At 49.7% G+C, this 60,948-nt stretch overlaps 1 protein-coding gene across 2 annotated transcripts; it reads left to right on the top strand.

Moving 5' to 3' along the window:
- The first annotated feature begins 2,174 nt into the window (after positions 1-2,174).
- Grhl1 (grainyhead like transcription factor 1) lies at positions 2,175-50,254 on the top strand. 2 transcript variants are annotated; one of them, XM_075984065.1, is made up of 16 exons: positions 2,175-2,336; positions 5,756-5,942; positions 7,621-7,691; positions 10,426-10,816; positions 12,195-12,271; positions 13,834-13,990; positions 14,403-14,514; positions 15,877-15,971; positions 35,520-35,678; positions 40,330-40,381; positions 40,737-40,876; positions 41,839-41,876; positions 43,970-44,061; positions 44,319-44,404; positions 47,386-47,450; positions 48,716-50,254. In XM_075984065.1, the coding sequence occupies exons 1-16, from the start codon at positions 2,317-2,319 to the stop codon at positions 48,828-48,830; spliced, it is 1,857 nt and encodes a 618-aa protein (XP_075840180.1). In that variant the 5' UTR covers positions 2,175-2,316; the 3' UTR covers positions 48,831-50,254. The 2 variants fall into 2 exon arrangements, with proteins under 2 accessions (XP_075840180.1, XP_075840181.1); XM_075984066.1 differs by lacking the exons at positions 10,426-10,816; positions 12,195-12,271.
- The last annotated feature ends 10,694 nt before the right edge of the window (positions 50,255-60,948 follow it).

The following is a 60,948-nucleotide window of genomic DNA, read 5'->3' as shown; positions in this document are numbered from 1 at the left end:
AACGCCTTGGAGAAGTGAGAGGGCACGGTGGAGAAGAGAGGGTGGTTAATACAGGACAAAGGAACAGGTGGCCTTATATGCTCAGTCCTTAGCAAAAGCACACCTTACTTCTTGGTCTTCTTGATCCAGCATCTTTCACTAGTCCCCACACTCAGCCTGTGTCTGCCCTGTCTCCTCTACTGGCTTTTTTCTCTCCACACCTTTGCTGTCGGAGGCTCCGGGACCCAGGGTCTATAGCATCCTATTTCCTCCTCTCTGCCTTGGAGGGTCAGCCGTTTCAAGGCCTTTGAATTCCACCATCAGGGTGACCATGCCCAGAGGTCAAATTTCGGTCCAGACTTTCCTCCTGGACTCCAGTCCACTATCTGTGTATCTATCATCTACATATGACAATTGGACTTTAAACCAACACATCTCAAACAGGACCCTTGCCCATCCCTATATGTATGTGTTTGCTGCCCCCCACCACCTCAGGGGACAACAGTCATTCATCTCAGGAGATAAAGTCATACTATCCAGTTGCTCGGCTGCAAAACTTCTGGTCACTCTTAACTCTTCCTCCTTTTTTGTCGGGGGTGAGTTTTACTTTGGAACTGGCCTGAAACTGGAAAGCTTCCCTAGCTTGGCTTCCTGAGGCCTGGGAGTGCACACACACCATCTATCCATGAAACTCTTTATTTATTTATTTATTTTTTTTTGGTTTTTCGAGACAGGGTTTCTCTGTGGCTTTGGAGCCTGTCCTGGAACTAGCTCTTGTAGACCAGGCTGGTCTCGAACTCACAGAGATCCGCCTGCCTCTGCCTCCCGAGTGCTAGGATTAAAGGCGTGCGCCACCATCGCCCGGCCTCCATGAAACTCTTTAACCTGCTTTTCCGTTCTCAGAAAATCCTATCAGTTCTGCTAACAATTGCGTCTAGAATTCATACACTTCTTACGGCCCCATCACCCCAGGCCACGCTTCTGGCTACTGTTTATCTTTTCCTAGTAGTTTTGAAATTGTCTCCTACTGGTTTCCCCACCATCCAATGGCCAGATTATTTTAAAACACGAATGAGGTCTGTTTACGCCATACCCCAAGCCCTCGGCAAAGTTTCCTCCTTTAAGACCTCACAGAAGCCTGAGAAACTCTACAGTTGCTGTCCGTGCCCAGTTACTCTGGTCTCGGCTCTCCCAGCCCTTCAGTGGACACGATGATGCCCGGGCTACCCCATCCATGGCTGTGCCTCCACCCATACTGAGTACCTTAGATGCCACACCTCACTACCGTCATCTTTAGGCCCCCCATCCACCTTACTCTCCCCACCTGCCTGCAGAGCATGCCACCTCTCGGTACACCAAAGGAATCACCGTGACTCCCAAACTAGGATGCTCTAGGAAGCAGGGGAAATTGTGAGCTCCGTCTCTGCCCTATCCTCGGTGTCTGGACTGTAGTAGGCCTCAGGCTGAGGTTAAAGAAGCAGACCCGTAGGGGGAAAAAATTTCCATCAGGGAAAAGAGAGTATAGGAGGAAGAGGGTGGAAACTAACCAGAAGCTGGCCAGAGAGAGCACACAGGCAGCTAGGAGGTGAGGATGCTGAAGCCCAAATGGAGGTCCGAGTGGATAAAGAGGCAAGTAGAGCTTGGGAAGAAGGCTTATTGTAGCTCCGTGCCACTGACACGAGATAGGCGCTCAATAAATAGGGACCGCTGTCTGGGGGAAAATGGGCTATTAAGAGGCAGTGCAGACGTACGGCTCACATACAGTGGACACTAAGAAATGGACCAGCAGGAAAACTCCAAACCTGCAGAGCAGCAAAGACAGAACCCTTTCCAAGATATTTCCCAGGGAAAGGCCATGGGGCCGGGGAAGTGACCGCGAGCGAGAGCTGGAAGGTGAGACGCGCCCACGCGGGTGCGCGCCGAAGCCTCGCGGCGCCGGCGCCACTACGGGCCGGCGCCACCGGGGCCAGCGGCGCGCAAGCTCTCCAGCGCCGCCGCGCACCGCGTGGCCCCCACCCTCCCGCCCGGCCCTCAGACTCCGCCCCACCCGCCATCCCACCAATCACATGGCGATCTCCGCCCCCCAGTTGCCTAAGCCCCGCCCCTGACCGGCGCGCCGCCAGCCAATGGGAGGCCGAGCCTAGCGCCCAGTGCGCGCAGCCCGCGCCGAGCCGGCTCAGAGCGAGAAAAGCGAACCCAACCCGTCGGGGCCGCCGCTCCGGACCCACCGCCTGCCGCCGCGCGCCGCCCGCCGCCGCCTCCTCCTCCCCCCGGATCGGGTGTACTGTCCCAACCCGAAAGTCCAGTTCTGCGGCCCGGCTGCGGCGAGCGAGCGCGATGACACAGGAGTACGACAAGTGAGTGAGGCGCGGGCTCGAGTCCGGCCAGGGCCCGGGGGCCACCGCACCTGCCGCCGCCACGGCGCGGGCTCCGGGGATCTCGAGGCCGGGCGGGGCGGGGCGAGCGGGGGGACACCCGGCCCTCGGCCCCGCCGTCCGAGGTCTCCCGAACCCCACACCCATGGCTCGGTGGGGACGGGTGGACCCCGGGCAGCCTGCTGTCACCTGCCGAGCTGCGGGAGCGAGAGATCTAGGGGAAGGTTGAAGTGTCCGCTGCCCGCGCGTTCTCTTCGCTGCGGCTGCTGTGTGAGAAAACGGCTGTGGGTGTTCTCGGGCCCTTGCATCACCGACGGTAATTACAGAAGACTATTTCTGCTGTTCGGGAGTATCCAGAGGAAGAAACTGCAAGCAGGGTGATAAACTAGAGACTTCTTTCGAATCGGGATTGCCTTTCGGAGTGTGGGGTTTAAGAAACGAGCGAGAAATGTACAATGGTGGTGTAAATGTGATCGGACGTTGGCAGGACTAAGGGCGCACAGATAGTGCTCGATTTTACTTGCGACTTTTCTATAAATATAAAGATGTCCTGAAAGACAGAGCCTGTCTATTTCAGCTCAGTTAATCTGGAGCAGAGAATTGGCTTCGTAGTTGCTTGATGACTCTGTGTTTTTCTCGTGCCTGTTTTCCGAAGGAAGTTAGCTCAGTGTGGCAGTCAGCAACAGATTAATCTTGTCTTGTAAAAAAAATGCAGTTCAGTTAGTGTTCGGCTCTCTTGAAGATCTGAGTCTTATTTGAAAACACTCATGAACCTTCAGGGCTGGAACAGCAGCTTGCTGGTCATGAAGAAGTGGACTGCAATTGTTCTGTTTATTTCTCTACTTACTGAGGAGGCAAAAGTCCCGGCGCTAACCTCTTGGCCTTAGGCATACTTTGGAAATATAAAATGCCTTCAGGGTGATTGCAGACATAAAGCCTCTTGGAAAATATTTATTTTTTGATGCTTGTATCAGTGTAGGATGGGATGGGAGAAGATGGAAAGCTTGAAAAACTAGCATTACAACTGTTGAACGAGCCAACTGCTGTCAGAATCTTCTGGAAGTAGCTATTAGACTATTAATAATAGCTCAGCCATACACCAGAGAATCTCAGCAGGGTACCGTACCACCACTGGACTCAGGACCCAAAGGCTTGGAGAACACCAAGTTGTGGGTTTATCTTTCTTTGGTTAGAACTTGATTTATGGAGATACGTCTTCTCTATTTTTAATAAACCGGTCTCCAGATGTGCGCCCTTAGAATTGCCTTCTTGGCACGAGTTAAAGGCCATGGGCTCCAAATCAGCTCTGCCTGCTGAGGGCAGACGGAGTTTTCCCTCCCCTTTTCAAAGATGTTCTCCTTTTCCTCCTTTCTTCCTTTCTTTCCTCTTTCTTTCTTCCTTTCCTTTTTTCTTTTTTTCCTGTCATTTTTTTAGTTCTTCCTAAATCTGTATCTGTTGTTGAAGGATTTGGGTGACTGCCAAGCCCTAACCTTTGCTGATTACTTGAAAAGATAATCAGACTTTCTACACTCACTTTTAGAAAAGATGGGGTCACCTCTAGGCCATTTCCATATTTCACTCATGTGTTGCAATGAGAGCCGAGCCTCGAATTCTGCTTGTCAGGACAGCCATCATTCAGGGACGTTCCAGACACCTCCATTCTTTTCCCTTCACACACACACAAAGGGCTGCTTCGCCTCGCTAGAGTCAATGCCCCACTTTTCCCTCTCTGTTGACTTACTAAATAGTACCAGCTGAGCGAGCAGTTGTTGAGACTGTTGACATTTCCAGTTTTTGGAATCAGTAATGTTTGCTTGAATCATTTAAATTAAATCTCCTATAAAGCGTCGCTAAAGTCACCATTGATTTTCCGGAATTTTCCCACAAACTGCACTGTTAACATGACATAGTCCTTGCCTGATGTGAAAAACTAATAAAGATTTTATTTATTGTGGGGCAGGGGATCACTGGGGATTAATCCCAGGAAGCCCTGGACTCTGAGGAGAGAGATCACATGTTCAACCCCTAGGCTGTGCCGTCAAATCCTAAAGCCTAGGAAAGATTTTCTTTTCCACGCTTTATTTATGTTATTGTATAGGTTTGTGTGTGTGCTACACACACACACACACACACACACACACACACACACACACACAGGTCAGAGGACAGGTTTTGGCAAGTTCCCTCTCTCCTTCAACCATGTGGGTCTTGGAGATGTAACTTGTGTTCCTTCACCAGCCAAACCATGTCATCAGCTAAGGAAGATTCTTAATTGATTAATTTGTTTGGTGTGCGTGTGTGTGTGTGTTTGTGTGTGTGTGTTTGAAAATTAGAGGACAACTTGCAGGAGGAATCTGTTCTCTCCTTCCACTCTTCCCAGGGATAGAACTTCAAGCCTTCAGACTTATGAGTGAGTGCCTCTACTGCCCACGCCATCTTACCGGGCCCATGTAAAGATTTTTAAATCGGATTTGTTTACTATTTTTTTTAAGAAGGCTGATTTTCATTTGATGGCTTCATTTGTCGGAGGTTGTATTTATCTCTAAGATAAGCAGTTCACTCCCATGCCAGAAAATTATGCTTCTTTATTGATTTATAGTCCCCTTTGGCTACATTCCAGGCTCCTTCTTCTAGTAACAGTAGAGTCTTCTAACTTTCCCATACACCCTGAAGGATTAAGGGAAATGTCCCTCTTGCTCTCGGTCCTTTCTTCCCGTCCCTGTTTCTCGGAAGTCACGTGACAGCACGATGAGCCCTGTGTGGGCTTGGGAAGAGGGCACCAGCCTGAGTGTGTTTGAGATGTATCCACGCCTTTCCATACCTTCCTGCTGTAGGATATGTGCATAGCCGTGTCTTCTTGGGGGTATTTGTGGGTTTGGGCAAATTGCATCCTCTCAGGGTCTCTGGCGCTGGTCCTCGGGTGTGCCCTGCCTTCTGAACGTGTCTTCATTTGACTTATTGGGGTCATTGGTCTAGCTAACAGGCCACAAGGCAATTTAAAGCATGCCTTTTGAGGAAGCATTTTGTAAATCAAAATTTGCAAACCTGAATTTTCTGAATGTTTTTATTTATTTCAAAAATGCCTTTAAGAGGCGCATGGACACCATTTCATTTACTTTATTGAGTTCTCTTCAGGCAGGTCTTCAAATGGTGTGGGTATTTAATTCATTATAACGCAGGAGGTGGAACCCAGTGCCTTGCTCATGCTGGGCAGTTGTCCTGCCACTGAGCTGCCCCCACCTATAATCACCTCCTGGCACGGGGCCGTGTTCCTATTTTATAGAACTGTCAAAGAACTGTTTGTTCAGTTTTGGTTTTTGTTGGTTTTATTTTTTTTAACGGCTTGTAAGTTGTCTTGCTGTGGGAAGTGTGGATTTAACTTTGACTTTCTTCCTCTGAAGCAAAAGGCCAGTGCTGGTCCTTCAGAACGAGGCCCTTTATCCGCAGCGGCGCTCCTATACGAGTGAGGATGAGGCCTGGAAGTCTTTCCTGGAAAACCCTCTCACTGCAGCAACCAAGGCCATGATGAGCATCAATGGGGATGAAGACAGCGCAGCCGCGCTGGGCCTGCTCTATGACTACTATAAGGTGGGTCGCAGGCTCTGGACGGCCGGGCATGGCGCTCCCAGACGCACCTGATTCAGCAGCCTGTAAAACAGTCCTTTGCTGAATGTCGGGATGAGTGCTTCTGTAGTGGCTTATAAATAGTTTAATGAGCACTCAGGATTTCTGTGGTTCAAAGCTGAGCATCTGCGATCATAGAATCAAAGGGTGATTCTTATACGGCTGCTCTGGCCCTAGCTGAAGGAGACGCTGCTGTAAACGAGGTAGTAGCCAGGTCCCCCGCCAGTTCGAGCGTTTTAACAAACTTGGTTCTGGGTGCCATGAAAAGGGGCTGCCGGCCGACCCGGCTCTCCCCTGCCATGACAAGGGGCTGCCGGCTGACCCGGCTCTCCCCAGGGCATTCGCCATTTCTGTAACTGCTCCCACAAAGTCTTAGGATTGGTTGGGGAAAATGCACACATTTTCAGTTCTGGGGCCCTGTTCTAAAATGAGAACACGTTTATCTTGTCTGTCTCCAGACAGTTGAGTTAGCCTTAACTGTCGTGTACTGTGTGTGAGTTTCTACCTCACAGAGTCCTAGTAATTCAGCTGCCACTCACTGACGACCTGTGTCACACTGGACAGCCTGTGTGTCACTTTGACCCTCAGGCCCGGCAACTTAGGATGCATTCATTTAGGGTTCCAGCCCAGTTCCTGCCACAGACTGTCCTCTCTGGTGCTGAATTGTGCTGTGTCTGCTGTCTCCCTGGCTTGACCCATGGCAGACGTTCAGGGATGGCCCTTTGAGCGTCTTGGATGTGATCACCCTCTGTTTTATCACTTAATAACTAGCAATGCCTTCAAAACAGATCGCTACTAAACCCAACAATACTTAGTTTCGTGTTATGTGTAATGTACGGGGATGTACGGGAGAGTATCTGCAAATGAATCCAGGTGCCCAGGGAGGCCAGAAGAGGGAGAGGGATCCCCCGAAGCTGGAGTTAGGGGTGGCTGTGACCTGACTGATGTGAGTGCTGGAATCCAGACTCCTATGCTAGGGCAATGAGCACTCTTAACCACTGAGCCATCTCCCAAGCCCCTTTATTTTGTTGTTAGTGACGAGATATGGAAGAATTCTTGCACCGTAGATATCTCGCCCGCACATATCTCAGCAACATTTGTGCACCCGTTTGGTCCATGTCTCTGGTGGGTCGGTGTCACAGTGTGTCCAGTGTCGTTTGTCGCCGTTTGATTTTGGAGCAAAGAAAGAGAGCTATAGAAGGAGTAGAATGGGGCCGAAGAGAAGGCTCAGTGTTAAAATAGCACTGGCTGCTCTTGCAGAGGACCTGGGATTAGTTCCCAGCACCCACACCGTGTCTCACAGCTGTCCATGACTCTAGTTCCAGGGCATCCGGCGCCCTCTTCTGACCATGGGCACCATTCACTCATTTGGTACACGGATATAGGTACAGGAAAAACATTCATACATATAAAGCACATATTTAAAATTTCTTAAATAAAGGAGAAAGAAACCCTTACTCCATGACAGACAGAGTCTGTTCGCCCTTGCTCGCCACCTCTGGTGGTGACTAGGCTGTTAGCGCCATCGGAGCAGATTGGTGCTCAGCAGCCCATCAGGAGATGAGATAAAGGCTGCTCCTTCAGGTGAGGGCTTCTCCCCTGGATACGGACTGAATCCCTTTCCTTGGTGTTAATGCTTTAGGTTCCCAGAGAGCGCAGGTCATCCGCAGCAAAGCCAGAGGGGGAGCACCCAGAACCAGAGCACAGCAAAAGGTAAGTGCGGTGGCCAGTGCACACAGGTGTGCACACGTGAAGAGGTGGGCAGGCCCCGCCAAGTAAAACCAGAAGGGCCTGGTGGGAGAGACTGTGGAGAGTAACTGCCGTCTCAGAGTTAGAGCCTGTTGCAGGCAGCATTCCATGCCTAGAAAGCCAGCATCAAGCTCTTCTCCACCAGAGGGACGTTTTTAGTAAAGCGTGACGTACTTGACCCTCTAAAGGGGATGGCACGGGGAGCAGAGTCTAAAAACCACCTGGGTGTGATGGCACGTGCCTGTAACCCAGGATCTGGGAGGCGGAAACAGGAGGCTCCAGAGCCCCAGCTAGCCTGGACTCTTGTGCAAGCCCGTGTCAGACAAAGCAACCCTTGGGATGCAGCTGAGTGATGGAACACTTGCCTAGCATGGACAAGGTCCTGGGTTCAATTGCCACATCTGCATAAAGAAAAAAACAAAGCAAAAAAAAGAAAAAAGGAAAGAAAAGGTACATAGCAATGACTCTGGAATAGTTGCCCCAGTAAAACTTAGTGAATTAATGTCCATACTCCTCTTGAAGGCATTTTAGGTTAAAACTTCGGTAAATTAATTACAACTCAATCTTATGGCCAGGAAACATTTTAAAAGACACATTTTACATTTATTTATCTTATCTGTGTGCATGGACATGTTGATGCATAATGCGGTGCATGCCTGACAGGATAGCTTAAGAAAAGTCCCCTCTTGCTACTCTGTAGTAGCGAACTCAAGTCGTCAGACGTGGTGGCAAGCACCGTTACCCACTAAGCCATTTTGTTGGCTCTAAAACCAGCTTTTAATGGATTCTTGTTTTATTAGTAATAAAAAATAAAACAGCCGAGCATGGTAGCATACACCTGTAATCCTCGGGAGCCTGAAGCAGGAGTTCAAGGCCAGCCTAGGCTGTGGTAGCCAGATCCCATCCTCAGGGGAAGGGGACAGAACCTGATTTAAGGACTGAGAAACAGCTCATAGTTCACACGCCTGGTAACTGTTTCTTTACCGTGATTGTGGTTCCACTTGCAGATCATTTTTGGAAGTGCACATTTATGACACGTGATTTGTTTCATAAATGTTTTCCATATTGCGATCTAAAACTTCACGATTTCTTGGAGAGCAACATACTTATAGATTCATTTTACTATTTATTATGAATCTTTTTGAGCACAATAAAATGGTAGAAGTCGGTGTGTATTCATTGCCAGCCTCAACAACTGTAACATTCATCCTCGGAACCAGGTGAGAAAGGTAGAGGGAGAAACACGCCATAGAGTTGACTTCTGATCTCAGCAGGCTGCCATATATATATGTCTCTCTCTCACACACACACACATATACATGTTTACACATACAGGTGTATACACACATACTCAAAAATCATTATTTTTAAAACTATTCATATTACCTATATAGTAAATCACAGTTAATTTTATATAAAATATCTATTGTTAAGTATGCTAATGAGTTGTCCTCTGGGAAGCCAGTTAGCATCAGTATTAGAAAGTGAAGCAGCACTTACTTGTGAGTGTCTGGAGTGTCTGTGTGCAGGTGTGGTCCCCTGGATTCAACCCCCAGCACCCATGTGAGAGGACGGATGCCCACTGTTGTATCGGTTTGTTTGTCCAGTCAGACCTACCCGGGCACAGGAAATCTCAGCTGAGGAATTGCTTCCAGCAGATTGGCCCATGGGCACATCAAAGGGGCATTTTCTCCGTTGCTGACTGATGTCGAAGGGCCCAGCCCACTGTGGGCGGGGCCGTCCCTAGGCAGGTAGTCCTGGGCTATATAGAAAGGTAATGAACAAGTGGGACAAGCCAGTAAGCAGTGTTCTTCCCTGGTCCCCTTGGGCTTCTGCCATGGGGTCCCTTGATGATGAGCTGTGACCTGCAAGTCTTTCCTCCCCAAGTTGCCTTTGGTCATAGTGTTCTATCACAGCAACAGAGACACAAGCCTAGGACAAATTGTTTTTTCTTTTCACAGATAAGAGTGGAGCCCGAGAGACAAAATAGCTTGCTCTAGTTGACACACAGTTTGAACCCAGGTGGCCTCACTCTGGAGTCTATGAACTCACAGTGTCAGGTATTATAATAAAATATGAGGATCCACATTAGAATTACCGAGAATAGCTTGTACTGGAGCAGCACTCCGAGCCCTGTCAGAGCAATTGTGCTTTCGCTTTGCGAAATTTAATTTATTTAATTAAATTTAATTTATTTAAATTTATTTTATGTGAGTTAGTGTTAAGGTGTCAGATCCCCCAGAACTGCAGTTACAGACTGTTGTGAGCTGCACCATGGGTACTAGGAGTTGAACCCAGGTTCTCTGGAAGGACACCCAGATCTCTTAACCACTGAGCATCTCTCCAGCCCCTATGTGTAGCCCAGGCTGGCCTCGAACTTGTGATCCTCCTGCCTCTGCCTCCTTCAGCAAATCCTACCAGCATGCACCACCACAAGCAGCTGCTTTGGGTTTTGCTTGAAGCTGTGAGGTCTTCACCAGGAATGGGTCCTTCCTCCATTTCCCACTGAGTCGGCTTCTGTCTAGGGTATGGCTGCTGTGAGGAGCCCAGACCATCAGAGCACTGAGTCATATATGTAGCATGTGCTCCGCGTGCATGAATCCCTGGTTGGAGCCCCATCACCTGTTCCTCCCAAATCCTCCAAGCCCCGCATCAGCACCAAGGTTGAACATACAATGTCCTTTCTCCTTTCTTGAAGAAACAACATGCCAAATGTGGCGGAGCAGCCCCTCCTTTCTGCTGGAGAAAACAGGGTGCAAGTGCTGAAGAACGTGCCCTTCAACATTGTCCTCCCCCATGGCAACCAGCTGGGCACTGATAAGAGAGGCCACCTGACAGCTCCCGATACGACAGTCACTGTCTCCATAGCAACCATGCCTACCCACTCCATCAAGACAGAAATCCAACCGCACGGCTTTACTGTGGGAATCCCCCCGACGGTGTATCATCCTGAGCCCGCCGAGCGTGTGGTGGTTTTTGACCGGAGCCTCAACACTGACCAATTCAGCTCTGGCGCTCAGCCGCCCAATGCTCAGCGGAGGACTCCAGACTCCACCTTCTCAGAGACCTTCAAGGAGGGCGTTCAGGAGGTACAAAAGACAAAAACATCTTCCTAAGACAGCAGCGTGTTTGTCTAAGTATTGGGTTCCACCTTTTCCTGGTTATGTAAGCTTGAAACTTAGCCCAGAGTGAGTGGATCAGGAATAAAAAGATTTTTTTTTAAGAGAAAGGCCCGTAGGTATAATTTGTAAGCTAAACCTACAAATCCAAAAATTATTATCAAGGGCACATGGGTAATCTTACCAACAGCTGAGTTAACAATTATGGTTTCTGCTAAGAGATTTGCTGGAGAGAGAGAGAGAGAGAGAGAGAGAGAGAGAGAGAGAGAGAGAGAGAGAGAGAGAGAGAGAGAGGAAGCCTGTGCGCAATCTCCCCCTGACCACAACTGCGTTCTCATAGCTTTCTTCAGCTCACGTCCTAGACCCAGGCGAGCTCCTGAAGCTCGCCTAGCATGGCAGCCCTGTCGTGTCACCACCGGGCGCGGCTTATTTCGCCGCCTAATCCAGAGCTTGAGGTAGTCATTAGGACGCTCTATGAGTTCCGGGGACTGAAAGGCATGCGGACATCACTTGGGGGTACATTGGCACTCAGGGTGTTGAAGGCAGGTCTTACTGCCCTGGAGGGTCTTCTAGGGGTAGAAACAGACACTTTCCAGGAAAGGGTAGTAGGCTTGCACAGCCCCGGTGCAAACTTGACTCTTGGCCCTTGTGTTTTGGCTGCAGATTCTAGACTCCGAACACGTGTTGTGTGGGAGAGATAAGGAAAGGGACAGAGTGGATCGCAGACACTGTGTGTCTATCTGTCTGTCTGTGATCATTCTCATGAATGGTATATAATATTATATGGTTACAGCCGGGCGGTGGTGGCGCACGCCTTTAATCCCAGCACTTGGGAGGCAGAGGCAGGCGGATCTCTGTGAGTTCGAGACCAGCCTGGTCTACGTCTACAGAGCTAGTTCCAGGACAGGCTCCAAAGCCACAGAGAAACCCTGTCTCGAAAAACAAAAACAAAAAAAAAATTATATGGTTACTTTTTAATATTTATTTATTGGTTTTTCAAAACAGGGTTTCTCTGTGTAGCCCTGGCTGTTCTGGAACTCACTCTGTAGACCAGGCTGGCCTCGAACTCAGAGAGCTGCTTGCCCCTGCCTCCCCGGTGCTGGGATTAAAGGTGCAAGCCACCACCACCAGACATATTTTTTATAACTTTTTTATTAGTATATTTTTATACTTTTTATAACTTTTATTAATTTAAATTTTTCTATAGATTCAAAACTCTTATTTTGAAACACGCCTCAAAAGAGTTGTGGGTGACCTTACACACACACACCTCATCCATACCAGACCTTGGTCGTTAGTAACCGTGATAACAGTTAAATGGTCGTGCCTCACTGCGTTGATATTTCAGGTTTTCTTCCCCTCGGACCTCAGTCTCCGGATGCCGGGCATGAACTCAGAGGACTATGTGTTTGACAATGTTTCTGGGTAATAGTTGCCTTCTTACCTGACTTTTGGACTTTCAGTCTATGTGATCCCTTCTCTTTTTGGTGCGTTGATCCTGACAAATCTGAGGTGGCTCTGGCGTGCTTTTGCCTTCCTCTGACTCCGCCAACTGTGGCCTTACCTTGGGCCGGGAGCTTTTCCCCGCAATGATGCCCTGTGGGCCTCTGGTTTTTCGGCTTCCTCGATTCCTGGTGTTGGTGCTTTCCCTTCCCTGGCTCCCTTCTGTGGTGACGTGGGCTAGACTCTGAAGGAGATAGGGATGAAGGTAAATCACTGGCTGTCTGTTCCCTAAAGTGTGCAGAGAGATGACAGTTTAGGGATGAATAAGTTGACAAAGGACTTATTATTCTTATTAATGATAAAATAAACAAGTGTAACTTTTCCAACCTGGCAGCTTGTTTTTAGCTTAGCAAACTTACACCCTACTCTGGAAACAGGAGCATTTTCTAGGTTCATGAGAAGTATACAAACACCTCAAGATTGTTTTTAAAGTTTAGAATTTCCTTTTTATTTTATGTGTCTAACTGCATCATATTTTGCAGTTTAAAAAAAAGAAAAAAACCAAGGCCAGTGAGGTGGCTCAGTGGGTAAAGGTGCTTTCTGCCAAGCCTGATGATTCCAGTTCAATCCCAGGAGCCACAAGATGGAAGTAGGGAACCTCCACACACATACTAAATAAATACATAAATGAATGTAAGGCCCTTGGTTTTCTGGATCTGCGGGATTTATACTTCCTTTATAAGTATATCCCAGGGTACAAGGGTCATAAGCTCACAGACATTATGGTTTGGGATAGAACTTCTAAGCTTTCCCTGTGATGAGTTAGGTAGTTTTAGGCGCTGTGAGCTAGACAGCCTCTCTAGTTTTGTGACTAGCCAGCTTAGCTGTGTAATGGAAAGGGGGTCTTCAGATAAGGCATAAACTGGTGGCGTGGCTACGTTCTAATAAAACTTTATTTAAAAGTATAGGTGTAATTGACTGACCATCAGCCTAGGAAGGTTCTGAGCGGTTGTGTAAAGTAACAGGAGACGTAGGCAATCATGGAGTACCTGTCTGGGTGCAGGTGGAAGCTACAGAGAGTGCTGGCAGACATATGACCAAGTGCTGTGCTCCCAGCCCGTTTGCAACCTCTGCTCCATAAAGACCAGATTGGCAGCAAGCCCCAGGAGGTTCCTGCCTCCGCCTGTCCAGTTCCTGATGTCATTTGTAGCACAAGCATCCAGATGTCTAGTTGTTGACATTACATCATAGAACATCTAATCGGTGTTTCGTAGCCCACTGTGTGAGGGTTTTTGGTCACTGAACACTTGTGTTTAGGATTCTATTTATCAATAAAAGGGGACAAGTGCTGCTTTTAACATGGCATAGTCAGCTGGATGTTTGCTGGTGCTCTTCCGTCTCAGTAATCCCCTACACACACACACGCGCGCACACACACACACACACACACACACACACGCACGCACGCACATACTTCAGGATTATGGTGTACCAGAAGCTTCCAAGAGACTGGCCCAGAAACCTGTTGCTTCTTTGTCCTGTAGGAACAACTTTGAGTATACCCTCGAAGCTTCCAAGTCACTTCGGCAGAAGCAAGGGGACAGCACTATGACATACCTGAACAAAGGGCAGTTCTATCCTGTCACCTTGAAGGAAGTGAGCAGCAGTGAAGGGATCCACCACCCGATCAGCAAAGTTCGAGTAAGTTCTGTACCTGATTCTGTTCTCCCGAAAACCCTAATACTTCCAGGCCCTTGAAACTGAATACAGGCCTGAAGGGGCCAGGGCTTGTGGGCTGGTTTGTTTGTTTGTTTTTTAAGGATTATTTTTACTTTAATTCTTTGTCTCTCTGAGTGTTTGTGTATGTTAGAGATGCCCTTAGAGGCCTCAGCTCCCTTGAAACTGGGGTTACAGGGCTGGTGTAAGAGGCCCGATGTGAGTGCTGGGGACAGAACTCAGGTCCTGTGGGAGAGCAAGTACTCTTAACCACTGGGCCTCTCTAGTTCTCCACAGTGTTGTGTTCAGCCCTAACTGTCAGCTCTCATAACAGTGACTTTCCCTGAAGCTGCTCACCCCTTGCTGACCTTACGCTGTGCTACATTCTCATTCCCAGAGCGTGATCATGGTTGTTTTTGCTGAAGACAAAAGCAGGGAAGACCAGCTAAGACACTGGAAGTATTGGCATTCCCGGCAGCACACGGCCAAGCAGAGGTGCATTGACATTGGTGAGTGACCAGAAACCCACCTTCGCTCTCCGAGGCTCGAGTACCCCACCTGCCAAGTCCAGTTATTTTTGGCAGTGATGGACTTCCTGCCGAAAGCATTTGAATTTTGATGCCAGCCACAGATGTGTTCCAGGTAGTGTCCTGTGCCTCCTGGAATTAGGACTCCGTCCTTACTTCCTGCTTGGGGCCTGTGCCCAGGCAATGGTTTGCCATGTGACTGGAACCAGGCACTTTAGTCAGCTAACACAGTGTCTGCTTTCAGCCTCTCTTTCTGTATGTCCCCTTCTCTGCTGTGCTGGGCATGAAACCCGGGACTGTACACATGCTAGACAAGCACCCAGCTGCCGAGCGATAGCCCCCCACTCTGTCTGCACATTTGGGGAGCAGTGATGCCTTCTTTAGGAGTTGCTGGGGTTTATATAGAGATAATGATAAGATTTCCAAATGTGCAAAAGGAAATCACTTCTCCAGCTATGCCCTGAGCTTGGTTGCTGATCTCGTTGGTCTGTGATAACCCAGTGGTAGATACCCAGGGTATGGCCCTACAAAGCGTTTGTCCCCTTCCCATTTCCAGTCTCACACAATGCTACCATCCACCTGTGGCTCCTGTTTCCTTATCTTCTGGAGTTCTTGAGCTCTCTTTTCTGTAAGGCCCAGAAGAGCTGGGGCTGGGGACATGGCTCAGTGGTTAAAAGCACTTGCTGCTCTTCCAGAAGACCCGGGTTCAATTCCCAGCACCCACATGACAGCTCACAACTGCCTGTAACTCCAGTTCCAGGGTATTCAGCACCCTCATACAAATATACATGCTAACAAAAAAAGAATGACATGAAATATAAATAAATAATTAGAAAAGAAAGAATCAGAAGAGCTGAGTTCTCTCTTCGTTGGGACAAGGTCTTTCAGTCTAGTTCATGCTGGTCTTAAACTCATTGCACATCCCAAACTGCCCTTGAATTCACACCAAAATCTTCCTGTTTCACCTCCTAGTTTCTAGGATGATAGGCATGTGCCTCCACACCCAGCTTAGAAGAACTGAGTTCTAACCTTGGTTCTGTAGATCAGTTTTGGGGCCTTAAGACCATTGCTTAAGCTTTTTAGACTTAAACTTCCTAATTTTGACCCAATGATATGGAAATAACTATATCTAAGCTTATCTCTATTTTTTTTTAAAAAAAAAAAAACAGAGTCCTGGAATTATTTTTTCCTCCTTTATTTCGGCATTTCTTTCAACCCAACAAAATGCTTATTTAAATTGTCCAGAGGCTAATGCCGAAAACTGAGCATTTCTTGGCCTGCTCTAATCTCACGTTGACACTAACAGCCATGACTTTCTTTTTTCTCGTCCACTGCTTCATGTAGCCGACTACAAAGAAAGCTTCAACACCATTAGCAACATCGAAGAGATCGCTTACAACGCCATCTCCTTCACCTGGGACATAAGCGATGAAGCGAAGGTATTTCGTAATGTCCAGGGCACGTCCCCTCCGGCTGTGTGAAAAGGGGGTGGAGCGTCACGATTTCACAGCTGCTCTGCTCTGTGTTGTAGCTGTGGTTATGAAACTGTCCTTCCAGTCCCCACCCTCCTCCAAAGCCATTTCTCTCGCCGTCCCTCAGCACAGGCTCCGGTGTGTGGAGCTGTCCTCCGCAGGTGCCTCTTGTCTGGCCCTCACTCGGCCCCACTTCCTCGTTTGCAGAGTGGCACACACCCTGCCCTCCGTCCACAGTGACATAGGGATCAGTACAACAGCATCCCGTCAGCCAGGTGGGGTTCCTGCAGAAAGAGTAAATCCAAGTTACCAGCAGTGTCCATTTCCCTTTGTACCAAACACAGCCGAACGATTCTTCTGCCTCATGCTTTTACAGTGCACAGTCGCCTCTGATTCAGACGGTCCCTTGGGTGATTTTCTGGGGTTTTTCAGGAGATTCTTAGGGACAAGGAAGCATATTTTCTTAAGCTGTGTCTCCCTTCCCATGGCACTCTCTCCATTTGCTTCATTAAATTATTAGAGTTTTGCCTGGTAGTGGTGGTGCACAGCTTTAATCTTAGTACTTGGGAGGCAGAGGCAGTCTGATCTCTGAATTTGAGGTCAACTTGGTCTACAATGTGAGTTCCAGGAAAGCCAGGGCTACACAGGGAAACCCTGTCTTGGAAAAACAAAAATAAAAAATATAGAGTTCTAGTACCTGGTTCCTTTAAAAATCAGACTGAGCCCCAGAAACTCTTGGACAGGTGTTGGGGCAAGGTCCATCACATGCATTTGTTGCAAGATTAGTAATGCTTTTCTTCCAGGGTTCCCATGCACAGTCTGGTCACCTTTCTTCCATGTTTTACCCTCTCCTTTCTATTCTTCTATTTATTCAGCAAGAATTTTAGTCCTTATTGAGAGCGTAGCCCTTATAAAGCATGCCTGAGACTCTGGCTTGATCCCCAGCATCTCATGCCTGCTCCCCCTCAAAACAATTTTTTTTTAATTCATGCAACAAGATATGACATTAGAAGCTTAGAGTCACCAGGGCTTCGGCTTCTGTTGTTTAAAGTTTCTTTTAAAAATCAAATCATGTGGCTGGGTATAGTGGCTCACGCCTTTACTCCAGCACGTAGGAGCCAGAGGCAAATGGATTTCTGTGAGTTCCAAGACAGCCTGGTCTACATAGTGAGTTCCAGGCCAGAACCAGAACTACATAACGAGACCTTATCTCGAGACGAAGAAAAAAAAGAAGGAAGAAAGAAAAAAGGAATCAAATAATGAGGTTCTTGGGAGTCACATGAAGCTAATTCTACTGTCCTGCTGTGCCATGGTGGTTGTATCTAAGGCAAAGGACATCCTTCCACTGTATGAGATGGTCTGCAAGGAACTCTGGGGGTGCTGGGCGGTGGTGGTGGCACACGCCTTTCATCCCAGCACTCGGGAGGCAGAGGCAGGCAGGTCTCTGTGAGTTTGAGGTCAGCCTGATCTACAAGAGCTAGTTCCAGGACTGGCTCCAAAGCTACAGAGAAACCCTGTCTTAAAAACAAAACAAAACAAAAAAAAATTGAAACTCTTGGGGCTGTGACTGCTCTCCGGCAGGCCCCCACCACAATATCCAAATGTCAGCTGGCTGCTTCATCCAGAGCTGGGTACTGGGTTCAGTTTTAGAGGGGCTGCTGGGGGAAGCAAGCCCACCACTTCCTGTATGTTTATCTCAGTTATTTTGAATTTAAAACTACAATAGGACTTAGTGTGTGGTTTCTAAGAAGCCCGGTAGGAGGAGTTGGCCCTGCCCTCTGGGTGCTTCTGGTCTCAGGCTCCTGAGTTCTTCCTGCTTCACACTGGGAACCTGTGGAGCAGCAGCAAAGAAATACTGGACTGAGTTCTCTTTTCTGACTGCATTGACCTGTCAGTCCCTAGCTCAAGGGAGTTTGGTTTTGTTTTTTGTTTGTGCTTGTTTGTTTGTTTTTCGAAGCTTTACTACCTTTGAAAAAGCAAAAGGCTGCTGAGGCCAGTTCTTCTGTCTGTTGGGTGTGGCTGGCATTAATAAGCACTTGTCAGGGCCTTGGAGATCTGGGCTGGAAGGACCTGCGTGTGGGCAGGGAGCTCTGTTTTTTTTTTTTTTTTTATGTGTCACTCAAGGAAGACTGAGAAAACAGGGCCAGCAGGCCTTGTGCTGCAGGCTGACAGGGGCCTGCACCAGAGAGAAGTGCTCCTGGGGAGTCTTAGCCCGGCTAACAACGTGGAGTCAGAGCTGGATTCCTCCTCTTACCCACTCAGATTCTGCGCACAGCCCTCTCCTACTCCCGGGACATGGTGGTGTGCCATTTCTTAATGAGGCTGCTCCCTTTTGAAGCTGATACCAGACATCAGTTTCAAGCGTATGCTGGAATCCAGCAAGTCGATTCTTTGCTCTCCCCAGCCAAGTCTGTGCTTCTGTTTTCATACTTAAAGTAATTAATGCCTTGAGGTAGCTAGAGTGAGTAGTGTGCGTGCAGAATCCTGTAGAGCTGGGATGCTTTGTTTACTTACTTATTTTATGGAAGTATCTACCTTCTTAAATGGCTCCCTTTCTTGTTCTCACTTAGGTATGTTCCTCTTTTAATTAACTCATTGTTTTCTTTTTTAATTTATTTATTTATTAAAGATTTCTGTCTCTTCCCCGCCACCGCCTCCCATTTTCCTCCCCCCTCCCCCAATTAAGTCCCCCCCTCTCAGCCCGAAAAGCAATCAGGGTTCCCTGTCCTGTGGAAAGTCCAAGGAACCCCCACCTCCATCCAGGCTAGTAAGTTGAGCATCCAAACTGCCTAGGCTCCCACAAAGCCAGTGCGTGCAGTAGGATCAGAAACCCATTGCCATTGTTCTTGAGTTCTCAGTAGTCCTCATTGTCCGCTATGTTCAGAGAGTCCAGTTTTATCATTGTTTTCTTAGTAGTGCTGAGGAATAAACCCAGGGCTTTATGCTTGCTAGGCAAGCGCTCTTCCAGCGAGCTATGCTCCAGCCCAGTATATGTTAATTCCCGATTCTCCCACGCAGACGTCCAGGCTGGTGGGAGATGTATGGCATTGCTTTACTCTGACTTCTAATGGTAATATACACTCTCCGGCATGCCAGCATGAGTAAATCCAGAATTCTGACCCAGTAGCTTTCTCTGAGTCCTGCCTGTTCGTGGGCTTCTGCCTCTTCATTTGATGTCACTGTTTTGAGAACAAACAGGTAAATCCTGAACGTCTCGACTCACGCACTGCTGGGGAAGACACAGCTCCAGTCTGGCTGGGCTCCACTCAGTGCGCCTGTGCGCACGCAGCTCATGGATGTAAGCAGGAACCTGCTGGTGCCACGGAAGCCTTAAGGGAGAAGCCATTTGTTTTTAAAGCAGACTTAGAATGTGAAGTTTGAAAACTAGGAATGTCTGGGTGTGGTGGCACACGCCTTTTATAGCAGTACTCAGGAGGCTGAGACAGGCAAATCTACCAGGGTTTACAGAGCAAGTCCAAGGCCAGTCAGTGCCGCTTAGTGATAGACTTCTTTGGCAGCCGGATGCCTTTGTGTTTTTAAAGACTTAGAAGTCTATAGACAGGTTACAGTTCAGCCCTTGACCTTTCTCTAGGCAGCCATTCTGATTTCTTCCCTAACTCCGTGTAGCCAAGCTGGGCTCCTGAACATAGTTCAGCAGGAAGCGGCAGCATCTGCATTTGGACCTTCAAAGATTGGCGAGGTGCTGAAGTGTAGGATTTGTGGGAAAGGCAGAGGGCTCTCTCACCCAGAGAAGAAGAAGAGGAGATGAGGAGCAGGCATACAACAGAGTGGGCACACTCAGCTGCTTGAACATTCCCCCTGGGCCAGCAGGCTCCTTCTGCCCTACAGGAGCCAGACTTCATCCAGCTAGTGCCTGGCGCTACTAGCAAGGCTCTCCTCAGACTCCTAACAACAGGTCTGGGGTCCCAGACTGTACCCCTATGACCATAGCTTACACAGGTCAAGCGTTAAATGGACTTTAGGGAAGTAGCTTACTACCTGAAGTATAAATATAACATCGCCATGTCGAGGGAAAATGTGTGCATTTACTTTACACATGAAGTTTGGAGACAGAAGTTTCAGTCGGGGTCTCTATTCTGCATTAGTTAGAGCAAGAGGGAAGAACTGTGGATCTGCTGAGCTCCTAGAGTCTGCTTTTATCTGGCTTGGGTCATAAACCTTGAGTGTTTACTGCAGCACTGAGATTCGGTTAGTGATAGGGAGGGAGAAGCCAAGAGATAAGAAATAGTGAGAAGTGAGAGGGAGAACTAAGTCCTGTACTTAACTGTCACTCAGGGGCTGTGCTGACACCCATGGGCTGTGCTGTCACTCAGGGGCTGTGCTCTCACCGGCTGTGCCGTCACTCAGGGGCTGTGCTCTCACCGGCTGTGCGTCACTCGTGGGCTGTGCCGTCACTCAGGGGCTGTGCCGTCACTCGTGGGCTGTGCTGTTACTCAGGGGCTGTGCTGTCACTCAGGGGCTGTGCTGTCACTCGCGGGCTGTGCCGTCACTCAGGGGCTGTGCTGTCACTCGCGGGCTGTGTCGTCACTCAGAGGCTGTGTCGTCACTCGCGGGCTGTGCTGTCACTCGCGGGCTGTGCTGTCACTCAGGGGCTGTGCTGTCACTCGCGGGCTGTGCCGTCACTCGCGGGCTGTGTCGTCACTCAGGGGCTGTGCTGTCACTCGCGGGCTGTGTCGTCACTCAGAGGCTGTGTCGTCACTCGCGGGCTGTGCTGTCACTCGCGGGCTGTGCTGTCACTCGCGGGCTGTGTCGTCACTCAGAGGCTGTGTCGTCACTCGGGCTGTGCTGTCACTCAGGAGCTGTGCCGTCACTCGCGGGCTGTGCTGTGCCAGGGTGCCTTGCCAGCTCACACTCTATCCAGTGCCATGCAGCAGAGCTTAGCACTCTCAGGATCTTGCTGCAGCTTGGTGAAGCCAGGCACCTGAGGAGCAATACTAGATCCCGAAGTGGATAGCAAGTCCTCCAGGCTGGGTATTATTGTCTGAAGCTCTTGTCTCTGGTAGGACAAGCATTGCAGACTCACTAATAGAAATTACTCTAGAGAACACTTTCACTGCTGAGAAATAAGTTTACTTTGGATGCTAGTCAGCTGCAGAGGAATGGAAATTATAAACCGAAAAGCAACTGGCCCTGGACAGCAGCACCACGGAAGGTCATCTAGCGGCAGCCTGGGAGTGGCTCTGGTGGTCACAACCAACCAGACAGAATGGCAAAGAGGAAGATGGCAGCGGTTCAGAGCGTAGCTTCAGATCTCTTTGTTGTTTGCTGGGACGCGATCTTTATGAATGTTAAACAAACGGTTTAAGGATGTGATGGACAAAATCTAGCCAGTACATTTCTCTAGTGCTAATCTAAATGGCCGGTCTACGCGGTAGAATGTGTCATGGCTGCATTCATGTGTCCTGCTCAGAAACTACCCATACCAAAGAGCTAGCTCCTGTGAGTCGTGGGCCAGGCCCCTGTGTGTAGGGGGTGGGCTGATAGCAGGGAATGCTTGCACAGAGCCTGGTATGCTTTGCGTGTTGTGCCTGCCGCGGCTTGAGGCTGCCTGGGCCCTGGGTCTTCCTACACCACGCGCCTGCAAGGCCCCTGGTACTCTGTGACATGTCATCAGACCTCCAGAAGGGGCTGCCTAGTCTCAGTGTATCACCCATGGGACTGACCCAACTGTGGGTGTGACAGCTCAGTTGACACACGGTTCAACTCTTTCCAGTTAGCTTCCTCCCACGCAGGGCCTAGGCTGAGGGAGAGGGCAGGGGCACGAGCTGCCTAAGGTTTCCAGTGGCACAGCAGCCTGTCCCTAGGAAAGCTGTAGGGTCCAACTGTAGGCCTTAATGTTTGCTGTAATCGGCTACTCTGAGAAGGGGCTCCCGGGACTCTGGACGGTTGTTCTGGAGCACAGGTGTTTGTCATGGAAAGGCCATGTTACAGAAGAGAGAGGATTACAATGACTTGACGCCTACCTTGAGCTTTACCGGGAAGGTTCTTGTGTTGGGTGGAGTGACATCTTTCCTTTTGTCTCCTGGTCTCCACAAGAGCCGGTGGAGTTCCTGGGGAGGGACTATCCAGGCCAGAGGCTGTAAAAGGGGTGTGGCCACCTGGTCACTTGAACTTGGGATGTTTTGCATGTGTGTATATTGCACGGCTTCTGAGATTGTTGTTTTGTCTAAGCATAATGTTTGGAATTCATTGTGAGAGTGTTTTTTTTTTAATGTGCTTGGACTGAACACATTGCTTGCATTTAAAGGGATTCCATTCTAGTGAAGCATCCATCGGGTGATATTAAAATAAGGCGGTGCCATGTTTGGGTGCATTAAGCTGGGACAGGTTTGGTTTGTTTCACAACTTTAAATCTCCAGTGTGAATGGGAGGGCAGGAGGGGAGAAAGAAATGAGTCACACGTCATCCTTGTAACTGCAGAGAAATGATGGGCCGGGGACTCACAGCTAAAGAGTCCGCTTGCTGGGCTGCCTAAGTGGAGCCCCATCAGGAAGCACTGTTACTCTTAACGGGAAGGACGTGGGCCAGCATGGCGGCTTCGCGGGCAGATGACTTGCTACAGAGCCTAGCCATCTGAGCTCAACCACCTGGATTTACATGGTGGAAGGAGATGACACACCTTCTCCTTGGACACCCTGTCTCCCACATAACAATACTAAATAATAAATTCTTAAAATTTCAGCAAAGAAGTGACTTTCAGAGTCTAGGCAGGCAGACCATGGTTGTCTCTACACAGACACCTCGCCTCCCACCTCCAGGAACACTCAGGGTAGCAGCTACCTGCGTGGCATTTATTTGACGACGAAGATTTTCTCATATGTAGTTGAAAACACATAGTTGGGGTTGAGGAGGTGGCTCTAGGACCTGAATTCAAGACCATGGCAAAAGACTTGTGTGGCTGCACCCATCTTAACTCTGTTATGGACGGCAGAGACAGGAGGATTGCTAGAGGGGGTGGCTGTGCCTCTGTAACACTGTTGTGGACGGCAGAGACAGGAGAGTTGCCAGAGTTTGGGTTCTGAGAAAGACCCTGTCTCCAGGGAATAAGAGAGAGTGTTGACAGAACAGAACAGAACACACACTAAGTAAATAAGTAAAGCTAAAACACTCATTAAAGTAAAAATTTAAAAACATCTGCCAGAGAGAGCCGCATGCCTGCAGAGAGTGAGGCGTCTGAGTCAATCTGTATTTAAAATGTCAAGATCGTTTATTTCCTTGAGGCCGCTGCCCTGGGTGCCATCACAGGAACAATTTACCTTTGAGACGTTTTTCTTTAAAAGCTGGGGTTGGGGCTTTGCGGCCACGTTATTTCAGAGTGTGTGTGCTCTGCGGTGTCTAAGGGAGAAGTTCCGTCTAACTGTAAACTGAAACACTCCGAGTCATGGCAGGGCTTTAGAACCCACGGATAACAATATGAGCATTTATTCAGCGTGTGCCTGAGGGTGAGGGCTGGCCGAAGGTGTCTCTGACTGCCGTGGAGACACTTGGCAGCTGAAGAAAGCCTCCGTTTGGTAGTGAAACCTTTATCCTGTGGAACAAGTTTCAGGCACCCCTGTCTATTTAGACACCGTTTGTGTTGTTGCTTGAGTTGCGTGTTTTCTTTTTCTCAGGGGAGGTGGAGCGAATTTTTACCCTTCCTCCACTCTGCCACTCTGGGAAACAATGAGCTTCTTCTGTAGAGACTTCTCATTTGACAACTTGTCAACCTAACCTGCCGTCTCGTGTTTCTTCCTGGAAATCCCATCTGTGGCTTTCTCTGTCTTTTCAGTCAGGTCTGCCACTCCTATGTTTTGTCTTGGTTTTAATTTTTTTTGTAGGTTTGCTGCTTTTAACCCAAAGCAAAACAGTTGGGGCTCTGTACTGATGGAGCCTTGGAGTGAGGGGTCTTATGAGTAGCAGCCTTCCCACAGGCCCCTTGGCCTCTCCGCCTTAATCCACAGACTCTCCACCCTTAGCCCATTTTCTTTAGTGCAAACTCTTTTGGTCAGCAGTCAGCTTGCCTGCCGGGTCCCCTTTGTGACCCATGGGCTCGCTCACCTGTCCTGTTCTGTGCTGGGGGGATGGAATGCGGCCTGTGTTTGCCTTGAGTCACGCCCCCATACAGTTCTGCAGGTCTCAGAGCACACACTCTGCTTATTTGGGACAACAAGTGCCAGATCACTGCACCTGCCAAGTGTCCTTAGGTTCAGCAGGTCTTGCCTAGGAACATAACAGAGAAAAGGGGAGCAGGCAGGTCCCTCTAAATGTTTTCTCCTCCGTGCCTCTCTTTTATCTCGGTGACTTTTCCCCTGGCTCTCTGCATGGCACAGAAACCGAGACACTGTGTGGGCGTTGTGGGAAGCGGGCTGAGGCAACAGCCTTGCTGACTCGGAGCTTGTTTCCCCTTCAGGGAACGCCCCTCCTGGCCGTGGGAAGACTGCTAGTCAGTACTTTTTCCCCTCCCACGTCCCTGCCCGCCCCACCCCTTCCTGCCCATTTTCTCTTTTCTTTTGATGGTCATTTGATAGTCTGAGAAGCAACCCAAGTGTTCAGCTGCCCTTGAAGCCCTCTGAGCTGGGCAGCAGTTGGTGGTGACAGTGTCCTTGTCGTCGTAGCATGGTTAGGACAGCGCAGTCACCTCCCGTCAGAGCAGGGAGCAGGTGTGACGCACCGGGTTATCTGGCCCATCAGTAGTGGAACTGGATGCTGCTCGGTGGGTGACTCAGTCTCCATACCACCTCAGCTCCACACACTCATTAACTGCACGTGGACCGCGCAGCCTGGGGGTGGAGGCGGCCCAGAACCGAGAGAGAGGCGGGTTTGTTTGTTTGTTCTGCTCAGGGTGGGGGAGGGGAGGGCTGTGTAAAGGCCAATAAATGTTCCCTTTTAATTATATCTCGGCCAAGAACTGGGTCGTGATGTATAGTTTAAAATCTTGCCTACCCTATCAGCTTCGATCCAAGTCTTTAGCCTCACTGAACTGTACTAAAGAAAGAGTGATTTCCCTGTCTAGTGCTGTTGGAAGCGAGGCAGGAATGTGACCAATATTTTCATTTCAACTGTCAGGCAGTTTCTCCCCAGGAGGAGCTGCTTGCATCTTTACACTGATTTGGATAATTAAGTTTGAACTTACCCTATAGTTTCCACTTTCTTTTAGAATATAAATTACATTCTAGAAAGGACCTTATAGATATTGTATGTGTTTGACTAAGTTGAGTTTTGATATTGAAAAAAAAAATGGAGTTGGATTCCCAGAGGCCACTGGGACTGTATCCAAGATGGCTGTCTCTGTGTCTCCTGGAGCCATGTGGGCATCAGCTAAGTCCTGTGACTTATCTGCAACAAGTAGGAAGTTTGGCAGCGAGGAGCAGTTTGGTTTGAAACACAGAGACCTTTAACTTCATGCCTCATGATCAAGGTGACCTTCCACTCCATTTTCTGTCTGGGTGTTCATGTTCCCCCGCTTTCCCGCTTCTCCAGTGTTCCATTGGTGCCTCTCCATGAAGGGCCAGGGAAGGCATTGATTGGCTCTGGGGTCCTGAGAGCTGGGTCCTACTAGGGCTGATGTCTCTATCCTTCTCCATCAGTGTCCTCTAACCCTGAACTTCACAGCTTGGCCCTGTCTGTCTCTAGTGAAGAGACTCTGAGAGCCAGAGACCATGGGAAGTGTGGCGTGAGAGAGAAGCGCGGACATCGAGGATCAGTGCATATGGAGAATGTCAAATTGTCCTCAGTTACCGTGGTAACCTGACCAAAGCATCTGCCCCAGTTGAACCCACCTGCTTTTTCCTTTCGCCTCCATCGGAGCTTTTCTTGTGATGTGTATTGGGCAGTTAGAACTTTTTAACTGTGTCTTAATGCACAAGTAACAAGTCCTTCCCCGGAAGTCAGTCCGCTGTATAGGAGTACAGTGTCACTGGTTCACCCTTGAACTTCTCTGGACTAGTGTGACTCATTACTAACTTCCTTCCTGGGAGTTCTACACACAGAAATCAGTGCTTTGCCACTAGGGCAGAAAAACTGGCTTGAGAGGCCACTTTGCAAAATGCTGGCGTCCCTGCCTGATCAGCCAGGCAGCCAATCACCTGTGCAGCTCTGGGAGGGGCCAGGCATGATTGGAGCAGGCAGCCTGACCTGAGGATCCTCCGAACTATGATGCTCATCATTGGTATAGCCAGGGCTGCTCTCGGGTCTGTCATCAGTGAGGCAAGCTCCGTATTCTCCGGAGTTCAGGGAAGGCGCATTTTCAGCCAGGGAGCCATAGGCTGCTGAATATTTTGGCCAAGCCTGTTTGAGATGGACTGTTCTCTTTGCCTTTCTGGGCAGCTGCTGTGAATGTAGGTGGGAAAGAAGCACCTGAGGCAGCCTGATCTGAAGAGGAGCCGCCATGTGAGGACGGGAGAAGCAGTGGTGGACTTGGGCTCTGCAGCTCCAGAGCCCACACTTAGTCACATTGGAGACTAAGCTAGCCGTAGTCCTCCCTGTCTAACTGCGCTGTAAAGCCCAGATGGTCGGTGACGTAATCCCCGTCTTATGGTTTCTGCACTATGGTGAAACACCGTGGTCAGGAGCAATGTGGGGAGGAGAGGGTTTACTAGTCTTCTATTTCAACATCACAGTCCATCACTGAAGGAAGTCAGAACAGGAACTCAAGCAAGGCAGGAACCTGGAGACAGGAACTGATGCAGAGGCCACAGAAGGTGCTGGTTTACTCCTCATGGCTTGCTGAGTCTGCTTTCTTACAGCCACCATGGGCTGGGCCCTTTCCCGATCACTAATTAAGAAAACGCCTATAGCCTGATGGTGGAGAGGCATTTTCTCAGTTGAGGTTCCCTCCTTCCGGATGACTCTCGGCGCTTATCAGGTTGACATAAAACCAGCCAGCACCAGTAGCAAGTGAAAGCTGGGGCTGAAAAGATGATACACTGGGTGACCCAGTCCGCGCTGTCGAGAAGCACCATGAACAAGTGCAGCGTGGGAAGGAAAGGGTTTATTTCACCTGTAGGTTCCATTCTATCATTGAGAGAAATAAGGACAGGAACCTAGGGGTGGGAACTAACACAGAGACTGGAGGAGCAGTGGCCCCTGGCTTTTCCCCTGGCTTCTAGGCTCACCTGCCTAGGGATGGCACCACCTATGGTGGGCTAGGGCTCCTGGTGCTTTGAAAGGAAATGGCCCCCAAAGGGAGTGACACTGTTGGGAGGTGTGGCCTTGTCGGAGGAAGTGTGTCTCTGTGGGGCAGACTCTGAGTTCTCTTTCCTCAGACTTCACTCAGCTTCACTCAGCGTGAGTCAGTGACTTCTTATTGCCTGCAAGATGTAACGCTCTCCGCTCCAGCACCACCTCTGCCGGCACACTGAGTCCACAATGATGATAATGGACTCAAGTTCTGAAACTGTAAGCGAGCCACTCCAAAGAAATATTTTCTTTATAGGAGTTGCTGTGGTCATGGTGTCTCTCCACAGCAATAGAAACCCTGAGACAACCCTCCTGCAGTGACTAGTACTTAAGAAATGGCCTCCCGGGCATGCTCACAGGCCTCTCTGGTGGAGGCAACTCCTTATTGAGGCTTATTATTCCCAGGCATGTCTAAGTTGGTCTCACCAGCACAGTGGGTAGCGCGTTTGCTATGCAGGTGTGAAGGCCTGTGTTCCATCCCCAGAGCCCATGTAAAAGGTGTGTGCCCTCAGACCCGGCAAGAGACAGCTCTTTATGTTCCTGCCTCTGGCCCACATCCCTGCCTGCCACAGAGAATGCTTGGTGTCTGTAGGCACGCTTGCTGTCACGGTCCCTTCTGTCCCCCTCAGGTCTCACCAAGAGCCAGTTCTGGCAGTGTGTTCTACTATTTCTCTGTTTGAGAATTGGGCCCCTGGAACAAAATCTTCGTCCCTTAAGAAAGCTAGTCTGGCCGGGTGGTGGCACACACCTTTAATCCCAGCACTCAGGAAGTGGAGGCAGTGGATCTCTGTGAGTTCGAGGCCAGCCTGGTCTACAAGAGCTAGTTCTAGGACAGCTAGGACTGTTACACAGGGAGACCCTGTCTCGAAAAAACAAAAAAAAAAGAAAAGAAAAGAAAAAAGGAAAAAGAAGAAAGTCAGTCCAATTGTCAAGGTGTGATTCCTATTGTTGACTGGGTCACCCACTCTGTGATGTCCTTACTACCGTTAGAGCACACTGCGTCATGAAAGCCAGAAGAGAGTGTTTTCACCCCCACAGCAGGAGTGTACCGCAGCATGCAACCTTCTACCTGAATCTCTCAGTGGGATAAAAGTCAAAGCGGTGCCAGTCAGTGGTCATACTCCTTGTACTTGTACAGAAACATGGAGTGGCCATCACCACCGTCACCGTGGTGCAGTAAGGCCAGCCTTTTTGTTATTCATGGGAAACACCAAGGGGTAGTGAACCCCACATTAATCAATACTGCCATGCAGGATCTGGCTCAACTCCATGGGAGTTTCATAACGTTTGGCTGATGGAGTCCAAATGTTTTGGTTTTCGAAGGCCAGGGGCCCAGGTGCCAGGCAAGCGCTACACCTGTGAGCCGCGGCCAGCCTTGAATTCCAGGTGTTTTGTGGATGTGCCCTTTTCCATGAATTTGATATCTGGTTCAGAGTTCCCAGGTTTCTCCCTACAGATTAATGCACTTGCTAACTTACATGCGAGGCTAGTCTCTTCACAGCCCGTGGGTTTTGCCGGGATTGCACTCAGCTCGCAGTTAGGAAGAAAAGCCCCTAGCGGACTGGATGAATCAGAGGCTTAGGGACTTTACTTTTAGTCTCCTCTGCTTTGCCCGCTGGGAGGTGGCTCCTGGGCAGTCATTTCTGAGCGCACATGTCTCTTAGTGTCTCTTCTGCCCTCTTCTTCCTTGGAGGGTGGACATGGGAGGGGCTGCCGTGATGCTTCTGGGAGAGTCCTTGCACAGCAGTTTGAGGTGTGGAAGAGCATATGGACAAAACTCCTGATAGGTCAATCCTCGGCTAACGTACATCCCTCATTTCAAGCTGCATTTTGCAAAACCAATGGAAATCTTTTTAAATATTCTGAGTGTATGAATTCTCAACCAGGAATGAGGAACTGTCCTAGAAAAATGGGCTGGACGTTTAAAAAGAATCTTGCAGAACATCTTTGGCCTGTTCAGTAGTTGGATTTTGTGATTAGGGGTTTGGTTTTGTTTGTTTGTTTTTTAGGTTTTATTTCCCTTGTAACGATTTTGGGTAGGAGCTTTAGTTGTGATCTTTTGAGATTACTGTTTTGATTGGTTGAATAACATCACATTTTCCTCAAAATAAACAACAAGGAAGTGTAAAAACAAAAGTCAGCCTTGAAGGCTCCTTCCACAGTAGAGACCTTCCCAGCTCTCTGAAGAAGGGAATGTGTGTGTCGGGCAGCCTTTTTGCAGATGTTAGCTATAGAATTGGAAGTGGTGCATGTGTGTGTGCGTGCTTATATCTGTACACTCATGCATTCACGTGTGTTTCATGGAGGGGAAGTTGAGTATGTACCCATCTGTCTCCCTCTTTTACTCCTATGACTTCTCTGAGAAACTGGAGTTTGCCCTGTGATGCTATCAAGGTGATTTGATCACCTGCCGGGAAGAATGGAGCAGTGTTTATCTTATACAGACTTGATTGCCTTGCTTTGCTTTTATTCGTTCAAGATGTGGAATCAATCAATCAATCGCTCTTTAAATTACTTTATGTGTTTGGGTGTCTTACTACTTCCCTAAGTGCAGAGAAACCTGGAGGTTGATCTTCTTCAGCTCCCCCTCAGCCCCGAGTATAGCCAGCCAGTGTGGCTCTAGAACTCAGTGAAACGTCGTCAAGCCTGGGTTGGACGGCTTTGTAGACAATGGAAATGTTGGACTATGGAAACACTCCTTCTGCTTTGTCTTTTATTAAAACACATGAGCTGGGCGATAGTGGTGCATGCCTTTAATCCCAGGAGGAGGAGGCAGAGGCAGGTGGATCTCTGAGGTCTAGCCCAGCCTGGTCTATAGAATAAGTTCCAGGACAGCCAGAGCTATGCAGAGAAACCCTGTCTTAAAAAAAAAAACCAAGAAAATGATTATAATAATAATAAAAACATATGCATTGAGTATACACATGTCTCTGATGCCAGGAACAGAGGCATCTGTGGTGTGATCCCAGGGGTCACACATGGCATGCAGTTCAGAGTCACTGCTAGAATCTCAGCCTGGGCACACTGCTTCATACAGAGGTGTTCGTTCTGAGAAAAGTTCTTCCCGACTTTGGGTAGCTGAGGATTGGCGTATGACCATAGAGAATAGCAGGCTTTGTGGATAGCGAATGTGCCTGATAGGCGTGTACCTCTGTAAAACACGCCTTCAGATACATCGTGGATGAGGCGGTTTCATAGTCTCAGAGTTTCGGAGCCAAAGGAGGCCTTTGATGCTTTGAAGTATGCCAGTGTGTAGGAGACCATCCCCTTCACAGGGTGGTGTGATCCTGGTCGATCATGTGACTACCCGGTAGCACCAGAGGGCGGTTCTGGTGTCAGACCCACCCAAGCAGAGGTGTTCCAAATACTCAGCCATGTGACCTACCCTAATGGGCTTTGGGACGTGAAGGATTCCAGCATGGCTGTGGTGTGGAGCAGTGTTTGAGAGATGGGCTCCCTGGGGTTTTTGGGTGCAGTGGCTCCCCTAGAGTGCTTGTCGGAGGAGGGAGGAGACAAGAGACCTATGTGTCTACCAAGTTCCCAGGCCAAATGGAATGAAGTTACATGGCACCTTTAATGTAACAGTGCTTATAGAAAGTTGATATCAGTAAATGTACTTTCATTGTGTGTGTGTGTGTGTGTGTACGTGTGTGTATGCATGCACACATGTATGTGGAAACCAGAGGTTGGTAGTGGGATGTCTCCGTCAGTCACTCTCCACCTTATATTTTGAGACAGTCTCTCACTGAATTCAGAGCTCACCAACTCTTTAGACTGGCTAAAAGCACAGACCCCAGTGATCCTCCTGTCTCTGTCTCCGCAGCGCTGGGATTATAGCTGCCATGTCCAGGTTTTAGGTGGGTGCTGGACCAAACACAGGTCTTCATGAGTGTGTGGCCCCAGACTCCTCTGTTTGACTCAGTCATTTTATCTGCAGTGTAATGACAGTAAGATTTTGGGCTCATCCTTCTCATCCACTGTAGACAGAACATCACAAGGGTCTGGAGTTGAAAGTGACCTGGAGATCCCGTGCCTCGGCTGGTTGCGTGACAGCAGGGACCAGGGTTACAGCGCTAGTTAAGGACAGAGTGGGGCCAAATTTAGTTGCTTTGATTTTTCAGATCAAAACTACCTCTTTTGAGCACTTTACCCCTCCCCCAGTGAAAACATGGGGGGCGGAGGTATTTTTTTTCTGACCTTTGGTGAATGCCTAAACCAGCGTGGGTATCACTTGGTCTGGCCCAGGATGTCCATGATGGCCTGGCATATTCTTCCATGATGCTACTGTGTAAGGCGTAGTTAGCTCTGGCGTCTTCAGGTCGCTGTCCTTCAGAGAACGTATGACTGTTTCCCCGACTCATCCTACCTACTGGTATGGCTGTTTTATCTGAGGAAGGAGGCGTTAGGATGCATCAGCCCTTTGTGATAACTTTTGAAGTCTAAGTTGAAAAGAATGTTCATAAATAGGAAGCAGATGTGTCTGAGAAAACATGGAAGCAAGACTGGGAGCTGCTTCCCAAAGGCTCTGCCTTCAGCCTGATCCTGGGATCTGGCTAATTTGAATAGAGGCTTGAAGCTGGGAAGCAGGGAGGCCGGGTTTGGGTTGCATTACTGTGAAATCCTCTTGTCATGGGAATGGCCCTTTGAGTCAGAAGCTTCCTGGAATTAGGGAACTAGAGTGAGCTTTCCCAGGGAGCCATTTCTGAGTTAGGAATTGTGCCACATGGCCCAGGGTGACAGAAGTTTAGATTTTTCCATTTGGCTGGGAGCTGAAATGTACAGTGGTTTAGTAACTTTTATTGTTTACAAAGACGCCTTCTTTTGTCACCCTTTTTTCTTATTAATTTTATTTTTCCCTTTCAGATTTCTTTTTTTTCCTCACATTTATTTGTGTGTGTGTGTGTGCGCGCATGTATCACAGCATGCATGTAGAGGTCAGGTCAGGGAGCCAGTTCTTTCCTTTCACCATGAGGATTCTGTGTGCTGACCCCAGGTCGGAAGGTGGTGGCAAGTGTCTTTCTTTCCCTGCTGAGTCATCTCACCGACCCTGTTCCATATATGCCTCCTATATCCCATTTCATATAAATGTTTTAAATATGTAGGAGAAGGCATCAAGTCAAAGCACGGATTTTTTTGGTAAAGCAGTTCATAAATCCCACGAGCCACTTCCCACTTGGGCATCTAGTCTTTAAACACAAAGAAAGTAGGGCTGGGAAAGTGACTCGGTCAGTAAAGAGCTTGTCTTGCAAGTGCGCAGGCCTGAGTCTGGTCTCCTGCTGGGTGGGGAAACAGAGAAGAGGGTGATGGCTGGGATCCCCTGACCATCTAGCCTCACTGCTGAGCTTCAGCCAATGAGAGGCCTGTCTCAAAGGTGGTAAATGGTGTTTAAAGGATGAAACCTAGGGCTGTTGTCTGGTGCGCGTGCACACACAAATACACACACACACACAGACAAGTTGTTTTTGCTTTTTTAAAATTGAGTAATTTTGTTTACTGGAAATCATTAGAAAACTTTTAGAAGCAAGATACCATATTGCCAGAGTGTGAACAGTCTGGAGAGAGGGAGACATCTGAGCACCCTCCATCGAGATCTCCCACGAAAGGATAATGTCTGTGGGATTAGGTCGTGTGGAAAAGGAGGTCCGCTTCACCATGGTAGAACAGCCTTAACAGCTCCCGGGCCTTCAAACGCGGGAGGACAGCGCCCTCTTCTGGGCACAGGCATAGCTCTGTAGGTTGTCTAACTGAGCCTGGCCGGACAGGCAGAGGAGAGCTGCGGGTGGACCCGACCAAATCAGTAAGGAGGCTGCCAGGGCCAGCATGAGGTGGGACTGTCAGTGCCCAGGGACAGTGAGAAAGGTCTGGGGAACGCTGGTGAAGGAACAGATAAGGGGTTATCTTCAGATCTTGTAATTGTGTATATCCCCAGTCTTTTTAGGGTGTTCGGTCTTTTCCCACATAGGCAGAGTAGAATAACCTTCTAGCCCACTTTGAACCCTGCTTGAAACTGGCTCCTTGTTACTGTGGCTCTGATTCTCTTTCTCTCCAGCTTCTCTTTCTATCCTCTTCTCTTCCATCCAATGCCCGAGTAGCACACAGTCCCTGTCACATACCCATTTACAACCCAAGGCCATCCCTGCCTGTGTCTTAGCTGAGCTGGACAGTTGTTCTTGACTGTTGGGGCCTAGGCACTGGAAGAAATCCTGGTTGTGTGGCATAAGGGTCTTTTGCATCTCTGAGATTGCCCATTTAAAAACAAAACAATAACAAAAAAAACACTCCTATGATTCTAGGGAAATAAAAAGCATTTGACCTCAGACAGATTCAAACCCAGATCCGTGAAAGGGGGAAGAGAGCATGCTCACTAGCTATGTAGAGCCATGAAAGGGGAACGGAGCATGCTCACTAGCTGTGTAGACCCATAGAAGGGGAACGGAACATGCTCACTAGCTATGTAGAACCATAGAAGGGGAACGGAGCATGCTCACTAGCTATGTAGAACCATAGAAGGGGAACGGAGCATGCTCACTAGCTATGTAGAACCATAGAAGGGGAATGGAACATGCTCACTAGCTATGTAGAACCATAGAAGGGGAATGGAGCATGCTCACTAGCTATGTAGAACCATAGAAGGGGAACGGAGCATGCTCACTAGCTATGTAGAACCATAGAAGGGGAACGGAGCATGCTCACTAGCTATGTAGAACCATAGAAGGGGAACGGAACATGCTCACTAGCTATGTAGAACCATGAAAAGGGAACAGAGCATACTCACTAGCTATGTAGAGCCATGAAAGGGGGAACAGAGCATGCTCACTAACTGTGCAGAGCTCCACCAGCTTTTTCGAGTAAGTTTCCTGTACTGCACTGAGTGTCTCCATTTGCTTTAACTTTGAGAAAATGAACATGGGGTGACCAAAAGGGAGGCGAGCCTAGGTGTGCCACTCTCTGACTTCCTCCTTGAAAGAGGGCATATGGGCTGGGAAGCTTCTCTGCCAATTGATGCGTGACTCAAGGACATGCCAGCTCTTCCGTGGAGCTGACCCTATTGGGCTTAGTGACACAGCCTGTAAAAACTGTCCATGTGGGTCAGTGGCACTTCAGAAGCTGGTGAAAGGTAACGAAGGGGCAGGTGTGACCTTGGTGCCATCTGCCCCTCTCCCCAGTGCCTTGTGACGGCCTGGAGGGGACATGTCCTTCAGTGGCCTACAGAGTTATTTTCTCCCATGTCCAAAGGCTCCCCCAGCCCATAATAATGTCTTCAGAGCTTCTGTATGTCTTAACCACATTCTGTGGGGCCTTCTTCAGTGAAGAACATAGCACTGTTTGTGGCTGCTCAGGAGGCAGCATAAGAATTAAAACCCATGAAAAACCTTGCCAATGGTAGTATCTACCCAGGCCCGTGGTGAATCCAAATTATATTTAAATTATGGAAGGCTGCCTAAAAAGACTGTTGGACATCATTGGGATTTTGAACTATTCTCTGAGGACTTGACCCAATGTGGTTCTGTTACCAAACACCCACAAGAAAAAGAAACGAATATGCGCGTGGGCAAGTGAGTGTTGTTTGCTTGTTTTTCGAGACAGGGTTTCTCTGTGTAGCTTTGGAGCCTGTCCTGGAACTGACTCTGAAGACCAGGCTGGCCTCAAACTCTCAGAGAACTGCCTGCCTCTGCCTCCCAAGTGCTGGGATTAAAGGTCTGCACCACCGCCGCCCAGCTGCAAGTAAATTTTATAATCAAACTACAGATTGGGAAAAGCCAGCTTTTGTTCAGTCCTGATACGCTAGGGCATAGCCTGCTGCGGACCATCCTGAGGTGACAGCAAAGGTACAGGTGGTTCCAAAGAGGATGCACAACTGTCCTCCAGCAGTCAAAATACACAGTGCAGTGTCCCTGGCAGATGGCCTTAGCCATGAGGGCCACACTGTCTGCTTGTCCTAGAGCCATCCTGGGAATAAACAGCTTCCATGCACCCCCCTTCCTCTCACACCTGTGCTCAGACCGCTCTGGAGATGCATCCTCCGCCGCCTCTAAGGTTCCTGAGAGTGCCAGCCCACTGGCAAGTAGTGCCACCCCTAGATAGGTGACCCTGGGTAGTCAGAGAGCGCAGTTTGAGCAAGCCATAGAAAGCAAGGTAGTAAGCATTGTTTTTCCTTGGTCTCTGCCTCAGTTTCTGCCGGGAGTTGCTGCGCTGACTTCCATTCATGATGATAAACTGTAATGCGGGGAAAGGAAAAAAAAGAATCACAAGCGTCTTGAGTGTCCATCATTTGCAAAGGCCGGGCTGGACTGGCTGCCGGAGCTGCCACTCACAGAGGCTTCTCTTCCTTCACAGGTGTTCATCTCCGTGAACTGCTTAAGCACCGATTTCTCTTCCCAGAAGGGCGTGAAGGGCTTGCCCCTTAATATCCAAATTGACACCTACAGCTATAACAACCGCAGCAACAAGCCAGTACACCGGGCCTACTGCCAGATAAAGGTCTTCTGTGACAAGGTGAGCGAGCGGCGGGCTTGGGGAAGAGCGGATGCACCCATCCTTCCCGGGCTTCCTTCCGCAGAGCCGCTAGCCTTAACCAGGCAAAGAAGCTAAAGTGTAGAAGGAAGGGGAAGATGATATCATGTGAAGCTTTGTCGTGCCCCGGTCCTGGCCTAACTCCTTTACTGACTCGCTTCCCTGGAGGCCGTTAGGCAGGCCATGCCCAAGATATCTGCAGCCGCTTCCTGCAGCTGCTTAGGGAAACACCTGTGTCAAGTCAGACTCTGGCAGGCCTGTTGCATCTGACCACTGGAGGGCGCCTGGGACCTTCGCCTTCAGAGCTGTCTCCCAGAGCCTGCCAGATTGGGCACATCTGCAAAGCAGGGTCTTTACCTGTAACAAATGATGACAAATTCAGCGGCTTAAAGCAACATCGTTATTATCTGATGGTAGCTCCCTGAGCTGACTCAAGGTGTGAGCAGGTCTGCATTCCTTTCTAGACTAGCTCCAGTCTGTCTCCACGCCTTTTCCACCTACTGGATGCAGCTTGCGACCATGTCTGTCTCAAGCCTGCAGTGGCTCACACGGGATCACTCAGACCCCCTCTGTATCTTCATTATGCCTCTCTCTGATTGTTCTGCTCTCTGATCCCTCGTGAGCACTTCGGGCTTCCACAGCTGACCTAGGATCATTTCCCATCTTCCAGCCTCCCCTCTCCTTTGCCGTGTGATCTCCTGCCCAGCCCCGGGGTCAGGTGTGGAGACAATGGACACAGGTGCTTCCGTGGGATGCACTGGATGCAGTGAGTCACAGCTGGTGGGCACGAGGACTTGGAACCTAGGTCAGGCTCTTCCCACCTGACCACATTCCTCCATAGCCCGGAGAAAACAGCACCTGAGAGGCCAAGAGAATTGGGAGACAGAGGTCCAGCCTGGGGTACATGGAGCATGTACACACATACACACACAGTCTCAAACAAAGACAAAGCAAAAACCCTTAGGAGGGGCTATCAGGGTATTTGTGTTATTTTTATAAAACTAGAGAAATTGCAGTTTTATTCAAACCTTTTTCTTTTCACATCTGATGTTTATGTTCAGTCTTTCCTGACTAATAATTTCCCTGGGCATTCTTGGGAATTCATGGGTTCATTTTTGAGTACCATGAAGGTACTGGTTTCTTCATAAGGCCTCTGCTTAGCAGAGCTGCCTGACTCTCTACTGCCCCCTGCAGCCTTTACTCCATCCGCTGTGACCCTGCCCCACTTGTTTGCTGGCTTGTGATTGCCTTCTGCTGGCTCTCAGCTCTCACTTATGAGTCTGGTCTCTGTCTAGTGAGAAACTAGAACTAAGGCACTTTGGGTATCCTTCGGTGTATCAGCAGTGTATTTCCTTCCTAAGGAAGTTGTGTCGTCTCTTGTTAGAGTTGCTTAGCTGGTTTGATAAATGAGTTTCTCATCTTTTGGGAGTAACAGCCATTCAACACGTTTTCAGAGGAAATGTGGGCAAAGTTTGGATTTCTAACCAACGGAACTTGGGTCGCTGCTTTTTCTCTCATCCCATTGGCCCGTCATTTTGGTTTCTGACACACTGTCTTATGTAGCCTGTGCCCAATATAGAAGCAAGAATGACCTTGACCTCCTGAGCCTTCTGCTCGTTTCCCTGAGTGCTGGGCTTCAGGCGGGTGCCACCTCTCCCTGACACTCCCGCAGAAGTCAGTCTCCTCGGCAGCTGTGGTCGTCTTCGCCCAAACAGGCAGCAGGTTCTTGAGGCTAACGTTTTGGGACAAGCCCTGCTGTGTCCGAGCACATTCCTGGAGGGTTATGAGGAGAGTCCCCATACCATCCCAGGACTTCCTTTGACATCTTTCTGCACCTGAACTGGAGTGAGCCCTTCAGCGCTTCTGTGTGAGAAGTGCTTATTTCATGCTCAGCTCTTGTGCTGGGTCTCTGGTCTGTCTGTCTGTAAGGTCCGTCTGTCACTTCACAGATGCTGTACAGACTTGCAGCCAGCACTGCTGATGTAGCTGCAGCCATCCCATTACACATTGCATTTTGTGTGTAAGATCTTCCTGTCTGGCTGGGCGGTGGTGGCGCACGCCTTTAATCCCAGCACTCGGGAGGCAGAGGCAGGCGGATCTCTGTGAGTTCAAGACTAGCCTGGTCTACAAGAGCTAGTTCCAGGACAGGCTCCAAAACCACAGAGAAACCCTGTCTCAAAAAACCAAAAAAAAAAAAAAAAGATCTTCCTGTCTGTGGCCTTAGGGAGGTTCTTCTCTTCCACCACTGGTGGGCACCTGAGTCTGATGAGGCTCCATGTCCTTGAGTCTGCTAAGCATCTGTGTGTTTACAGCTTTCGTTGGGTTTAGAACGTGTCAGGCCGTTGTTATCTTCAGACCTGCCTGCTCCTTCCACCCAGGTTCTCCAGTTACATCCGTGAAGTACTTTGAGTTTCACTAATGGCCTGTTGTCGTTTGGTTTTTCTTACTTCTTTCCAGAGAGTTCCCATCATTGTGTGCTAGGTTCGCTGATCCTTTGCCAGGGCTGAACCGATGACTGAGCTCCATCGGTGATATTTTCATCTCAGAAAGTTTAAGTTGAACCCATTTTAGGTCATGACTCTACTTAGCAAGCGGTGGGCTTGGTTTTGTTGTTGGTAGTGATGTTGTTGTTGGTGGTGGTGGTTGTTTTGGGCAGTTTCTGTTGTGGTCCTGGGCAGCAAACATGGGGTCTTGTGCACACTAGGCAGTCACTGTCCCACTGAGCCACCCCTCAGTCCAGGCTTAGTCTTTTGATAGCTTTTGAATATATAGGATAAAACAACATTACCAACTTAATGTCTGTGCCTGGTATCCATGTCTGGGTCCACTTCCATGATTTGATTTCCTTTCTGCTTGGATGCAAACCTGGCTGTCTTGCTGGGTTTCTGGCCTTGTGCATTTGGCCTTGCTGGGGCTGGGTAGTTTTATTCCTAGGACTCTTCTTCAAGTTTGCCTGAGACCTCATTAAGTCTCTTGGAAACAGATTTGTTCAGATGTCATCTTATGATCTGATAGGTGAGTCTTGGGGCCACACTGTGTCAGGCTCATTATTCTGCTCTACTGAGCAGGGTTTTCTTGGGTATTACTCAGGGCCCTGTGAGGGGGAAGTTCTTTCCAGTCCACTTGGTGGGAACAGACAGTAGTTTACCCTGTGTGCATGTCGAGGGATGTTTCTCTGTCTGGGCTGTGTTTGGAGTAACCTCTTTGAACCCTTGTACCTGGAAGCTGATGAGTTCTGTCATTTCAGAATAGAGTGTGAGTCTTTCTCTTGGCAGCAGCCTGTCTGTGAGACCACCTTTGGGGTGGATGTGGAGCTTCTCGTCTGACGAGGTTACTGTAGGGCTCTTAGGAGGCACTGGGAGACATGCAGCACTATCCAGGATTGACTAGGGCCTGCTTCTCTATCAGGGAGTCTGTGCCTGAGGAGGCCAGAACTTGATGTATTGTGTCTCCCTTGAACACTTTCCGTGGTCTGTATTGAGGCAGGATCTCTCATTTGAACCCAAATCGCCAGTTTGGCAGCTCCTGCTAGCCAGCACACTCCAGGGTTGTATGATCTCTGTCTCTTGCACTCTGGGATAGTAGGCAGGGCTGCGGTGCCCACCCGCAGTCTGCATGGGTGTTGGGGATTGAACTCTAGTCCTTACCGTTGTACTGCAAGCATTTTACCTGCCTAGACGTCTCCCTGGCCCCACATAGAGCCGTTCTTCCACGCAGGCTGCACATCTACCGTGTACACCATCCATGTACAAGGTGTTGACACCTTTTAGAGCAAGCAGAAGGTTTTGTGCTCTGCTTTCAAGCCTGATCCTTATCGTGTAATGATGCCAAAGATCAGCAAGAGGCCCTTCACTTCCTGCTTCCTGTCAGGGAGGATATATAACAGAAACATAAGCCAACAGTTCCTACATCGCTGGGCAACTGTAAGGCCATCCATCTGCACAATCCAGAGACATTATCACTAGACAAAGAAGAATGAGTCCATGTTTCATTGTAATGTGTCGAATGGTCATGCTTTTTACTAGTAAAGTTCTTGTGAATATTTGTGTGGGTTCAGCTGCATGATGCTGCAGTGGATATGCATGGCACAAATACAGGGCACAGCACAAAGGCCACTAGTGACGGCTTTGTTTCTTGTGATTGTGTCTGCTGCTCATGGGTACCATGTCTTTGGTCAGAGCCACTGCTCTCTGTGATGGCATTAGCCACACAGAATATTCACAGGGCCAAGTTTTATCCTTTTTCTTTCATGGTCCTTTCCTATGAAATGGGGGAAAGGTACCCACACCCCAGCAGGCAGTGTGATGTGATAGCAGGTTCTCTCAGGTTCGCCTTTACCTCGTTACATCTGTTATCAAGAAGAATTCTGCTTTATTTGTGTCTAAAATGTTCCCCATGGGTGATTTCATGTAGCTAGAAATGATTTGAAGAAGCTGTAAAAGTGTCCTCATATGTTAATTGTAGAAAGGGATTTCCGTATGACATTTGCATACGTGCCTATGATGTACGTCAGTGAGAGGAGTGGGCTTGTAAGAGGAAGCAGGCGTGGCAAACCCTATGCTGGCACTCACTTCCAGAGATCCTAGTAGTTCCCAGAGGCCCTGATCTGCACTCTTGTCTCCTCTGTCTACAGGGAGCTGAACGGAAAATCAGGGATGAAGAACGAAAGCAAAGCAAGAGAAAAGGTAAGTGCGCTGCCTGGAGTTCCCAGAGAATGCCTGGCTGCAGCTGTGTCCTGCCAGCCACAGCCCAGACCCTGAAGAGTGCGGGCTGGGTGGGGAGAGACTGGCATGGCGAGCGCCAGCACCAAGGCCTTCCCCAGCAGCTGTGGAGGAGGGCAGGGGCTTACTCACAGAACTGCAGGCCATGTCTTGGGTGGGCTCAGGCCTTTTCGGATGCTGTAGATCATAGATCAGGCTGGTCTCCAAGTCATAGAGAGGGAGCAGCCTCTGCCTCCCGAGTGCTGGGATTACAGACGTGCGCCAGCACAGAGGCAGCCACAACCATCATCTCTTGGTGACTTGTGGTTTTGCTCCCCAGTTTCTGACGTTAAAGTACAGCTGCTTCCCTCACACAAACGGACGGACATCACGGTGTTCAAGCCCTTCCTGGATCTGGATACCCAGCCTGTCCTCTTCATCCCAGATGTACACTTCACTAACCTGCAGCGCGGCAGCCACGTAGGTACCAGTCTGCCCAGAGAGGCTGCGCCCCCTGGCGGTTTTCACAGTCAGATCGCAATGGCCCCTTGACCAATTAGTGAGCTCTCTGGAACTTTCAGTCAGGTGACATGATACCAGTTACAACCGAATGGTGAATGATGCTGACCCAGAGATGCAGTGCTGACCTTTCACCCCAGGTCCATGCGTATTCTTTCCTGTTGTAGCTCATTTAAAGGTGTCGAGAGTGGCCTCACATTTGGGGTTTGAGTCTGTGGCCTTGTAAGTTTGGCTTGGGTGACACCTGTGTCTGGAGGCCCCTTCTTGTAGTTCCCGTTACTGGGTGTCATTGACATGTGCCACGTGCTCTACAGCCATATCTTAGCTACCCATGCTAAATTTAAAATCCAGCCACACCCTGCCTCGTGGGACAGGCATTTCGGGAGAGTGTACCTTTCCTTTTTATATTGAGGTCGGGTAAATTCACAAAGGAGACCCTGCTGTGCACTTAGTAGACAGATTTCTAAGGGACTAATGAGTGGTCAGAGGTGTTGGCCAATCCTCCAGTTCTAGTGAGATTCCTCAGAGCGAACTGGAGGCTGCCAGGTTTTTCTGTGAAGGGGCTGGTGCCAGTGAATATTTCCGACTTTTTCAGTCTGTGTCGTCCCCCATCGGCTGTTCCCACTCTGCATTCTGTTGCAGAAGGAGCCACACACAGTGAGTGACTGACCGAGTAGGGGCATCTAAATGTTTACATCAGCCAGCCTCCATCACAAAGACCAGCCCCCTGGGTCAGCAAAGTCAGAGAGAGCTCTAAAAACTCTGGGTGTTGAAAAATACGGCTCCAGGATTGTGTCTTTTAGAAGGGTTTGGTGTTTGGCTGGTCGCATTCAAAATAATTTCCATTTGGGACTGATTTACGTGTGGTTTGAAGCATCTGCACAAGTTTGGAAAGTGATCTGAGTCTGTGTCTTTGGCCTTAGGTTCTTTCCATGCCCTCGGAAGAGCTGGAAGGTGAAGGGTAAGGTTTACATTTTGTTTCACTCTAACACACTCAAACTCACCGAAAATGTAGAGACACAATACAAAGAACTTGCTTTTCCTCTGAGCTACTTAAGCATAGTTTCTCAGCCAGGCGTGGTGACACCCACCTGCCATCCTAGCACTGCCAAGACCAAGGCAGGAAGATGTGATTTGCGGCCATCCTGGGCTGTACGGTGAGTCCCAGGCCAGGGCGTCAAAGAATAGAGAGCTGACCCAGAGCCCCACTGTTCCTGAGTATCAGGTGTGTTTCCTGCTAACGAGGACCTCGCTTGTATCCATGGTGTGGATGGGAACACTGCTGGCTCTGTCGCAGGCTCATTCAGGTCACACTGATTGTGCAGTCACAATGATTGTGCAGTAACACGGTCATGCAAGGCTAGATCCAGTTCAGAGCCTTCGTGTGGTGTGTCTTTAACTTGGGGGACATCTGCCGTGAGGCCTCTCCGTGCACCCCAGATGTGTCCTCCTCCCCTGGGTCCTCCCTCACTTTATCTCATCCCTGTGCCCACAGTGCCTGTATGACTAAGCCTCTTCTTAGATGTCTTTCCTTTTCTCATGTGCTACGGAGACAGTACGCTGTACCCCATAAATCCCTCTTTCACCTCCAAACTTCAGCCTGCTCACTGATCTCTGTCGGTACAGGGCTCTGTTTCTCACTTTAAGCTATAAACCATCCCGTCCACTCACAGGAATTCACCACTGCCGCTGTTGACATGAGGCTCCTATCCCTTGGTGCCTCCCCTGGTCCTTTTGACTTGTATTCAGTGCTGGTGTCTTCCTTGTCTAGCCTACAGAACCAGTCTCTTGTCCAAGAAATGCAGATTTCCCATAAAGGAGGCAGTGTGTAGAATCCAGGACTGGGGCCCCAGATGTCCCTCTGAAGTCTTGATGCTCCTCTCTGTAGGGAGCCTGCTCATCTCTGTGGGCTCCGTGTCCAGAAGTCCCCTACTATTAGAATAGCCACAGCCTACACAGACCCCAGCCTGGCTTGTCCTTAAGATGGCTTTGGGACTGAACTTTGAAGACATAGTGGAGTCTGCTTTGGGCATTCCTTTTCCTACTCACACAGGAGTGCATAGAGATGAACACCCAGCTCTTGGTGGCTTCCTTAGCCCTCTCTCCCTGCATCTCGGTTTTGGGTTTGTTTTTTGAGACGGGGCTGTACCCTGGCCCAGGCTGGCCTAGGGCTCACTGTGTGGCCTAGCCTGGCATCCGGCTCAGAAGCAGTTTCCACCTCATGTTTCTGAGTGTTGTGATCTCAGGTCCAAGCCCCTGTACCTGATTTTCTGGGTCCTGTTTTTGCTTTCCCTCCACTCCGACCCTCTCCCAGCCTGCATTTGTCGCCACTAAGCCCGTGCCATGGTTCCACTCATGGTGTCTCAGACATGGCCTCCTGCGGGCACCTTCACCAAGTACATGTTGCAACTAGGGAGCTGAGATGGACTGATCCTTTCGGGCCTGTGCTGTCCTTATTTCTGGTCATCTGTCTCTTCATTCACCCCACAGACCCTTCCCAGAACACATGCCTTTGCCAGCAGTGGCTCAGACCCCTGCACTTCCCTCTCAGGCTCCTTGTCCACTCTCCCCTGATATTTCCATGGAAGCCTTTAGAAGCTACACTGTGGTCACAAGCCTTCTGCTAGACTGTCCTACCTGTGGACCTGGAATTTCCTGCAGCGTAGACCACACACCTTTTGGCCACAACTGTCCACCTGACACAACTTTCAGAGTCCCCCGGACCCGAGACATAAAACCCACAATTCCTTACAGCTGAACGAAGGCAGCTGTGGCCTGTCTAGTGTGTATTGTGTCACAGCGAGCATGGCTCTGCCTTCCCGCGCTCAGTGCTGAGTTAGTGGAAGGGATGCCCAGCCGTGGAGCCCTCCCAGCATGTCACTTGGATGGCCTAGGCCTGACGAGCCCTGCCCAGGTTGTCATCTGGCTTGGACCCCATAACGAATGGAAAGAGTTTGAGTGTAAAGTAGAGCAGCTCTAAAGAACCTCCCTCCTGCTCACGCAGTCGAGCGGAGTTGAAGCAGGTGACCTAAAAGTGCTTTGGCTCCCCCACAGGTCTGTCTTGAAAAGGGGGCCATTTGGAACCGAAGATGACTTTCTAGTTCCTCCACCAGCTAAGCTGACCCGGACAGAAGAACCGAAGAGAGGTGTGTTGGGTCCCAGTGGTGATGAGGATTCTTAGCAGTCAGCTCATGGTCTCACCCCCTGCATGTCCACCCTTCAGACCACCACCTCCCCCGAGAGTTCAGGGGAAACTGCCGTTGGGTCCTGGGGCTCACACTGAGGTGGCATGTGTTGCTCTCCCTCCTGGGCCTGTGTCTGGCTATCTTAACTAGCACCTGTGATCCGTTGTCATGAGTTTCACTCATGTGAATTAACTGCTTTTCTCCCCTGTCCCACCCAGTGCTGCTCTATGTCCGAAAGGAGGCTGAAGAAGTCTTCGACGCCCTGATGCTCAAGACCCCGTCTCTGAAGGGCTTGATGGAGGCGGTAAGTAGGATGGAGGGAGCCTCCCAGTCCCAGTCAAACGTTCTGTTAGACAACCTGATTCCTCTGTTGCACTGGAGCTGTGACCTCTTTTCCCAGCCATCCTTTGTGTATAGCACTGAGTGCCTCTGACCCACCCTGGGCATCCTCGCTTGACTGCAGCTCTGTCTGTCCCTTATGACCAGCCAGGAATTGATAGGTGTACTGAATTCCATTTGTGATGGCCTAGGGGACAGTTTAACTTTTATACTCTTGACCGAAGAGAAAATTCACATAGCAAACTGCTTAGAAGTTGACAATAGTGAAGTCTTAAACCCATCATCCATAAACTAGTGGTTCAGTCAGACTTGATACAGCATCTGTAATTTCCAAAACTCTAGAAGCTAGGGCAGAAACATTGAGAATTTGAGACAAACATGTCCCCAAACAAAACTCCAGCTCCTGGTCTTTCTCTGCTCCTCACTGGGTACCCGGTCTTTCTCTGCTCCTCACTGGGTACCCGGTCTTTCTCTACTCCTCATTGGGACCCCAGTCTTTCTCTGCTCCTCATTGGGACCCCAGTCTTTCTCTGCTCCTCACTGGGTACCCGGTCTTTCTCTGCTCCTCACTGGGTACCCGGTCTTTCTCTGCTCCTCATTGGGGACCCCAGTCTTTCTCTACTCCTCATTGGGGACCCCAGTCTTTCTCTGCTCCTCATTGGGGACCCCAGTCTTTCTCTGCTCCTCATCGGGACCCCAGTCTTTCTCTGCTCCTCATTGGGACCCCAGTCTTTCTCTGCTCCTCACTGGGTACCCGGTCTTTCTCTGCTCCTCATCGGGACCCCAGTCTTTCTCTACTCCTCATTGGGACCCCAGTCTTTCTCTGCTCCTCATTGGGGACCCCAGTCTTTCTCTGCTCCTCATTGGGACCCCAGTCTTTCTCTGCTCCTCATTGGGACCCCAGTCTTTCTCTACTCCTCATTGGGGCCCCAGTCTTTCTCTGCTCCTCATCGGGGACCCTGTCTTTCTCTGCTCCTCACTGAGTACCCAGTCTTTCTCTGCTCCTCATCGGGGACCCCAGTCTTTCTCTGCTCCTCATTGGGACCCCAGTCTTTCTCTGCTCCTCATCGGGACCCCAGTTTTTCTCTGCTCCTCATTGGGACCCCAGTCTTTCTCTGCTCCTCACTGGGTACCCGGTCTTTCTCTACTCCTCATTGGGGACCCAGTCTTTCTCTGCTCCTCATTGGGACCCCAGTCTTTCTCTGCTCCTCATTGGGACCCCAGTCTTTCTCTGCTCCTCATCGGGGCCCCAGTCTTTCTCTGCTCCTCATTGGGGACCCTGTCTTTCTCTGCTCTTCCCTGGTACTCTCGCCTGCCTCTGTGCCTTCCTTGTCTTTGCTAACCATGGTAGACCTTATCCAGAGTACATCCGGGAAGATGTAGAGGTGTGACCTGTGATGACCACCAACCCCTGGAGCTGAGCTCATGTCCCCGTGGGGTGTCAGGAGAAGCATGGGAGGAGGGCTGCATGCTGACTCCCCTTTCTGGTTTGTCTTGGCCAATATCCTAGTACCAGTGATGGCTCCTGACACTTTCCAACCGCAAGCCCATGCAAATCACAGAAATTTTGATCTCAAAGTGATGCATATTTGATATGCCCCTTAGCTCCCTTAACAGCTGCAGCGTGCTGAACCCACTTGAAAAGTCTTTTTAAAGCAAACACAAAACCTTGGTCCTGCTGTGTAGTCCAGGCTGGTCTGGAACTCACTTATATAGCCCAGTCTGGCCTCTGACTCCCCATTGTTGGGATTTCAGGCATGGGCTACCACTCACAGCTTTATCCAGGTGCACTGCAGGCACTGGAACCACCAGACTAAATGACATAAGCCAAATAGAGTGGTCTGCCCAGACAGGAAGACAGACGACAATGAGATAAGCCAGAGATCCACAGGGAAAGTGTAATGAAGGTGCATAAATCAAACGAGGTGACGGTAGTCCCCGCATCCCTCAGTGCGACCCTTCCTGCATTAGCCTCCTGAGTGCTGGGATCACAGGCATACCCACCATGTTGGCTTTTGATTAAACCTGTGTGACTTGTCCGCAACTCTCAAAGATGAATATGTGCCATTTGTCAGACCAGCAGCATGAACTGCACAGGGTAGGCCCAGCATGCACCGGGCTTTAGTGGGTAAAGCTGATTGGCTCCTAGATGGAGCAGAGGTGGCAGAACAAGTAAAGGAGCTGTCACAGGGAGCTAAAGCCACTCTGACACAGGGCCTCTGGATGACAAAGCCAACCCTGGTCACAGAGTCCTAGGTGTGAATGGTTCTTTCAGTCAGTTGACTTGTTGACATCTGAATTAATTAGGGGAATCACCAGCTTCCTCTCCCCAGGACATAGTCCCTTTGTTTAAGCAACTTTTAAAAACAGGAGGCTGACAACCAGGCTGTGGTGGCGCACGCTGCCTTTAATCGCAGTAATAAGGAGGCAGAGGCAGGCGGATCTCTGAGTTCGAGGCCAGCCTGGTCTACAGCAGAGTTCCAGGACAGCCAGGGCTACAGAGAAACCCAGTATTGGGGGAGGGGAGGTAGTGCAGGACAGGAGGAATTACAAATTTGAGGACAGCTTTGGCTATGGTAAGACCTTGTCTCAAAACACACACACACACACACACACACACACACACACACACACACACACGGATGAAAAGATGGGTCAGTGGTTAAAAGAGCACTGGCTACTCTTCAGAGGACGTGGGTTCAGTTCCCAGCACCCATATGATGGCATACAGCTGTCTGTAACCCTAGAGGATCCAGAGGTACCAAGCATAGTGTGGTACAACAGACACTCATGCAGACAAAACACTCATACACAAAAATTCAAAATTGGTAAATGTGTACACATATAAGTAAAAATCTTTAAAAAAAATGATAAAACAGAAAACAGTATAATTGTGTGGTTTAAAAAAAAAAACTTTGACAATATTCTTATTCTCTGTTCTTTTAGATCTCAGACAAGTATGATGTCCCCCATGACAAGATTGGGAAGATATTTAAGAAATGCAAGAAAGGGTGAGTAATGGCCGCATTCTGTGTGCCCCTGAAGACAGCTGTCCTCAGCACTGACGTAACACACTGTCAGCGGCACACAGCCCAGAAGCAGCCAGAAAATGCAAGTGTTAAATAAATCTGGGCTTTCTGCTCTTACTTGTTTGTGGGGGAGAAAGTGGAAGAGTGAATCAGAGTCACTCTCTGTAGCCCAGGCTACCCCTGAACTCATGACAGTCCTCCTGACCCAGGCTCCCCAATGCAGGGAGTGTAGGTGTGGAAAACCATGCCTCACTTTCTCTTCCTTATTAAATTTGAAGATTGGTCTTTTCAAGGGCTAAAGAAATCTGTATTTGCACTTCCGGTGCCTGGCAGCCCTGAAGCGGCTCTACACTTGGGGTGTGTGCTGAAGCTGACAAGGGTGTCGGGACCCTCCTTTCCCATCACCCGCCAGGTGTGAGACTGGACACACCTCACACCACTCTCCTGTGTGGTTTGGCAATGTGGAGCTGTGACTCAAACCAGTTTTCACTGACCCCAAAGCCTTTTCCCTTCCTTCTTGAACACCCCACCCTTGGTTGTATTTTCCAGCTATAGAAAAATGCTTCTTGTCAAGAAATTAATTTTTAGTATATTGTGTGTGTATGTATGTGTGTGTATGTGTGTGTCTGTGTGTGTGTTCATGGAGTCAGTTCTCTCCTTCTACCCCTGGATACCGAGGATGGAACACAGGTCGTCAGGCTTGGCCGCCAGCATTGTCACCTGCTGAGCCATCTTGCTGGCCCCAGAAGCTGTGATTTTTAGTTCTCTTTAGCATGAATAAGCAGAGTACATAGTATAAGACCTTTTTGTCTTATTTCTAAACCAAATGCTAAGGAATTTTTTGGATGACTCTAACAGGAAGGATTAAACTTAACTACTTTGTTTAAACTTTAGGGGTGGCTTGCCAGGAAGGGTAATCCATCAGGATTTGAGTTGTACTGATTCTAACGTAGAGCCACCCACATCGGGTACCATTTAGGGCATGAGTACTCCAGCGTTTCCTGTCCGTCACACCACCAGTGTTTCTACCACTGGGAACCTTAACTCAGTTCCCTCCCTGCATGGTCCTCACTGGTCCCCACCATAGGCACTGTGGGGCACTCTGTCTCCTAAAGGAGGCAGCCACCTCATGGGAGGGTATGACAGTGTCCCCACAAGTCACAGTCGATGCCCAACTAACAAGAAAATCCAAGCCTTGCATCAGGGCCAAGTAGGACGGTGGGAACTGACGCCCTGTCTTTGTCCAGGATCCTGGTGAACATGGATGACAACATCGTGAAACACTACTCCAATGAAGACACCTTCCAGCTGCAGATTGAAGAAGCTGGCGGGTCGTACAAGCTCACCCTAACAGAGATTTAAGGTGTGGGGCTCAGCCCCAGGTGTGGGAGTTCAGTGAGAGTGTTCCAGAACTTACAGTTCAGCCAGCTGAGGAGCTCGGGCACCCACCAACATCTTGACTATCAGGGAAGGAACTTTTCACGTAGGAGATGACGCTATGTATACCATGCTGTGTTGATGTTTCCCATGTGATAGAAATCCATGCGTTGTTGTGTTTAAATTTCTCATATGCTTAGAAAGCAAAACATGAGAACTTTGTACCAGCTCTAACAGACTGTGGGAACCTTGGGGTCTGCTACATTACTTACCAAATCTCGGGAGATCTGCCTCTGTCCGTGATAGTGGTGGGCTGCTGGCGGCCGAGGGTCAGGAAGGCAATAGCTTGTCTTTGAGGATCTTGTGTTCTTGCCTGACCTCAGTCTAACTCCAGCTGCCTTGGGGAGTGGGCCCAGCCCTGAGCAGTAAAGGACTGAGCCCTCTCCCTCCACTTCTCCTCTTCTGATGTTTACTTAGTAGGGTGCATTCCTGGAACCCTCCTTGCGACTTCCTTGGACATACCGACTACCTTTCTTATGAAGAACTTACGTGGTGGCAGCGTGAAGTTAGTTCAGTTAAAGCTGCGTTGTATATAAGTGCAATATCTTTTTGAAGGTCTGCCTGTAAATGTGTACATACATGTCTGATATAAATATATAATATATAAATACAGTTCTGTGTACAGATAGTGGAGGCGAGCAGGAACATCTACTTTGCAAACCCTCCCCGGAGAAGAGGGTAAGCTATTTTTGATAATGTGGACCAAGCAGGTGGAATGCGTTTTCCCAAACACAAGCAAGTGTTCCCTAGCATAGCAAAAAGCCATCTCAAGTAGCGGAGCCACCTGCTCTTGAGAGTGCCGTCGCCATGTGGGTTTCTACACCCTGAGTGGAGCTAATGGAAGACTCAGCTGCAGCTACCGTATGGGGTGCGTGTGCAGTGTCAGCAAAGCTGTGCCCATGCGGATCACAGCTGTCATCGTGAGCCAGCGATGCACCCCAAAACGGGCCTACTTCTGCGAGCACCGTGTTTCAGAACTTCAAACCGAGGCTACCGTGCACTAACTAGAAAGCTCTAATGGATTTACATTACTGTGGCAGGGGAATGTTTTGTACACACTTAAATATTTAAGAAGAAACTTTGCAATGTAATTTTATAACAAATCCTGTAACAGAAATACAATTGCAGGTCTCTTTAGGTTCAGGGAACTAGAATAGGTTCATTTGTATGAGTAGGAATGTTAGCTGTATACTTAGGTAAAAATATTCTAATGAAGTATGTGAACAAAATAGCTGGTTTTCTAAGCTACGGGATACGGGTCATATAACACTATTTTATATTTTGTTTTATGAAATCAATTTTACTTGTTTTAATTGTATCATTGAATGTGTTTTAAACTAAAGGGATTGAATTTTATATGTCTGATTCACAAGGTGTCAGCTCCTGTTACTCCGTGCGACTCCTTCACTCCATCCTTTTCCATTGCCTGACTAACCTGGAACTTGCTATGTAGCCCATAGCTCAAGACTCAGAGTTCTGCTTCCCAGGTGCAGGGATTATAGGCATGCACCACCATAGCCTCCCAGCCCCAGGACCGCATGCATGCACCACCACAGCCTCCCAGCCCCAGGACCGCATGCATGCACCCCCACAGCCTCCCAGCCCCAGGATCGTATGCATGCACCCCCATAGCCTCCCAGCCCCAGGATCGTATGCATGCACCCCCACAGCCTCCCAGCCCCAGGATCGCATGCATGCACCACCACAGCCTCCCAGCCCCGGGATTGCATGCATGCACCACCACATCCTCCCAGCCCCGGGATCGCATGCATGCACCACCATAACCTCCCAGCCCCAGGATCGTATGCATGCACTACCATAACCTCCCAGCCCCGGGATCGCATGCACGCACCACCATGTGTAAAATACACCTTCAATGAACATGATGCAATCAATGACTCCAACTCCCCTGGAAGATTTCCCATTGTGCACATTTTCCCACCTTCATCCTTAGGCCCGAGTCCAGCCTGTGCCCACAGCAGGGTTTACTGATGACTCAATGGCTCAGGGCCAGTGTGGAAAGCCAGAGTTGATGGCAACTGTCCTGTGGGAGCCCTTCCTCCCAGCCCCTAGGGCTGCTGTTGGCTCCCTCCTCACTCAGCTCTGATTAGTCTAGTGAACAGGGCTTGCTCAGAGGAGCCTGAGAGAGGGGCTGGGGAAGGATGCGCCTTGTTCATTTCTGTGACTCCATGTGCTCCAGGAAAGGAGTGTGTGATTGTCATCCTGTTGGTGTCATTGGCATCCCACCTGAGGTCACCAGCAGTGCAGCCAGGCTTTGATCCCTAGCCTCTGCCTCCTGGGGATCCCAGATTGTGCTCAGGTCTCCTCTGTCTTAAGCACATAACTCCTGATCGAAACTCTAAGCCCATGACCCCCGGTCCTGAGCTCCTATAGCAACTACCCCTTCAAATCTCTGAACCAAAATACAAAAAAGAAAGAGAAAGAAAGAAAGAAAGAAAGAAAGAAAGAAAGAAAGAAAGAAAGAAAGAAAGAAAGAAAAGACAATCCCATCAGCTACCAGAATGAACATCAAAGCTCTATGAGAAGGTGACTAGAGGTTTAATGCCTCTCCCCCACCACTACCCTGCCCCCAGTCCTCCTCCAAGGCAGGAAAGTTTCTGGAATGGGTTGTCTAATGGAGACAAGATACTTCTGACTCCACCGTCCGTGTAGTAATGAACACTGGTGGAGGCATGGACTGTCAATAGGGATGTGTGAAATCTCACCTCTGGGCACTCCTAGTTAAATGCAACTAATCAGAGAGCTGCAGCTCTGACTACGGACCTTCTAGACAATCTGCAAAGCCAAAAAAAATAGGATGGTGTTTGTTTGGCTTTAAGGGACAAGATGATGGAAGGAAAAGGTGTGTTCTGGGATTCAGAGATCTAGTTCAGGTGCCATGTGGACCCAGAGCTCCTAGGTCTGGGCTGGAAGGAGCCATGCCTCCTCCAGCAGCAGAGCCACTGGCTGGACATCAGATGGAAAACCTCATCCTGTGATTTGGTTACAGCCCTGCAGGGGGTCTATATTAATGTAAGGCGATTGCCTTGGGGACACGGGACTCTGGACTTTGGAATGAGGACATGTGTGCAGATTGACTAAGCTAGAGAAAAGTGACTTTCCATCCCTAGTGGTCATGGCCTCCCCATCCCCAGTGGCCATGGCTTCTCCATCCAGTGGCCATGGCTTCCCCATCCCCAGTGGCCATGGCTTCTCCATCCCTAGTGGCCATGGCTTCTCCACCCTCAGTGGCCATGGCTTCCCCACCCACAGTGGCCATGGCTTCTCCATCCCTAGTGGCCATGGCTTCTCCATCCCTAGTGGCCATGGCTTCTCCATCCCCAGTGGCCGTGGCTTCCGCATCCCCAGTGGCCGTGGCTTCCGCATCCCCAGTGGCCATGGCTTCTCCATCTCCAGTGGTCGTGGCTTCTCCATCCCCAGTAGCCATGGCTTCCCCACCCACAGTGGCCATGGCTTCTCCATCCCCAGTGGCCGTGGCTTCCGCATCCCCAGTGGCCATGGCTTCTCCATCTCCAGTGGCCATGGCCTCCCCACCCACAGTAGTCGTGGCTTCTCCATCCCCAGTGGCCATGGCTTCTCCATCCCCAGTGGCCGTGGCTTCCGCATCCCCAGTGGCCATGGCTTCTCCATCTCCAGTGGCCATGGCCTCCCCACCCACAGTAGCCGTGGCTTCTCCATCCTCAGTGGCCATGGCCTCCCCATCCACAGTGGCCATGGTTTCTCCATCCCCAGTGACCATGGCCTCCTCACCCACAGTGGGCATGGTTTCTCCATCCCCAGTGGCCATGGCCTCCCCAATCCCAGTGGCCATGGCCTTCTCACCCACAATGGTATCTATCTGCCTTAAAGAAAGTACTCCATGGCTGGAATGGAGGTTATACAGTGGCTCAGCAGCAGCCTTCCCCACTCCAAGGCTGGTGTGGCTGTGGCTACTGTTGAGTGCCCAGCCAACCATGAGCAGAGGCCAGCACTAAACCATGCTACAGCACATCTTCAATCATAGAAGGGACAGTGCTTGGCTCTTCCTGGAATAAACATTGAGTTTGCTTTGCCTTCCTTGCTTGATTAATGATCCCACTAAAACTCCCACCTGCACACTTGCACAGTACCCTATCCACGACCGTGATGCTCCACACAGTTCACGGCCAAGGAAGTCTTCCAGTGAGTGCACGCTCGTAAATGTCTCAGGTCTTGCCATGTTCCTCGCTGTTCCAAGGGCTATCTTAATGGAACCATGTATCAGCTGTCCCTTTGGTGACTCAGTTACAAGGCCACCTGGTCCTTATGGGGCTAAGGCAAGAGTCCCCAGAAAGCTACACTTGAGGGTCATCAGCGTGGAACAGGTGCTGAGGGTTCAGCTACAGCCTGACCCCTCCCATCCAGGAGCCAGAAGGTGGTGTGGGAGAATGGTCTGTATTCTGTCAATTATATTTTAAATAAGCACTGATTGGCCAGTAACCAGGCAGGAAGTATAAGCCGGTCAATGAAAACAGAATTCTGGGAAGGAGGAAGCCCATTCCTCTGCCGTTGTGACCCTGCCACAGAAGAAGCAAGATGTGACTGCCTCGCTGAAAAAGGTACTGACCCATGTAGCTAACATATACTAGAATAATGGGCTAATATAAGTTATAAGAGTTAATAAGAAGCCTGAGCTAATGGGCCAATCAGTTTACAACTAATGTAGACCTCTGTGTGATTTCTTTGGACATAATGACTGTGGGAATCAGGCAGGACAGAAAACTCAGTCAACAAGAAGGTGAAGTGGCAATGGCACCATTCTGACACTCCCCCCCCCACACACACACACCACCACCAGAAAAACTGCCTTCTGTCCTGTGGTGGTGGCACATGCCTGTAATCGCAACACTTGGGGAGTGGGAGGGTCAGGAGTCCATCAGCCTCAGCTACATAGATATTCAAGCCTATGTTACAAGACCCTATCTCAAAAAAGAGAGCAAGGAGCTGGGCAGTGGTAGTGTTTAATCCCAGCACTTGGGAGGCAGGGGCAGGTGGATCTCTGTGAGTTTAAGGCCAGCTTGATCTACAAAAGCTAGTCCCAGGACAGGCTCCAAAGCTACAAAGAAGCCCTGTCTTGAAAAACTAAATGAGAGAGAGAGAGAGAGAGAGAGAGAGAGAGAGAGAGAGAGAGAGAGAGAGAGAGAGAACAAGGAGCTAAGGTGCTCAGCCATTCGAATGTGCACTGCTCTTCCTGAGGACACAAGTTCTGTTCCCAACACCCACTGGCATCTTACAACCACTTGTAATTTGAGTTCCATAGAATCCCATGTTCTCATCTGGCTTCTTCAGGTACTTACACTCATAGAACTCAGAACCACCAGTTCAGGGATGGCACCACCCACAATGGACCTGGCCCATCAATCACTAAGAAAATACCCTACAGCTGGATCTTCTTCTTCTTCTTTTTTTTTTTTTTTTTTTTGCTTGTATTTTTGTTCAGGCCAGCCTGGGCTACGGGAGACCTTCATTGATTACAACAGGAAATACTCTTACTGTAGCCTTTAAATCAGTGGACCGGTAAAGACGATACCACTCACTAACCTGGGCCTGCGCCATTCAGCCCTTTGGGATCTTAATTAGAATGAGGTGAAGGAAGGGGTGATCCATTCTCTCTTCTTAGGCTTTCTTCCTGCCCTCAGACACACCTGCTCCACTACACGGCCTTTTCCTCCTCCTCACCCCATCAACCCCCCCATCCCAGCCCCCATACACAGTCTCAGGTCTCCAGAAAGCAAATGAGTGTTGGTAGAAATTCTCTGCCTGGATAATTCTGTGGTCCCAGCCTTATTTCCTGTGTGTGTGTGTGCGTGTGCGTGCATGCGTACCTGTGCCGTCATCCTGAGTTCAGCTGTGCCCACTCTCAAACCACCACCCAGGTGAGATAATTGCCTGTTTATTTTCCCTCACAGAGAGGTAGGGAGATCACGGACCCTCACCCGAGTACCCAGCTGCTTCTTATCACATGGTCTCAGGGCACAGCTAGAGGATACAGTGGGAGGGGCTCCACCTATGCTGCATCTCGGCTGGGTGGAGACTTTCTGCTGTGGCCTCCAGTCAGAGAGGCACCCTCACTCCTATGCGTAGCCCCTCCCCAATGCTCTGTGAGGAAGCCCAATAAACTCAGCAGACTCACACCTTGCTTTATGATTGGGACCTTAGAAGAAAGGGTAGACGTTTCTATCCCCCCTGTAGAGGGACTTTTTCGCGACAGAAGATTGCCTATACATGTGTACAGATAAATAGTCTGCCTATCAGTTGATCTATTATCTAACTCATTCTCATTTTGTTTCTCTGGAGCGCTGGAAGTCACAAAGATCTCATTTCCAGACGAACAGCCCACCTTCCTACTTCCTAGCCTAGACAGTGCCAATAGGTGGTGCTATATGCCCTAGTTAAATGCTGTGTTTGCTCATCCTACCAGGGGATTGCCACAGCAGAGCAGGGAGGTGGCCCAGGTGGAAGCCCCGATTGCCACAGCCCTCCTCCTGCCTCCTGGAGCCTCAGGTCCCCTCGCGGCTGTAGTTCACTCCCGCTCACAACAGGCTGGGTTCTTTCCCTGGCCTGACCCACCATGTCGGCGTGATACGGAGGCATCGCGAGAAAGCAGACTTTTCGCTCTGCAGGTGCAGGTGAGCACATGGTGTGCCCAGCAGCCTCCTCTGGCGCTGTTACCAGGGGCCTGCGTAGAGCACTTCATTCTGTTTGCACGGCTGCCCGTGATAAGGCTAAGCTAACATCCGCAGGCTGGATCCTGACTCCAGAGCATGGCAGTGCTCCAGGGGCCAGCAGCCTCTATCCAGGAAGTCCCCAGGGGAGAGAGAGAAGCCTGTGCCCATTATCAACTCTACCTTAGAGTCTAGAAACCGAGCGTGGTTGGACAAGGTCGTCTCCGTTTCACCGAGAGGCAATCTGTTGTCCCCAGGGCTTGTACTTGTCACACAGCCACAGACGTAGCTGTCATCTCTTCGCCATCCCCAAGGATGTGAAGACACAGCGCCCTTCTCAATGTCTGTCCTCTCCCATTTTTATTCTCTGGGAGCCCACCCTTCCAGCAGCAGATGCCCAGCCTGATAAATACTCCCCAGCATCCCTCTGGGTCCCATCGCTGCTCTGTTGCTGCTGCCATAGCTCCCTCGAGCCTGGGCTAGTTGTTAAGGAGTCTGATGGAGCCTCCCCAGCCTGCCTCTCAACCTGGCAGCCATGTTCAAGCAGCTTTCAAAGGGTGAACGGTTAGGAGAAAAGTGTCGAGGAGCTCGGGCATCTGGACAAGCTGCTAGAGAGGCCAGGGAGGCGGCTAAGTTGGTAAAGTACATATTTACCTTGTAAACACAGGGGCCCGAGATTGGATGCTCAGGACTTCTGCCACCTGTGCCTATCATCCCAGCACTGGGAAGGCAGAGACTCGAGGACCCTGCGGTTTGCTGGCCAGCCAGTCTAGCTGCACGGGCGATCTCCTGGTTCAGCGAAACCCTGTCTCTAAAAGGAAGGTGGGGGGCAATGGGGAAAGATACCTGATGTCTGGCTCTGGATCTGTGCTCACACATATACACGCACACACACACACTGCTGTTGACGTATTTCTTTGGACCTGGACATTTTAAGTCTTAAAGAACTTTGTTGTGTCTTTATGTATGTGCACGTGTGAATATGGGTGTCCGTGTGCCGCAGTGCACGCATAGAGGTCAGAGGGCAGCTTGCAGGAGTCAATCCTCTCCTACTGTGGGATACGAAATCGAACTCAGGTCGTCAAGTTTGTATAGTGAGCGCTTTTAGCTCACTGTGCCTCCTCACCGGCCCTCTCTGGATTCGTTTAGTTACTTAGAGCATTGTCTAATTAGCTCTGCTTGGGATGGCCCCCATCAGTCCCTGTTTCCAACCTGGGTGTGCGTCACGGCCACCCTCGTCCCGCAAGGATGACGCGCGACACACCGGAGCTCTTCTCACTGCAGTTTATTCCAGGACCTTTTTCACTTTCTCTCTTACTTTCTCTCTTTCCCTCTCTCTTCCCCTCTCTCTCCGGGCAAACCTCTCCCAGCCCTTAAGTAGGCATGGGCTGCCAATCCTGGATTGCCAGGTGGGCACTGCCTATAAGTTCACACATATGCAAGCAGCTGATAATCATTGCGTTATCAGGCCCCAGCCAATATTAGGAGCTTATCAGGTGTGGCTCCATGCTGCTCGCTACAGGTGTGGGCCATGCTTTCTCATGTCTTTCCATATTTTGTCTTTTTTTTTAATGCTGAGCCTTTAGATAGTAACATGGTGTGATGCCTCTGAAATGAGACCCCTGCCTGTCGTCTATTCTATCCCCGCCACATCTCATCACCAAGTGGATTCTCAACCTGCGTCTGTGCAGCCCACATTCTGTGTACCGGACCCAGCTCCCTCTCTTGGTGGTGAACTTCAGTTAGACACCAAAGTCCCCCGGTCTTTGCTGCAGGGCTCTGTGGGAAGCAGAGCTCCATCTCACACAGGCAAGTCGTGGCCAACTCTGCTTAGCCTTGGTTTTCTCCATGCTCGGGGCCTGGAGGTCAGCTGGAGGTGGGATCCCAGGGCCTCCCAGGGTCCTTTCCTGAGCCTGTGCCTTTCCTGACCTTTATGACCATGTGTGGCTTTCCAGGTTCCCAGACCATGGTCGAACTTTGCAAAGCACTTATGCCCTATTCATTCCCCATTCATTGTCCACTTTTCCCTTTGCAGCTTCTGTTTTTTACATGTGAATATGGTGTGTGTGTTGGGGGGGGGTGTTTACATGTATGGAAGGACACATGTGAGGGTGGTATATGTGCACCTGTGTCTTGTCTATGTAGCGGCCAGAAGTTGATAACATATGTCTGTATCAGTTGCTCGCCACCTTGTATCTAGAGTGTGCTGTTTGGGTGTAGTATTAGCTAGCCAACATGCTCCAGGGATCCCCTATGTCTTCCCCCTGAGCCCCAGGGTTACAGTGGTCCCTATACCTGCCCAGCCTTTACATGGATGCTGGGTGTCTGAACTCTGATCCTCAGGCTTGGACATGTGTTTTCACTCACCAAAACATCTCCCCAGCCTTCCCTTTTAAGCTTCTTGGTTAGCCTAGCGTCTGCTCTTGTCAGCTATGAAATCGGGCCACTTCAAAATATTTTTTAACAAAGGTCCCTTGGGGAATACTAGGTGACCTTCAAGTTGAGTCAAGTAAAAGGAGCCTTGCAAAGAGGGTTTCCAGAGAATCACCAACAGTTCAAATGATAACCGTTCTCCCAAACTGAAGCTGTCTTGGAGTTGCAGCTCACATCCTTCCCCTTCCAGAATCTAGCTGAGCCCTGGAAGGAGACAATGGACTCCTACATAGCTCCGAGGGAAGCAACCATGGCCAGACACCACAAAGACTCAGAGGGGCCTCAAGTGTGAGGAGTGAAGTCAGACCACAAAGGGAACTCACTGAATGTTCCCATTCACATCAAGTTCTAGGAAATGCTAAGCAACCTACTGTTACAGAAAGATCTGTAGCTGCCCGGACAGTGCATCCTGAATGGAATGTCGTTTCTGGGAAAGACAAAACTCACTACAATTGGCCAAATTGCATTCCTTAGTAAGAGCAGGTTTGGTACATAATTATGTAACTTCAGTTAAGCTACTTTTTGTTAATTTTTTTATTTTGTTTGAGACAGAGTCTCATCTATATGGCCCTGGCTACCCTAGAAATCACTGTAGACCAGGCTGGCCACAGAGATCCAACTGCCTCTGCCCCCTGGTGATGGGTTTAAAGGTGTGCACCACCATGCCCAGCAGGTTAAACTGTTTGGAAAGCTGGATCTACTGCCTACTAACAGTTGACTTCCTCACCCTATCCCACCACAACACCCACGGCTCCAGCCTCCCTCATCTAGAGCCCATGAGATCCTGAATTTCACTCAGACTAGGTCCTGTTCCAGGTCCTTATCTGCCTTTGGGCCTTCTCCACAGGAAACTTGGCCTGGCCAGTGTCTGCCATCAAACCGGCCCTTTCCTTCTCCCTGGCTAACATTACCTATTCCCATCTCAGAACTTGGGCCCAGGCCCGACCTGTGCTCTCCCAAGACCCCACTCAGCATCCCTGTTGTACCAGAATCTTCTATCATGGCAAGGAAAGAGGGTTGGGCTTTTTTTTATGGTTTATTTAACTTTTATTTTATGTGCATTGGTGTGAAGGTGTCAGATCCCCTGCAACTGGATCTTCAGACAGTTGTGAGGAGGGTTGGGCTTTTAGACTCCAAAATGTACTTCAGGAGAGTCTGGCTTATGTATCTGCCAACCTCAGCAAACATGAGAACAACCAGCTAGTGAGGGCCTAGCGTCTCGAGGCTTGAGGGTACCTTGGCTTGGGAGTAGGGAGGTGAGAGCAGGAGGCTTTGTGTTCTACGATCTGTTACCGTGATAAAAAAAAAAAAAAACACACTCTGACCAAAAGCTACTTGGAGGTAGAAAGGTTTTATTTCATCCTCCAGGTCACCGCCCATCCCTAAGAGAAGTCAAGGTGGGAACTCAAACAGGAGTTTGTCAGAAACTGGATTACTACTGCTTGCTGACTTGCCCACAGGCTCAGGCTTAGCTAGCTTTTCTTATATGCAAGGATCACTTGCATAGGGAATGGTATCGCCCATAGTGGGCTGGGCCCTCCTCCATCAATTAATAAGATAATCAGGCATACCCACAGGCCAACCTGATGAAGACAGTTATTGGATGAAGACTCTCTTCTCAGTTGACTCTAGGCTCTGCTAAATTGACAACTAAAGCTAACTAACCTTATAACTAGGTCGGGGCTGGAGGGATGGCTCAGTGGTTAAGAGCGCTGGCTGTTCTTCTAGAGGACCTGGGTTCAATTCCCAGCACCCACATGGCAGCCTACAGCTGCCTGTAACTCTACCTCCAGAGAATCCAACACCTTTACACAGACATACAAGCACACAAAACACCAGTGTACATCAAATAAAAATAAATAAATAATTTTAAAAAATAACTAGGCTGTAAGCTGATCACTCAGTGACCTGTTTCCTAGGTAGCACGTGCCCTCTGTACATACTGCTACAAGGCCCCTGACCACAGCCTGCCTGGACAGGCCCAGCTGGGCCTCGGGGCAGAGGGACCATCTGGATGTTCCATCTGCATCTCCTCTGAGAGTCTCTGTCCCCAGGTGAGGAGGACTGGAGCTTAGCCCAAGTTCTGGGAGGCACCACATGTGTCAGAACCCTGTCCAGCTAGATCCTCTGTGGTGCCCCTCAGAACACAACAGAAACTTCAGAACCATTAGTGCAGCCAGGCCTGCAGCCTGGAAGGAGCCCCATCCAGGCAGGAGGAAGGAGGGGCCCTCCACACACCCACACATGGGCCAGACCGCCTGACGCTCCAGAAACTAACTGGCCTGCCAGGGCTGGCTACAGCTTTCCCAGTGGCTGACAGCCAGGCCAGGAGCTGACCTGTGAGTGTCTGGCCCAAATGGCCAGTGGCTGCCTTATTCAGACTGGCCTTGCTGTACAACTGGAAGGCATGTGACCTCTCTCCTACTTCCAGCTCTGGCCTCCAGATGATTCCAGGCCTCTGAAGTTTGCAGACATTCCATGTTCCTGGCACAGAGGCCTCCCACCCATTCCTGCTCCTGGCTCCGGGCTGGCAGGCTGCACTAGAGAGCAGGGCACAGCAAGCGGCACCCACCTGCAGGACAAGAGTGACCCGTAGAGCCAGAACCAGGCGCAAGTCCTGTCTGCAAGGGAGCTCAGAAGCCCTCTGCCCCAAGCTCTTCCCTAAAGCTGATGCTTTCCGCCCCTAGGCACCAGTAAGGGGAGGGAGGAGAAGAGCTCTGTCCAGATGTTCTTAGCCAGGCTCTCAGGCTGATGGTGCTGGATTCGTGACTCTAGTCTCTGCGCAGGCACCACAGTCGGTGGTGGGGCCTCTGGTGGGGACAGGAATGTGCTCTCTCTCTCTCTCTCTCTCTCTCTCTCTCTCTCTCTCTCTCTCTCTCTCTCTCTCTCTCTTTCTTTTTTGATGC

The sequence above is a fragment of the Microtus pennsylvanicus genome, chromosome 8, assembly GCF_037038515.1.
Source record: "Microtus pennsylvanicus isolate mMicPen1 chromosome 8, mMicPen1.hap1, whole genome shotgun sequence".
Taxonomy (NCBI): Eukaryota; Metazoa; Chordata; class Mammalia; order Rodentia; family Cricetidae; genus Microtus; species Microtus pennsylvanicus.
Note: the sequence above shows the minus strand (reverse complement) of the source record. Positions and strands in the feature narration are given on the sequence as shown.

Excerpts from the sequence above, each read along its gene's own strand:
- Grhl1 (XM_075984065.1), top strand. The coding sequence starts at position 2,317 with ATGACACAGGAGTACGACAA. Across the intron at positions 13,991-14,402 it reads ACCCGATCAGCAAAGTTCGA|AGCGTGATCATGGTTGTTTT; the intron begins GTAAGTTCTGTA and ends TCTCATTCCCAG. Across the intron at positions 41,877-43,969 it reads GAAGAGCTGGAAGGTGAAGG|GTCTGTCTTGAAAAGGGGGC; the intron begins GTAAGGTTTACA and ends GCTCCCCCACAG.